The 72,089-nt window shown below is 36.8% G+C and overlaps 3 protein-coding genes across 3 annotated transcripts; all 3 read left to right on the forward strand.

Moving 5' to 3' along the window:
* The first annotated feature begins 10,830 nt into the window (after positions 1-10,830).
* On the forward strand, positions 10,831-13,758 carry LOC113330642. Its single transcript, XM_026577468.1, has 2 exons — positions 10,831-13,520; positions 13,664-13,758. Exons 1-2 carry the CDS (start codon positions 12,364-12,366, stop codon positions 13,701-13,703), a joined length of 1,197 nt encoding a protein of 398 aa, XP_026433253.1. The 5' UTR covers positions 10,831-12,363; the 3' UTR covers positions 13,704-13,758.
* A 150-nt stretch (positions 13,759-13,908) lies between these two features.
* On the forward strand, positions 13,909-15,074 carry LOC113330643. The gene is made up of 2 exons (XM_026577469.1): positions 13,909-14,527; positions 14,628-15,074. Exons 1-2 carry the CDS (start codon positions 14,187-14,189, stop codon positions 14,860-14,862), a joined length of 576 nt encoding a protein of 191 aa, XP_026433254.1. The 5' UTR covers positions 13,909-14,186; the 3' UTR covers positions 14,863-15,074.
* Positions 15,075-53,812: 38,738 nt separating this feature from the next.
* LOC113330541 (probable galacturonosyltransferase-like 1) lies at positions 53,813-55,574 on the forward strand. Its single transcript, XM_026577342.1, has one exon. It carries the CDS (start codon positions 53,968-53,970, stop codon positions 55,039-55,041), a length of 1,074 nt encoding a protein of 357 aa, XP_026433127.1. The 5' UTR covers positions 53,813-53,967; the 3' UTR covers positions 55,042-55,574.
* Positions 55,575-72,089: the final 16,515 nt, after the last annotated feature.

The raw sequence follows: 72,089 nt of genomic DNA on the forward strand, positions 1-72,089 counted from the left end.
AATATCAATAATAAATGTTTATTTAATTAATCAGATAAATATGCTTTCATTAATACAGTACATAATCAATTTATCTTATATTAAATCAATAGACATTAATGGTGGTTATGATGGTGGGTGGGGGTGGTGGATCAACGATGGGGATAATGGTGGTGGGTGTTGGTGAGAACTGTGGAGTGATGACGTTAATGATGGTGGTGGTGGTGGAAGAAGTAGTGGTAGCGGGATGAGAAAGATGTCCTAAGATAGATGAATTACTTAGTTGCCTTGGTTTATTTTTTTTATTTGATATTACTTTTTTAAAAAATTTAAAATAATACTTTCATTAATATAATACATAATAAATTTATATTATATTAAATCAGTGGACATTAATATTAGTTGTGATGATGGGCGAGGGTGGTGGATCACCAGTGAGATAATGGCGGTGGGTGTCGGATGTGAGAAAAGTGGAGTGATGACGTTAATGGTGGTGGTGCTGGAAGAAGTAGTGGTAAAGCTAAATCTACGGCTGTAAAATGACCAGTTTAATTAAATTTCAATAATAAATATTCTATTAGTATATCACAATAAATGTGCTTTCAAACAAATGTGCTTTCATTAATACAGTATATAATAAACTTATCTTAGATTAAATCAGTAAGCATTAATGGTGGTTGAGATAGTAGATGGGGGTGGTGGATCAACGGTGGGGATAGTGGTGGTGGCTGTTGGTGAGAATGGTGGAGTGATGACGTGAATGGTGGTGATGGTGGTGGAAGAAGTAGTGGTAGTGGAATGAGAAAGGTGTCCTAAGGTAGATAAGTTACTTAGTTACCTTGGTTTTTTTTTTTTTATTTGATATTACTTTTTTTTAAAGTAAAAATAATACTTTCGTTAATACATTATATACTAAATTTATATTGTATTGAATCAGTGGACATTAATATTGGTTGTGATGGTAGGCGAGGGTGGTGGATCAGCAGTGAGGATAATGGCGATGGGTGTTGGATGTGAGAATGCTGGAGTGATGATGTTAATGGTGGTGGTACTGGAAGAAGTAGTGGTAGTGGAATGAGAAATGTGTCCTAAGGTAGATAAATTACTAAGTTACCTTGGTTTATTTTTTTATTTGATATTAGTTTTTAAATTTGTTTTCTTTTTTAAATTTAAAATAATACTTTCATTAATATAGTACATGACAAATTGATATTATATTGAATCAGTGGACATTAATATTGGTTGTGATGGTGGGCGGGGTGGTGGATCAGCATTGGTGATAATGGTGGTGGGTGTTGGACGTGAGAATGGTGGAGTGATGACGTTAATGGTGGTGGTGCTGGAAGATGTAGTGGTGGTGGGATGAGAAATGGTGTCCTAAGGTAGATAAATTACTTAGTTACCCTTGGTTATTTTTTTGTTTGATGTTAGTTTTTAAATTTATTTTTCTTTTATGTTTTTAATTTTTTAAGTTAAAATAAATATTATGGGCCAGATATTTGTCGGGTCGGGACAGGAAAGAAAATGAACGGTTGAGGACTATAAGGAAAGCAAGATCATTCTGAAAGTTAGATACCAAATCAATATAAAGCGTGGTTATAAGATGGTTATTAATACAAAAAAGAACAATTGTACACGCTGACCACAGTTTTTCAGAAAAACGACCCCTGAAAAACCCAGCGATGATAGGGATAGTAAAGGTGGAAAAAATACTTTTTGGATGCAAAAAACTCATATTCTCAACCTATTTGGAGGACCGGCAACATAACAATAACAGATGAGTCAGCTGGAATGAAAGATTTAACAGATGTAATTGGGAAATGTTCTGTCAAAGAGGAGTATAAATGGGGAGATTTCTACGGAGGATATCGATTAGTTGGTCTCAGTACATGTTTCGTCCGGTGATTTTTTCGAGAAAAATATTTAGGTCAACCTAACAATTCTCAGAAAGAAAATATAACAATTAAAAAACATGGAGAATAATTGTCATTTTATATAGAGAGCCCAAAAAATTGACAAATATTAAAATCGACATAATTTTTTTTCTTACTACGGAGGCCGTGCTGTCATGGCACGGGTAAATTATATAACATGTCACCATTAGTCTGGGAAGTAATACAGTGGTCTGGAGAGTGAAGACAATACCAACTCTATAATTAGAGATGGTGGCAACTGGCATAGTGGTGCTTACATGGAATCCTAATAATCTCTACATTTTTCTTTTCAAAAATGATGGATGCACCGGACACATTCCACCCTGCTGGGCATAGTGTGAGGGAATGGGGTCCACTCCTGTCCCACTCCCTACCCCAATGCTGAGGGTCACATCGGGACTGTTCGATTGCTGTCGGTGCACAACTCGGTGTTGCTTCCCGGTGTATCTATCAAAGCCCTTTTCTTTTTTCTGTAGTAACACCTCCCGGTAAAATGCAGTAGAATCCAAATCATATAGGGACAAAACCCGAATGCACTTTCCTTGTCAAATGGTCCAAATCAGATTTACCGCAGACATCATCCATACTCATCTATCCCATATGCAGAAATAAGGAGACATAGTTCTCGCTAACTAGTGACTACAGTCAACTACTTTTAACAGTAACACAAGGATCGTATCCAAAGGGATGTGATATCAGGCACCGTATATCTTGAAAGATATAATACTACAAAAATTCAACCTTGTTCGTACCAAAGAAAGAACCTTTGATTTTTTTATTTTTTTTTGAAGCATAAGAACCTTTGACTTATCCGTACAAAACGACGCGGTTCAGTTTCAGTTAAACTAGTGATGGACCAGGGGAAGGAAAAGGAATTTCAAACTTTTTTATTGAGAAAAGAAGCTGGATTCAATTGCCAACTCTCTACGAAGAAACATGGAAGAAGCCAAAATTAAGAAGAAGCTGAAGAAAACAACAAGAAGAAGGTGAGAATGATTTTTATTATGGTCTGTTCCTTTATTGACTTTTGGGAACCCTTGGCAGGTTCAGCTGACAACGTGGATCCACCCATGTTGGTTGTGACTTGTATGGCCCACCCAGTGGCAGACGGGGCTTAGCAGACGTTTGAATTTTCCTATTATCGGAGGTGTAAAGAAAATGGTTTGAGGACTCATCTACCATGAAAATCAAACGAAAATTCTTAACGTACCGAGCATCTAGACAAAACCAAAACCGTATACACACACAGTAGGTCCCATAAATCCGGGGCTCCATGTAAATCCTTCGAGGTGTTGTGTCTGTGCGGTTTTAATTCTGTTCAAAAACACGATTTGTTTAGAATTATTGAAATCAAAAATACTTCCTCGGCAATTAGACAAAAATTATTGAGAGAATCATAATAAGCCACTTCCTCGCTAAATGTGTGCCTTCCATCGTAGTAATAGTTAGCTAATTTCCATCTTTACACGTCACTAGCTAATGTGTTTAAGGATAGAGAATTTATATATTTAGAAGAAAAAATTGGGTACTTGTTAATCGAGATTTATGATTACCATAGAATAAAATTCGCGTAGAAACAAATCTGTTTCGGTTATCAACGAATTTCCAAAGATTTACGATAAAATCAATTAACTTAATATCTTCTTTTTTAATATGAAAAATCATTTTATTGATAAGAGAGTGATTATAAATTCCTACCTGGCGCAGCATGTTGCTCTGATAACCTTTATACTTCAAGATGTTATTGCGGTGGAATGTAGAAAGAAATTGGTGTGGATTTCTTGGAAGAAGCTTTGTGTTCCTAAGGTGAATGGGGGTTTAGATGTGAAAATTTTGAAGAGAATTAATCAATCATTGTTAGTGAAATGGATTTGGAGATTCTCGAAGTCCAAAACAAGCTTTTGGAGAAAGTTAGTAAATGAAAAATTTGCTCATAACAGTGAATTGTTAATACCTGATGTGGATAATAAGTCACAAGGAAGGAGTTTGTGGAAAAACGTTACTAATATGGGGAAGATGGTCCAGAATATGACAACTTTCACTGTAAGAAATGGTAAAGGAATTCGATTTTGGAAGGATCGTTGACTAGTAAGACTGCACAAGACCCACCCATGATACCCAAAACCGCTCGTACCCGCTAAACCCGCCCGTTGTGGGTGCGAGGTTGGTTAAGAAAAAAAAACCCGTTGTCTGTGGGTGAGAGGTTGGTTTTAGCTAATACCCGCCCATACCCGTCCAAAAAACCCGCAAAATATATACCATTAGATAAAACTAATCCTACCCGTCCATGAACAAACCCTAATACTAGTAGATAGGATAACTGATAACCCTCATTCATTCTTCTCTCTGTTCGGCCTCTCCTTTTCTTCCTCCTCGGTTCTTCTTCTTCACCTACGAACGACAATTACCAGAAATCTTCACCAGAAATCGACAACAACAACTTCGAATCTTCACCAGAAATCGACAACAATCGAAAAATCAACAGATTCAACACTTAATCTTCATCTGTGAACTTCCTAGGTATGAAAATTTTGGGGGTTTTGGTTTTTTTTTCTCACTTAATCAAGGATAAGTCAAGTGAGAATATAAATATGAAGTTACTCTAAATACTTGGATGTGGATTGATTTTTGTTTCATTGTGTATCGGTTTTTGAGGTAAAATAAAATATATAGTTATTCTAAATACAAGGATAAATGATTTCAATTTGATCAGATTTCTCTATTTTTTGTGCTCATCGATTAGTTATTTATCTGATTGGATTGGGTTTTGGATTCAATTTTGGTTTGATTACTAATTTTATTTGAGAGATTTAGGAGATAACCAGTCTTAGATTTTCTAGTAAATAGTACAAGGATTGTTTTCAGCTCAAAATTGGATTACAATTCTTGAATGTCTTATCGAGATGAATCTCGGTATCGTTATTGATTCAACCAAATGTATACGATGGTTGTCAGTGCACAACTACTTATAAACTACACTATGGAGTACCTTTCGTGACAATGATGTACTACTAGGAAGCTTTTTTTGGTAACCTGTTCCTGGAGGATACCACATAATCCTTCTTGGGATAAAAACTAATGATGATATGCATTTGAAAAGTTTTATCTGTATTTCTGTTTCTGTGCGTAAGGAGAAAAACGAATGACATACATCTATGGGTTTTTTCAGGAGGTTAATGGAAGAAGTTTCATCAACTTAATCTTTGGCTTTGGCTATGGCTACTTCCAGCCAAATGTTAAGTGCAGCACCAGTCTCAGCAGCACCTCAATCTGAACCTGGTGGGACACCTCAATCTGTACTTGCTGGTTCTGAAACTGAAGTTACAACCCCAGATGAAGGTAACAAGAAGTGAAAACAGTATTCTGATGTATGGGTGAAAGACTTTACCAGGTTAAATCCTCTTCAAGCAAGATGTAATCATTGTAAGAATACTTATGATGCAAAGATTAGGAATGGGACAACTAGTTTGAAGAATCATGCAGCAAGATGTCCTAAGAATCCTGATAGGAAGAAGTCGTTGATCCTTGAGGATGCTAGGAGGATAGACTTGAAGATGATAGAAAAGACACGAGTCACTTGTTTTTGTTGTTTAAGTTTTAATCTGAATTCTGAACTTTGAAGTAGTCTGGTTAAACTTGTTTTTATTGGAAGTACTAGTGTACTATGTAACACTTATGCAGTTATGTTTGTTTTTTTAAGTTATAAAGAACTTAAGTAAAACATGTGTGTGTGTGAATGATTCTAAAGCGGGTTTAAGAGGGTTTAAACCCAAACCCACCCAACCCGCAGCGGGCGGGTAACAAAACTCGCCCGCTGTTTGTGGGTGCGGGGTTGGTTAAGAAAAAAAAAAACCGCTGTTTGTGGGTGCGAGGTTGGTTTTAGTTTATACCCGCCTATACCCGCCCATGTGCATCCCTATTGGCTAGACGGGGTAAAATGCAAGACTTGTTTCCAGTTGTTTTCAAGGCGGTGAAAGCTAATGACGCAACAATTTTTGATATGATATCAAATGGAGATTGGGTTTGTTAGTTCAAGAGACCATTAAATTTGGATGAACAACTAGAATGAGATTTATTAAGGCGTGAGTTAAATCACGTCCCTAAGCTTGTGGAAGCGGACGATGAAATGGAGATTATGGAGAATTTCAACTTCAAGATGTTATGAAAGACTTTTAGGCAATCTTGAAGAGTGCGGCTTTGATCAGTTTCTTTAGAAAGGCAATATTCCAAACAAGGTGAGTTTTATTATTTGGGCTACTTTTCATGATTCGTTACCTACCAGGGATATGTTGTGTCATCGGGGTGTAAACATTGAAAGCGAGCAATGTGTTTTGTGCAACGACGAAAGGGAGTCAGCAAATCACATGTTCATTCATTGTAAGTACTCTTTTGAGATTTGGAATTATTTAATCAAACCCTTTAGGATATCCTGTCCATTGACAAGAAATTTGCTTCAACTGTTTAAAGCATGGTCTATCAATGTGTTACAAGGGAGAGGCAAGGATGTTTGGAAAATCTTACATTATGCGGTTTGTTGGATTTTGTGGAAGGAGAGGAATGGAAGGGTTTTTGGAGGTCGTCACAAGAGTGTGCAAAAGAATATTGATTTGATTAAGCAATTGGTAGTCCTATGGTCTTGTGACGACGATACTTTTAAGTATGTTGATCCTAGTTTAATTTCAAGTAATTGTGATACTCTAATGTGTATGTAGCTTTTGTTGAGTTAACCTTGGTTTGATCCTTGGTTTTCTTCTTTCTTTTTAATATAACTTTCTTTTCAGAAAAAAAATATCCAGAGGAAAAAATATGAAACCATTCTGGATATAGAGCGTTTGTGTGCCAACATCTACCTTCATTACTGTTGCCCGCAAAATTTCTCATTATTAGTCCCGCCTCCTGTATTCATAATTAGCTCCTTGAAATAAGCATCAAAGTTTATTTTAATAAATAGAAAATCAGGACAACTCCAATGTCTAGTAATAGGTGTAACAGATACAACTTTATCATTGTCCATGTCAGTGATTCTGTGCCGATCAGAGAAGTCATTTCTTATCAAAAGTGCAACCTGAGCAGGAGACAGTTCTATATCGTCAGAAACTTTCTTGCATCCAAATATGCCAACTTCTTCAAAAGCAGTGATTAGATTAATGGTTTTGTATTCAACTTGTTAGAAAATATGCAGAGCACTGAGAGAATGTGTAAGTGCATAAATTCAACCCAATGATAAAAACAGAATCTCCAAATTCAGCAAAACCTATATCCTCTTAGGACGGTTCTTATAGGCATAGCAAACTGGCAAGTTTGCTAGTTTTGCACCCATTATGGATCTGACAGACTAGCAAATTAACCTAGATAAGTTGCAAATTTACCACTTAGCCAGGTGAGGTCGAGTCCCTACCGAGCGGTGGAGTATCGACCGCTCGGTTCAAATTCCATCGAGCGGTTAAGATTCGACTTCAGTGTATCCCATCCAACGGTCCTAAATTAATAACCCTATAAATAACCAATTCCATTTTCATTTCAACTCACACCTTTACTCCAATTTTCATTCTTTCACTCTACAGTCTCAATATGGCAGTTGGGGGTCGTAGATTTACCTTAACTGAAGATAAATGCATTTGCGGGAATTATGTTTTTGTTACACTGAATAATATAAATTGTGCACAACAACAATAACAACAAATCACTTTTTGGGAAAATATATTACAAAGATTTCAAGAAGAAAATTGAACCTCAATAATCGAGATGCAAATAAGTTGTCTGGCTGGTTCCAACTAATCAATAAGGATGTAAACTTGTTTGTTGCTTTGCTTATGCTAGGCAACCGAAACCGAAGAAATGGTAAAAAACGAAATTGATGTGGAGCAAAGGTGTCGGGCGGAATGGTGCAACAGAAATGAAAAAGATTTTCAATTCGAAAGTTGTTACCAAATCTTGAAACTGGTGTCCAAATATGACGCATTTAATTAACTTAAGTATGCATTTAGTTAAGTATAATTTTAAGATATCATAATGTTAACTGATATATTAAAATAACATCTAATTTTCAACGTTTCTTCTTGTTCATAAATCTAATTTTAGAATTAATTTACATTAGTGAGTCTTTCGTAAATCTAGATAATAATATATAACTAGGCAATCATAACTTAAACTAAAGACTTTAAAAATAAAAATCAGAGACAATGTTCTTCATCTTATTTATTTTCTTCATTTCACATATCCCAATCGGTGAGCTCATGAATGGAGTTTCCTTGTTTATCTTCTTCTCTGCCTTCAAATTTTCCTTCAATTGAACTTTTCTTTGTCTTTTCTTAGCTGCAGATTTGATTTGGTTAATATCCAAAACTTGTAGACTTCTTTACTTTTTACCTATTTCTTTATAACTGTCACATATATTGCTAACAACGGCTTCAAGCACCACTCCATAAAAATCAAGTTGGGTTGCTAAATCAAGTTGACTTTCAAATTCTGCCATTTGAATTCTTTTGGGAGAAGATAAATTGTGTAAAAATTTTAGGGTAAATTTTTTGTTTGAATTTGACATTTTTATAGCTGGCGGTCGAGTCTTGATCGCCAGTAGTTTAGTCTCTATTGTTCGATAGAGACTCCATCGCTTAACCTTGTTACCATAGTGGCATGACCAGTTTTCCAGTCCACCTGACATGACATATATTTAGGTTGTCGCACCCCATAGGAACCAACCTTAATAAAGCTCTATTTCTTATATACTTCGGAGGTTTCAAAAGAACCATCAATAATCCATCATCATAATTGATTTCAAAAGAACAACAAGACATGTACAAAGATTCAGACCCATATTATTTGAGTCAAAGGAAAATCTTTAATATCTCCCAAATTTCAAACTGCACGAGAGTTCTTGATTAACAAGGGTTTACTTAATAAATACTTTTAGTGATTTTTAAAGACTTTAACATAATTCTATAGTATTATTGTTATTTGTTGTCTACTTCTGAAATTTCTTCCAAAGTTTATGTTACTGGTTATAGATTGTTAAAAGGTCTTCTAAAGTTTGTGTTACTCGTTGCAAACTTGAATATTCAAAGACTTTGAGGTTGTTTTTTTTTTTTGACTTTTGTAGTAGTATGAGAATATCAAGAAGAAAATCTATGAAGTTCGCCAATTTAAGAAATGACCGCATAACTATATAAAGAATTCAACTTTATGAAATGACCGAGTTTCGGAGTTCACAGAACTTTTACGGTACGTGTACTGGTATGGATACCTTAAGACAATAACCAGTTCCGGAGTTCGCAGAACTTTTCTGGTACGTGTACTGGTTTGCGTACCGATCTGGGTTCACGAGTTCACAGAATTTTTAAGGTGTGCATACGGGTATGCGTACCAAAAGTTGCTTGTCGACATATAGTTACTCCGTTACGTGTACTGAGTACATATGTTATGGCTTCAGACTTGTAACAGTTTTCCCAGTTTATAAGACTGGTATGTACACTGTCTTATATCCAAATTTACAGTAGTTCTATATTTTTCTCTAAATCAATTCGAAACATTCCCAATTAATATTAATGACACATATCACTGTTCCAAACTATTTTCGAATGATAATTCTTAAATCATGATTTTGATTGCGAACAATAAATTTTTCTTACCCGAAATTCATCAAGTATGAAATGTTCATTAAGCTTAATCATATATTTCGAGAGCTAATTACAAGATAAACTTGACTCGAAATTCTTGATATGCTTACGATAGTCTAATTTGTTATGCGACATCGTCTCATGGATAGAAAGGTGAATAACTTGAGAAATAGGTGGTTCAGTCTTCAATTACATTTTGTTGAAGAAGTTTTCCAAACGCTTCGGTTGATCTTCACCTTCAAATGGCAGAGCGCAATGATGACTTGATGTAGGACATCCAATGGTTCAAGATAGGGGTGTAAATAATACCCGAAAATACTCGGCCTGCCTGTATCCGCCCGAGCCCGCCTGTACCCGAAGTATCCCAAAGCCTGTTATGGCCCGTCATGGACCATCCGGCCTGGCCTGGATTAATTTATTGGCGGTCTCGGGCTTTGCGATTAATTATGATGTCCGGCCTGATACCCGGCCTGGTGCCCGGCCTGAAAGCCTTCTATGTGCCATTAATCATTTAATATCCTCTTCAAAAGACTTAAAAGTTACAATTTTATAATTGTCAATTTTGTGTCAAGAAAAATAAAATATATAATTGTTTTTTACTTATAATTAACCTTTTCAAAACATTAATGGTAATATATTTTCTTATTAGAAAGTTTATTGTACTCTAATTAATTATTTATTATAGGCTAAAATTTAAAATTTGTCAGTGTAATTTAAATATAAAATAATACTATCACTTACGATATGCGATGTTGGAAAGGAAAGGATATTGTATTTAATACCGTTCATTTGAAAATTTAAACTTTAAAAAAAAAAAAAAATAGTGGCCTGTCCGGCCCGATCTGGCCTGCCCATATAAAAAGCGGGCTTTGGGCGGTCTTTGGGTAGCAAATTATCTACTTGTGCCCGGCCTGTCCGGCCTGAATTTGTTTACGGGCTCACAAATATTAAGCCTGGCCTGCCCGGCCTGTCTTAGTTTTTGGGTCGGGCGGCCCGGCCTGCCCGAATTTACAACCCTAGTTCAAGACGGTATCAACTTTGTCCAGTTGCTCCCATAACAACGGCATCAACTTTGCCAAGTTGCTCCCATAACGACTGCGTCAACTTTACTTAGTTACTTGCTTTGCAAGTCCTTTACTTTCCCAGTTTACTTATAATTTCTTTTTCTTTCTTTTAGTCGGTTCTTGTAGAACCTATATAAAAGCTAAGCCTTCTTGTTTAGGATATACAATTTTTTATCAAACAATATTATTATCAATCTTATTATTCGTTTATACGAATTCTCTTTTATCTTTTCTTAATCTCTTTATCAATTTCATCTTATTCGTATCTCTTTCATCTCTTCGTATCACCTGCAATCTCCGTATTGCATTCTTCTTAATAAGTTCTGCATTAGTTGGTACCACAACCAACGTTTCTAGATTCTTATCTAGAAACTGAACCATAATCGCTTCCGCAAACTCAAAACCCTATCCCTTATAAAAAAAAAAATCCTAGTTTTATTTTTTTCATGAGAAAGTTTTATACGATGGATCAAGAAGATAACCAAGCTTATGGTTCAAATTTCTTAGGTATGATTCGTCCTACCTTGTCTGATCAACCTTCTTTTACCCAGAGAAACAACAAATTCAAATCATGTTGTATAATTGGATGTAAATTCTGTGATATGAGGGTAGATAGTGGTAGTACAGAAAATTACATCGCTTATATTGTGATAGAGGAGTTGGATTTACCGGTTACTCCACATCCCAACCCTTATTCAATTAGAGGGGTTAATAATTCTTTTCATGAACGGGTTACACATCAATGTCTCATTAACTATTCTTTTTCTGAGTACGAAGATTCGGTATTATGTGATGTAATCAATATGTCTGCGGCGGATCTTATTCTTGGAAGACCATGGCAGTATGACAAGCGTAGTACACAACTGTTTTGAGAATACATACGTTTTTCCTCATCAAGGGAAATTATTGAGGTTATGTCCCGGCGAGATGATATTTGACGAGGGAGATCTTTCTTTAGTTAAGAATGATGCTGACGCTATTTTCACTACACCACTTGGCAGAGAAGATACGAAAGCTACTTCTCAACAGGAAGAAGTAACACAACAAGTCGATGAGGTTCCGTATGTTTTACAAGATTTTAATGCATCAGTTGATGAGAATATAAACACTACTTCTGAAGATAACAATGATGAAAATCGTGTTTTCATGCAAGAAGAAAATTTCTTCGACAAGGTTTCGCATGATCCGTTAGAGCTTAATGGTAAGTCACTGAATCCTGATTTACTAATTCCTGATGTTAATATGCTTGTTTTGTCTATGATTGATAATACTCAAGTTTTGATCAAGTGGATACACAAATAATATTGCATACAAGCCCTTGTAAGGCTCAACTCGTTGGGATAAACGATGAGAATTCTTTGGCGTCGTTTGATATATTTGTTCGTATGCATAAAAATTTGTTTCTGAAATACATTTACATGGAAGATTACATCGGTAGACAAGTTTTAGCTGAAAGGTTCTTGTCGGATTTGAAAGGCCTCATGTGGGTTGTGCATTCGGATGATAAGTTTTGCATTGAAGAAACGTTTATATAATGGTCTAAACCAAAAGGAATTCGGTGGAGAAATCTATCTCTTTCACCTGTAGTTGAAGACCTAAGAATCACAGGAGATCCACCATATTTTCTTATGTCAGTAAAACATATGTCCTATCATGGGATTTATGGAACTGTACTTCTAGGCATCGCTGGATGGATGGGTAAACACCTGGGGATAGAATTTGAGAGAGCACTTATTGCGACTAATGTGCCGGTTGTTGATGTTACGATAGATGGACAAGATATTTTCCTGTCTATTAATAAATAGCATACTTACAGAAGTTGTTCACTCAAATCAATTTGATGCAGTAACGTTATCCATCTTCGAATATTTTCATTCGTGTGGAATGAAGTACACTGTTCTCTCTGACCCTGGACTCGGTATTCATGAATCATATAGTGTATTCCAACGAGAAACGACGGATGATATTTGTATCAAGTTTGACAACAAATCTTTCTTTGCTTTGCTATGCCTTGGTCCCGTGTATTTCTCACAATTCCGTAAATCTTTGCTCGGCACTGCAACTGCTATTTGGTGGTCTAACAAATTCAAGCGTTTCAATGAGGTTATACTGGTTGATGAACCTTGGACAGCTATGCGGTGTTACTTAGATTACGCACTTCCAAAAATAATTCCAAGGGACGATTCTCTATCCGAGAGATTTGGAGTTCGGATGGTTTTTATGGAATGTGTGATGCTTTACGGAGGAATTTTAGTAAGAGAATATTCTGAGTTCAGTATTCAAACCATGACTAAGATTTTCATAGAAGTAAAGACCAATATCGACTACGGTGCTATTTTCAAACGGGTTAAATTTAAAACAAACCCATGTATTGTGGAGTATCACCGTGTTGATCAAGGAAGTGTGCATACTCGAACTGGTGGTAGCATGAAGGAATACTTTCCAATATTTTTCAAGTTCTTCGAGTTCTTTTCGTCAATCCTTGTGAACGCAGCAAAATTTCTACTCTTCTTCGTGGTTAGAATATGGTACCTGGTAGTGAACATGCATTCAGTACTCTCTTCTACACTTTGGACATGCAATAACAAAGATATTTGTAGAATTTTTCTTGTTTGGATTAAGAAGTTTGAAGAGCTCGAGACATGGAACAACAGACATTCTTGTTTTCAGCAAGCTACATGGGAGCCTGGAGGGAGATTTTCTTTTCTCATGCTCGATAAGGGTGAAGAGCTAGTTATTAATACTTCCCACTTGAAATCCTCTGGCAAGTCTCAAAAGATATTTCATGAAGGTCGAAAGCTTAAGTCTGCTCGTAGCTGTGGAGTTTCAGTTTGCCCAATATATAGAGAAGCGTTCATAATCATTCCAGAGTGCCAGCATGAATGCCGTGCAGAGCTCAAGGAATTTGACATCTTGCTGCTAAAGAAGTTGGTGATTCTTAATATTTTTCACTACTACAAACATGAAATTCACTGTATATTGAGTACATCGAGAGACCCTCGAGCAAAGAATTTTATTTCCAGAGACCGTGTTTCTAATATATATTACACTGGTTTGGACACATTCGCAGGTCGAAGTGCGGCCGTAGGTGCTGTGGATGTTGGAATTAAAGTCGCAAAGCTCACACCAAATAAAAACGAAGTACAAGAAAGACTTCCAGGAAAAGAAAAACTACTACCAATATTGGCGATATCACAGAAGCATTGGTGGACGATGGAAGCATTGATCGCTTTCGGATAATTGACTTGGTTTCACAAAGTGGGGGAAGTACATTTCACAACCGTAAAGAATTTTACATCTACAGCCAGCGTCTCAAAAGTGGTAAGAAACTTTCTCATCAACTGTGCAAATTTTCATATTCATTGGTCAAACCAAACAGTAGCGCTTTGGTAGAGGAATTTTGGGGTAATCCAACAACTGGTAACTTCGGTAATTACTATGAGAGAGGCAAAACAATCTCAAGGACTTTGGAGATCAACGAACAGTGCATAGATGCAAGCATAGTTGGACTGAGATACATGGCACTCAGTGCTATTATTTTTGTTGGATATTCCGAATCATAGTTAGTAAAGGTGGTTGAGCGAGTTAATATTATGGAACAAAGAGAAGTACTAGTTAGTTGTGGATACAGTATGAGTGGATTTCAACCAATTATTACTGACGAAGAAAAGTTGAATGACACTTTCTACACTACATTCTTTTCTCCACCTACTTCTGCATCCCCATCTGCGAGACGATACGTAGAAGATAGAATACTTGGTTGGTGGATTTTATTTCAAAACAGAATTGTTAATACTAAAATCAAGGAGCTATTCTTGGAACGGCGAAGGAACGAGTCGGTTGAATGCGTTTTCGAAGGCGTACCTCGGAACTTTGAAGATACACATGATGTACTCATGGTGGACGTTGCTGGCTTGGTTTACATTACCACCGGGTAACGACTTGAAATTTGTGTTTGACCGCTTAAAACTTAAACACACATATCGTGATGCTTTAGATAACTTTTCTTGACTACTTTGTTTTATGATCTCTAGAGCAATGAGATTTGTGTTTGATCGTGCAAAGACGGTAAATGTGGAATCTACAACTTCCACGGAGGAAGCGAACTCATATTTTGTGATGAAAACTCGAGGCTTAGAGCAATATGTAGAGAGAATGAAGTTTTTTTTATTAGCTAACTCGAGGACGAGTTTCATTCAAGGAGAGGGGACCGATGTAGGACATTCAATGGTTCAAGACGGTATCAACTTTGTCCAGTTACTTCCATAACAACGGCATCAACTTTGCCAAGTTGCTCCCATAACGACTACGTCAACTTTACTTAGTTTACTTTCTTTACAAGTCCTTTACTTTCCTAGTTTACTTAGAATTTCATTTTCTTTCTTTTAGTCGGTTCTTGTAGAACCTATATAAAGGCTAAGCCTTCTTGTTTAGGATATACAATCTTTTATCAAACAATATTATTATCAATCTTATTATTGGTTTATACGAATTCTCTTTTATCTTTTCTTAATCTCTTTATCAATTTCATCTTATTCGTATCTCTTTCATCTCTTAGTATCACCTGCAATCTCCGTATTGCATTCTTCTTAACAAGTTCCACATTATGACTGTCGTGATGTTCGTTTCTCAACTACACTTCCATCCTAATCCGATACTTAACTAAGGGTGCGTTTGGCACGGAGGTAGTTGAGGGTGGAGTTCAGTCAACGAAGGAGTCAAAGATGGAATTCAAATCCTAGTGTGTTTGACATGGATGGAATTAGAGTTCAAGGTAGTTGGAACTACTTCATTCAATGGAAATTGAAATCACACCTCCCCCATGGAAGTTGGAACTCCATCCTTTCAACTCCACCCATTGACCATTTTGATATTTCAACTTATTTAATTTTTTTTTCTTTAAACAATAATTAATTTCCTATACTTATAAATTTACTTTGGTAATTAAAATATAATTATAATTTTAATATTTTAGAATTTATAATAATTTTTAAATAATAATTTTTAATATTTTAATAATACTTTATTTTTTCTCATATTCAAAAATGAAAATAAAATATTTTTTTTCTTATTATTTAAATATAGTAATACTGTTGATAAATTATTAAATTTAAAATCTAAAATAGTAGTTTTATTTAAAATAACAAAAGTCTATATTTAATATTATATTTATTTAAATTAATAATTTAAGTTTAATTCAAATATAAAATTATTTTCACTAAAATTATATTTATATAAAAAATTAATTATTATTGTTGATAAATTATTTCTTTCACTAAAAAATGAACGCGCGATTGGGGGTATCAAAACTAATTCGGGGATAGAGGAAAAAGACAAAAACTGGATCCAAATATCAAATCAGGATCACCCCTTATCTAATTATTTTTTTAATTCCTCATCTACCCCTCACTAATTAGGTTTAGTGGTTAATTAAAATTAGTAAAAATCTTAAGTATTGGGGGATAGATTAGTGTGTATTTTCATTTGTGTTTGGGGGAGTGAGGTGAGAGTAGGAGGGAAAAAAATATTTGAGAGGGAAGTTTTTTGTGAAAATGGAGGATGATTGTGAAGAGAGAATTGCTGCTAAGAGGTTGAAAATTTGATTTTTTTTATTTGAATCCACCATTTTTGCAGCTGAAAAGTTCGGTGTCGGCATAGTATTCAACCAAAAATCCATGCCAGCATTTGTTGGAAATTTTCATAAATGTTTGCCACTATGCAGAGTTTTCGGTGATTGACCTGACCGGTATTCCGTTTTGAACTTTTTTCTGGTTTTCAGTCCACTGCCGGCACAGTTTCATAATTATCGAGCATGCCGGTATTGCTACTGGCATGGTATGATGCTTAAATTTCAATATTGGCACATGATGTAAAGTATCCAGAAACTTGTTTTTTTTTCCACTTGAATACCGGCACTGATAGATTTCTATCGAGCATGCCGGCATTAAGTTACGGCGTTAAATGTTAGTTACCAAGCATGCAGACACCATTTTCCGGCATGGTTTTCATCACTTCCGGTGATGTAAAAAAAATTATTTTCGACATGGTATTCATAACTACCGGCATGGTCTTCATCACTTCCGGCATGGTCTTCATCACTTCCGACATGGTATGCATCACTTCCGGCATGATCTTCATCACTTCCGGCGTGATCTTCATCACTTCCGACATGGTCTTCATCACTTCCGGCATGGTCTTCATCACTTCCAAATGTTAAAAAAAAAAGTTTTCAAAGTGAGGAGCCGGTAAAGAAGGAGAAGAGAATTTGAAAGGGAGTGGGAAAAATCTAGAATTTGAAAGGGAGGGGGAATATTTAGGTTTCAAAGCCCTAACCCTAAAAGAGATTAATAAGAGATGAAGATGGAAATGGGGGATATGTTTTTGTTTTTTTATTTTAAGTTTTTTAATTTTTATTTTGAGGGAAGGGTGTTTTAGTATTTTCGTACCAAAAAAAACCCCTTAGCAGACACCTTTGGTTGGGGGAAGTAATTCATATCCCCTTAGTTTTGATATCCCCAATTGTGGGTTCTAAAAAAATAGTGGTTTTATTATAAGAATTATAAGAATGATTATTATTAATATTATATTTACTTAAAATAATAATTTATATAATTTTTCACTTTAATAATCACATTTATATTATATTTATAATAAATATTATATCATATTTAATTAATTAATATTATATTATATTACATTAATATTATATTATAATAATATTACATTAATATATTATATTATATTATATTAATATTATACTATATTATATTATATTAATTTTCTAATATATTTAATTAATATTATGTCATATTTATGCTATATTAAATCAATTTTTATTTATTTATATTTTTAAATTAATTTAAATAATATTATATTTATTTCATTACTAATATCACATTTACTAATTTATTAGTATTTTATGTAGTTATTTATTAAAATATATATTATTACATACAATTAAATTAAAAATAATTTTTTAAAGAAATTTAGTGATTGAAAAATAAATTTATCAGCAATAATATATTAATAAATAAATATTTTGAAAAAATAAACATTTGAAAAAGAAGAATGACGCAAACATCAATTTCATCAATAATCATGCCAAACACATCAATTTCTAAGTAGTTTGAATTCTAGATAGTTGGAACTTCCTAGAATTCAAACTCCATCCATGTTAAACGCAGCCTAATTGCATACTGAAAATCAAGATATAGTTTTGACAATTAAATTAGACAACAAATTTGAGATAACAACACTTTCAAGTTCGATTGAGCAATGCTCTAACATAATAAATTTTTAGAATTTTCATGCAGTAATCTAATATTTATCGGATATTTTAAGAGTGCACCCATATCTAACCTGTCCATACGCGGGTCCACCCACCAAATTATAGGGATGTTCGGGTTGGACTGCCACCTGCTCACCCCTTGCTGCAGGATATATATATCCAAATTATAACCTTGTATGATGGGCCAGGATGGCCATTTTGCGACAATGAGCATAAACTAATAAACAAAAATGCGGAAGAATATTATGTGTTCATTTGCAGGTTAGCTAGTACAAAATAATGATTTTGGTCTTCCAATATAATAATAGTAGATGAATCATGAATGATCGTCGTTTTGAGAAATCAAGTATATATAAAATAATGGAACGACAGTCTGAGTCTACAGAATCAAACCAAAGTTCAATCGGCATAGTGAGGCCCAGCCGATAGTATGTCACTTTATTTATTCTCTTGTTCCTAGTCATTTATCAAATATGTCGGTGAATTGTTTTCATAATTTAACGTCCAGTTTAAAGTTTAAATTAGTACTCCTATTATTTTTATGCCTCGCCGAATTTAAGCTTCATCAAGTGATAGTATTATTCTACTCATCAAACACCATGATCAATGTAGATGTAGAAAATCCTACGACTACATCCAATGAATCTCGAATGCACAAAAATAAGTAAACAAAAAAGAGATGAACAAAAACACAAAATATACGTGGTGGTTCGACATGATTATCTGTGTCTACAGGGGTGAAAGGATGATCTTATTAATCGACTCAAGTTTACAAATGATGATTCTTACTAACCAACAATCTAATCTCTCCAAGGTATTTTTAGTGTTCTCTCGCCCCTCACTGACTGATTACTTGCCTTCAACTCTTTACAGGGCTCACTATTTATAGGCTAACGTGATGATACATCCAAATTACAATGTGAGTCACAATACATCTTCCTGGATGTCCTGGTCGGGTGATGATTGTCGTCCCCTCTGAGATGCTGACCGAGCTTGGTGAATGTGACTCCCGATATCCTTATACCCGATGTTGGCTTCTTGATGTCGTATGATCCGATGTCGTCCTTCATCCTGACCCGATGTTATTAACGTTCGGTGCCACTTTGACCAGATTCTTTTTATCTTCTCCAACTACCCTGTCAGAGCATTTATTACTCTAGCGTCCGACAGACATCTTCCATCACATCCGAGTTTCCCCTTTACACATGCTGGCTTCTCGGGTTCTTCTGGGTACCTCTATCTTCGCGCCGGGCTTTAAGAAGATGATTTGATGTTACGCTCCTTCCCTATCCTTGGTACGACGTAGCTTAGGATTGCTCCACCTGGGTCTGTGGGTTATTTACACCTACCTTTATGCCCCTTCTTTCACTCGTGTACTCGACACGAGGGGAAGAAATCGCTTCGACTTCCACGACCCTAGCCATGCCGCACTTCCCGCCATGCAGTTCCCCACTATCATTGATACATGTGTATCTTTATCTCACCGGGAACTAGTGATCCTCAAGATGGATTGAGGATAGAATTGTAATTTAGGAGGGATTACCGATTTAAGGAAGTATTCCTATAAAAGGAAAATAAATTCCTAAGAGGTTTGGGAAACCAAACCAAAGTAAGGAAGTATGCCAAGATAAGGAAATATTTCCAATACAAGGTAATATTCCTAGATAAGGAAATATTACTAAGACAAGGCATTATTTCAAGATAAGGAAATATACCTAGAAAAGGAATTAAATTCCTAGAAGGTTTAGGAAACCGTTAAACCTATAAATAGAGATGTTTAGCTCATAGCTAAGACATCTAGAGTGTGGTTTGTGATACAGACACACCTAGATCTAGGGTGTGGTTTGTGATACAGATACACTTAAATCTAGTTAGTGTGTTCTTGATATTGACGCACCTAGAGACACAGATACTAGGCACAGAAAACCTAAGAGAAGCTTGGAAAAATACTTGTGCAAGCTAGCAAACAGTTTAAGGTTGATCCACTGTTTAGAGAGATTGTGAGCGTAACAAAGAGATAATTGTAATTGTTTTCTTGTTCATAATCTAGAGAAGATATTTTTCTTCGAATTACTACTTGTGTTCTGTTTTCTAAGTTTCTCGTCTATTATTATTCTGAATTCCACCTTTATAGTAATAGCTACCAAGGTATAGACATCATACATATCAAGTTGGTATCAGAGAGAGTTCGTTTCTTTTAGGGAAGATTCTTGTGGTTTATGGTCTTCACTAGATCTCTCTTCAAACAGCTTGGTGAGTTACTGGAAAAACAAGAAGACGTTAGAATAACAAGGGGATCAAGATGGGTAAGTCAGATGATGAGCTTAAGCAAAGCAAACCACAAACTATGGAAGAAAAGATGGATGCGCTACAAACAGACATGGAGTCTTATATACCCAATTCGAAGACGAAAAAAAAAGACTACGTTTTCATCTGGTGTTTTTGAAGAAAATAACGAGGAAGAAGAAATAGAACCACTCGAACAAGATTGCGTTATGGAGCGAAGATTGACTAAGACAAGACGAAGAGATATGAAAGCTTTTCAAATTAGACGTCAAGGTCCAGTTTCCAGCAAAGAGAGATGGTTCAGCAGGGTGAAAGGAACCCTCGAGTTCACTAACCTATAGATATAACTTTCACAGGAGTTCAAGTTCTTGAGTGGGGGCGCATGATACATGTGTATCTTCCTCTCACCGGGAACTAGTAATCCTCAATATGGATTGAGGATATAATTATAATTTAGGAGGGATTACTGATTTAAGGAAGTATTCCTATAAAAGGAAAACAAATTCCTAAGAGGTTTGGGAAACCAAACCAAAGTAAGGAAGTATGCCAAGATAAGGAAATATTTCCTAAACAAGGTAATATTCCTAGATAAGGAAATATACCTAGAAAAGGAATTATTCCTAGGTAAGTAAATATTCCTAAGACAAGGTATTATTTCAAGATAAGGAAATATACCTATAAAAGGAATTAAATTCCTAAAAGGTTTAGGAAACCGTTAAACCTACAAATAGAGATGTTTAGCTCATATCTAAGACATCTAGGGTGTGGTTTGTGATACAGACACACCTAGATTTAGGGTGTGGTTTGTTTTACAGACACACTTAAATCTAGAGAGTGTGGTTTTGCCCCTAGAAAAGGAGGTTTAACACGCACACCTAGAGAGAAAAGTTTGTGAGGCAATTGATTATTGCAAAATCAAGCTTAGCAAACAGTTTAAGGTTGATCCACTGTTTAGAGAGATTGTGAGCGTAACAAAGAGAGAATTGTAAATTGTTTTCTTGTTCATAATCTAGAGAAGATATATTTCTTCGAATCACTCTTTGTGTTCTGTTTTCTAAGTTTCTCGTCTATTATTATTATGGATTTCGCCTTTATAGTAACAGCCGCCAAGGTACGTATCAATCACCACCTTTATGACCTGCTACCGCCTCTTCCGGTTGTAACTGCTCGTGCTATAAATACAATAGTTAACCCTGTTTTATTTCATTCATCCATTTTTTAAGAGCAAGTACTCTTCTTCTTCCTTGCTTCCACCATCTTTCGTCTGTCGCCGGTTCTCTCACTATTTTCACTGCTAGTTTTTCTTTCAAAACCCTAGTCTTGCCTAGGTATTGTTACTGCTCTTCCGCTACTGATGTCGTCGTTGTGGTTTTTTGCTCTTTATTGTCTTCCTTCGATCTAACACTTTCCGCTTCCTGTTTCTTCTCCTGCTCTTTCATGGCTTCCTCAAATCCTTCCATGACCGAGAAAAGGTGTGTGAGTTATACTTTTTCCGATGAAGATGGTGCTCCTCTTGATTCCTTGTTTATTGTTAATAGTCCTTCTCATCATGATTATCATGCTCTTAACTCTATCTTTTCTGATGGTTCTCCTCAATTTTTCATGTAGGAATGACAAGAAAATTGCTAAGGATTTGACTGATGAACAGTTCATCAACCAACTGAAGGATGACTACAACCTCCATGGATATGACGTCAGTCTCGTGTCGGGACAAAAATGCACTCTAAATAAGGAGGATGTCGAGAAGTTTTCCTATTCGGCCGAGGCGACCATTATCACCAAGGGTCAGTTCGAGATCGGGCTGCGTCTTCCATTGTATGATCCAAGTCGCCCATTCATATATGAAGTTTTATGTCAAATTCATCCTTTCCGTGCTCTTGCTCAATGGAACGGTAATACTTATCGCCTCATGGCTGAGTGGGAGAGGCGAGGAAGAGGTGAGTTCTCTCCAACTCCTTGGTCGACCTACGATCCTTCTCGGGCGAGCGAATACACTTCTGACAGCTTCATTGGCAATTACCGGAGCGGGACTGCTACTAATGGTGATTTCACTGGTTTCGCTGCTAGCCCTCACCGGCTTAAAGTTCCTACTGACAATTTCAAGAAGTTGATGTTGGATGAGGATCCTGAAGGTGGCAAGAATACTAACAAGCATGCTCGCCACACTAGTGATGTTTCTTGGGATCGGGTTCCCCTTGGCATTCGTGGTCCTATTTTGAGTGGCAATATTCCACCTCCTAGATTTCTGCTGAACCCTATCCATTCTGGGTGGTTAAAGACGATCGGGTAAGTTATTTTATTTGTTTTATTCGTCTGTTTGACTACCCGGCTCAGGTGATCAACAAGATCTTTATTCACCCTTTTTTTTGTAGCCCAAGTCCTAGAGCGGTCAGGCTAGGGCTTCTACTACTTGGAAGAGAGGTTCTAGCACAAGGGTTGAGAAGGATCAAGTGAAGGTAACAAATATACTGCTTTATCTTCAGTACATGTACTTGCCCCTATTTGTTGCCTTCAATGGGTCTGACGATGAGTCTTGTGCAGAGGTCCAAGGCTGATGAAGGGGGTGTTGAAGGTTCGTCTACCAAAGATGGTGAGGATCCCGATGATCGGATACCCTCATTTCCTGAGGAAGTTACCTCAGAAACCTTCTGACGTTTCGTCTACCATTGTAGGTGGTAAGTCCGATGGAAAGGGTAAGGAATCTAAGGGCGAGGACCCTGCCCCGAGAAGAAATGTGCCCCGTCAATCTAATGGACCATCTCCTGGTAAGGGTGTTGCCGTGACTGGAGATAGCATTGTTATTGTGATGTCCGACGATGATAATGACGAAGAAGTCTTTGGTATGGGAGATGAAATTGATGGTGTGGGCGAAGGGGATGAGCCGAAGCAGACAGAAGAATCTTCTGGAAGGGGCCCTGCCCCATAGGATGAGGTGTTGGAGAATTTGGGCCCTGTCTCTCCCGCCCCGAGCTCGGGTGGAAATACCTTCTTTACCTTATCGGGCCCTGTGTGCGATTCACTGGGGGCTCTTACTTCTCCATACTTTAGCTCGTATTCTGGTGATCAGGTGATTGCGGTTGTGCCCCTCTATGCTGGTTTGAGGAATACCTTCAATGCTATGGTAAACCATTTCTTCTTGACTGTATAATTGATGAAAAAATGGTGTGGTTGTCGTTTAATGATCGGGATCGAACTGCTCTAGATCGCAAATCGGTCGTTGTTGGAGGCTTCCATCCGTCAGAAGGAACTGGAGACCATGGAGAATATTCGTATCCAGTTGCAGCAGGTGCAGGAGCGAGCCCGAGGGTTGGAGATACAACTTGATGATGCTAAAGGTACTTCACCAAAATCTTGTTGTTATTGATTGAGAAAGAAGTGTCAATATCCTAAGTGTAGTATTGTCTTCCTAGCCAAGATATCTAGTCTAGATACAGACGCTGCTTCGGAGTATCGCCTAATGAAGAGAAAGTTGAATATTGAGAAAGACCACGCCGATAACCTTCGCCAAAAAATTTTCAATAAGGATGATAAGATAGATCGTCAGGATGCCGAGATCGAACGTCTTCAAGCCGATTTGCTTCGTTATCAGAGGTTTGAGTATGTAACCGATGAGCTAGATAATCTTCGGGCGAGCCTATATCGGGCCCAGAAAGTTGCTGCTGATAAAGGGTTATTAGCTGATTCTTTGGAAAGTCAGTACCACACGTTGAGGCTTCAGAACAAAGATCTTCACTTTTATCGCAAACGGCTCTTGAAGGAAAACGATGCCACTTAGAGGTCTAATCAAGAATTAAGAGAGAGACTTCGGGGATTCAAACGGGTGTCCCAAGAATTGGAATGGATACAGGCCTAATTATCAGGTCTTCAATCGGCGTATAATCGGCAGAAGGAGGATTGGATCGATCACAAGAAGTACTGCCCCACTGATGAGTTCAATGAGCGACATTATAACGAGTTGACTTCCAGAATTTCTAAACTTGAGAGTGAACTTTCTAAGTCCGAGGATTCTTTAACAATAGTTTTACCCGTACTGTCAGGTCTCCCTATATATTCTAAGCTATCCCGAGAATTATTTGATATGCCATTTATCATAATGCTAATTTGTTTCCGTGTTTTTCAGTTGAGCAAGGAAAGGTTCAAGATCTGGAGCAAGAGATCGTCCGGCTGAAGAAGAGTGAAGCCGAGTTGAACGAGAGAGTTACTACTGCCAAAGCTTCATCCACTGAATCTGGTCGTCTACTTGTTGAGGCAAGGGAGTTGCACAAAGCTGAGCTTACCGCAAGGATTAAGCAGGGTGTGAAGGAATACATTGAAAAGAAGTGAGATGAGTTTGCTGCTAAGAAGGCGAGATCGGGGTCGATTCCGCCAAACGAGTAGTTAGACCTTTTGTAGTGCTGTGCCACTATTGTGCCCTTTGCACCGGGCTGTAATTCGTTTGAACACCTATAGTTTTCGAACATCTTTATTTATGGGGTGCTGCATCACCAATCAGTTTTTTTATCGTTCCTTGACATTTTTGTTTGTGTTGCTTGAATTATGCCTTGTTGTTCATATCTGGTAGGTTTATTGTTTCCTGCATTAGAATGTTTTACTAATTAGTATAAAATCCATTTCTGTCAAACACACTCAACAGGGAGGGTCATCGGGAGAAATGCCTTGTCCCGATTGAGGTATCTCATCACTTGTCATTTTGAGCCAGTGGAAGGGTACTTGGTCATTCCTAAGTTCTATGTCCCGATCCTCCGGGGGTAGTTACCAATTAACTATCCCGGGCAAGTGATTTCGGCCACTTGCGGTGAGGGCAACTTTTCAAGTGTAAGTAGGTTGCATGGTCGGCAAGAACTCGATTCTTGACAACCTTCGGTAACTAGTTTCCAACCACCAGAACCCTTAGGCTACCTCAACACTTGCACACTTCCACTGCCCCGAGTTCGAATAGCCCGTCGTGTGTAAGTCACCTCGGCACTTGCCCACTGTTATTGCCCTGAATTCGAATGACCATTCGAGTGTAAGTCACCTCGGCACTTATCCACTGCCATTTCCCCGAGTTCGAATGACCATTCGAGTGTAAGTCACCTCGGCACTTTCCCACTGCCATTGCCCCGAGTACAAATGACCATTAGTCGCAGATATCATATTCCTTACCCTTCGTGGTTTTTAAAGGAATTGAATGACAAGGTATCATACCTTCTTATACACCCCTCATGGGTGATATAGTTTAAAGTATTGAGTGTTTCATGGTCGCGCTTCTGGAGTTCCGCCAGGTTTCAATATCTTATACGCTCCTTCTCCCACTTTTGACACGATAGTATATGGACCGCCCCATTTCGCCGCCAGTTCCCACCCTTTTTGTCACGCTCATAACTGGGTAGTTCCTTCATTACTAACTGCCCTGGTTAAAATTATTTTGAACGAACCCGTTTGTTGTATTCTCGCTGTAATCGCCTCTGATAGTTTTCCATTTTCCGTGGAGCCATTTCTCTAGTTTCTTCTAAGTCATCCAGCTTGGCCAGTATTAGGTCCGCCGAGATGTTTCTCCTCCATGCTTCAGTCCTTGTGGTAGGTATCATCGCCTCAGTTGGAAGGATGGCTTTAGTTCCGTATGTAAGCATGAAAGGTGACAAGCCGGTTGCTTCCCTTCGAGTGGTCCTGTAATCCCATAAAATGTTATAAATCTCTTCACACCATTCACCATACTCTCCATCCAGCTTCTTTTTTAGGTTATCTGATATGGTCTTGTTTGTTATCTCGGCCTGTCCATTACTTTTGGGGTAAATGGGCGTGGCTTTGCTCTTTCGGATATTATAAGTGTTACACAGTAGATCGATGCTCTTTCCCTGTAGCTGTTTCCCAATATCCGAGACGATTGCTGCTGGAATGCCAAAGCGACAGATGATGTGTTCCCAGATGAATCGAAACAAGTCCTTGTCTCGAATATGTCTCAATGGTGCGGCTTCCACCCACTTGGTGAAGTAGTCTGTGGCTACAATCAATATTTTCGCTTCCTCGACCCGACATATAATGGTCCTACAATATCGATCCCCCATTTGGCGAAGGGTCATGGGATGACCACTGAGTTTAATGACACTGCTGGTGCGTGTATCTTCTTACCGAACTTTTGTCATTCGTCCCAAATTAGTGCCATGTATTTTGCGTCCTCATTCATGTGCGGCCAAAAATACCCCATAGTCTTAGCTCGGGCCGACAGACTTCGACCCGAGCTATGATCACCTGCGGCACCATAATGTAGTTTATTCAACATTGAGTGTCCCTCTTCTTTTCTCAAACATCTTAAGAGTGGTCTTAGATAGGATTTTCTGTACAGGATACCGTCTCGTAGTTTATATGCCACTGCCTTACTTTTGATCTTATTGATCTCGGGTCGTCCCTTTGGAAGTGTCCCCGTCTCCAAGTATTGATGGATGGGCTTGCGCCAACCACCAGCCACATATTTATCGGTCGTGGTCACAGCCACATACACTTTTGTTTCTATTATGTCTGGTATGGATGGCATCAAGACCCACATGACTCGGATGCCTTCAATACTCGGATCTGTTAATAGTGAGGAAATATAGGCCAAAGCGTCCGAATGTCGATTGTCTTTTCTGCAAATGTGTCGTAACTTGATGTTAGGGATTTGGTCGATGTAAAATTTGGCGAGCTCCCAATACTTCTGTAGTACCGGATCATGAATAGCGTACTGCCCATTAATCTGTCAGATCACCAGCTGAGAGTCGCTAGTTAGTCTGACATCATGGATATATAGCTCTACAATTAACCGTAAGGCATGTATCACAGCCTCGTATTCAGTGACATTGTTTGTCGCCTTAAACTCAAGCCTAAACGAGTGGACCATCTTCTTTACTTTTGGTGTAGTGAAGACTAATCCTAGTCCAGATCCATCTTTATTGGACGACCTATCTACAAATACTTCTCATCGTGTCGGGATACACATCTCGAGGAGATTGGATGGATCCTCTCGATCTTCTTCCATGCCCGGGATATCCTCTACTTCGTCCTCGTCGTCTAAGGAGAAGTCTTCCAGGAAATCAGCTACTGCTTGCGCCTTCACTGTTGTTCTCATTTCGTAGAAGATGACAAATTGCTTAATTTGAGCACTCCATTTAGAGATTCATCCCGATCTCGATGCACTGTCAAGTACAGATTCTATGGAAGACTTCGTAAGTACCCGAATCCTGTAAGTTTGGAAGTATGTTCGCAGCTTTTGCGTCGCAAACACTAAGGCGAGTATCAACTGTTCAATTCTGGTGTAGTTCTTCTTCGCCGGGTTCATGGTCTTGCTTATGAAGTACACATGTTTTTCTTCTACTCCGACATTTTTGACTAGGACTGTACTTATAGCATAACTAGTTGCCCCGAGGTATAGAGTGAGTAGTTCATCGGGCTCGGGTCTTTGTAATACGGGCAGGCTCGCGAGATGTTGCTTGATCTTTTGGAATATTTCCTCGTACTCCTCGATCCATTTAAATTTTTCCCCTTTTCTTAGTGTCCCGAAGAGATCTTTACATTTATCCGACGATCGTGAAATGAACCGTCCCAACGCTGCCAAGTTTCCGTTCAACCTTTGTACGTCCTTCACCGTTACTGGAGATGGCATTTCCAAGACGTCCCTAATCTTGTCGGGATCTGCTTCATTTCCAAGACGGCCCTGATCTTGGCCGGGTTTACTCTCATTTTGTATTTTTTCATAGTTTGAAAGATTTCCCGAAGGTCATCGATGTGGCTGGATGCCACCCTACTCTTCACCAGCATGTCGTCAATGGTGTTGTGTATTTTTTATTCGAACATGTCCTCTACTAATCTTGATAAGTGGCACCCACGTTTTTTAACCCGAGCGACATTTTGGTGTAACAGTATAGCCCTCTAGGCATAAAGAAAGATGTGTTTTCTTGATCCCCGGGAGCCAAGGGAATTTGGTTGTATCCCGAGTATCCGTCCATTAATGTTATCACCTTGTATCCTACTATGGACTCTATTAGCTGATCGATGTTGGGCAGAGGAAAGCTATCTTTCAGGCAGGCTTTATTCAAGTCACTGAAGTCGATGCAGATTCTCATCCCTCCATTTCTTTTAGGAACTATCACCATGTTTGATATCCATTGCGGGTTATTGGGCCTTTCGAATGATTCCAGACACCTGTAACTTTTTTAATTCAGCCTCTACCGTCGCTTGTAGCTCGGGAGCAATTCTACGCATTTTCTGTCGGATCGGTGATAGACACATTTATGTGTCTAATATATCTCATTTGTATATTCTGTTAGTGCCCGTTTTTGTACTTATTATGATGTTTTATTTATTTATAGGTGTTTTTGGAAAAATAAGGTTTTGCGACGAAATTGGTTAAAAATGCGGCGTTTGGAGCTCCGTTGACGGTATACCGGAAGCGCCCCAGAAGTGTGTCGGAAGTACCCCGGAAATGTCCGTAGGAACCCCGAAAAAGTGCGGAAAATATCCCAGAAGAATTGCTAAAGGCACCCCTTGGTTGGATAAGGGCACCCCATGGATATTTACACCCCAAAAAGGATGTTTCCACCCAAGTTGCTAAGGGGACACCCAACAGTGGTTAGGGGGACACCCTTCTTCACGATTTGAAAGTTCAAAATGGCGGGAAACATGCATGCAGACGCTGTTGAATTTTCGATTTGATTTTGGAAGATTTATAAAGAGATTCAATACCAAGAATCAGTTGGGCTTAACTTGATAGAGCTAAACAGGGCTATTGTAAGCAATTTGATCGATCAAAATGGTCCAGATAAGCCGTGGGAGGAAATCAAAGTTAAACAGGGGAAGATATTATCGGGTGCACTGTGAGCCGATTTTGGAAAGTTTGTGGACAAATAGGGGAAGATATCTTCTCTTATAAAGTTTGTATGTGACTTATGGAAGTATTACAGCTCATTTGCGCAGGCAGAAGAGGTGGAAAAGATCGTATCTCGGCTGACAGTGAAGAAAATAAAAAAAAAAAATTCCGAGTAAATGAGAATTATGTAGAGTTATTGTGAGTGATTCGTTGCTCATGTTGTGTATAAATAGCATCCTAGGGTCTCATAGAAGAGGGTGTCGAGAGTTTGGGGTCGATTGGGAGACCACAGGGAGGCGAAGAGAAGAACTGCAGGAAAGTTTCCTGCTGCTGTTGAAGAAGAAGGAGAAGACGAAGAACAGACGTCCCAGGACCGTCGTTCTTCAACAGTGTCAACAGCAGCAGCTAAGTATCGTTGTTTTACAGCAGTACACTTCTATCGTTGATTTCTGGACGCCTTTTGTGGGTCGTATATTCACTGTTTTATACTTTTTCACTCTTTTAATCAAATTTTGAGCATCAATTATGTATTTTGAGAACATGATTAATATGACGAGTTAAACCCCAAGCACTGGGACGACGGAGGAGGCCGTGTTTCATCCATGTGGTAATTTAAATTAATTCTTTATTTACTTTTTGCACCAATTTTAATTGAATTAAGATTTTAATTAATTATTTGTGATTTTATTTGATGGAGCATGCTTAGTCTTAGGGATTCTTGATGCGCCATGCTCATAAAATACAAGTAATATTTTATAGAATCTACTTTGGCAAAGAATAGAGTTAATATTTGTTATGTTTTGAACTATAATCGCCTAGAATTGAATTCTGAACCACTTGAAAATGAAAAATGGCTGAATCTTTAGTCCCAGTTTCTCGCACCAGTGTTAATATTTTTATTGTATATATTTTTTTTTATTAAGTTTAGAAAATTATCCTTCACAAGTCCGAGAGTTTGAACCTCATTACTACAACCCACAAAAAATCTTTAATCATTTTGGCGCCGCCGACGCGGATTTGTGCTTAGGTAGAATTTTTAGGTTTTTATTATTTTTATTATTCCATTTGTTCTTTTTACGTCCCTTTGGTTGTGTCTTTGTATTACAGGTTTGAAGTTGGATACTAAAGACCTTGGAATCAAAGCTTAAAGCTAAAAGAGAAGGAAAAAAGACAAAGCAAAAAAATAAAGAAAAAAGAGAAAAAAAAAGAGAGAGATTTATTTTATTTATTCTTTTTTTTTTAATTATTATTATTATTTTTTGTATTTCTTTTCATTGGACTGGACTTTGGACAATTATTTTAATTTTAAACCCTACGGAAGGGTTATATAAAAAAATATTATATATAAACTGTGTGCAGGGAAGGACGACGATTACTATATCGTCTCGGCCTCTCGGGTTCGTACATGACATAGGAGTCGTGGCCCGAGTCGACTTCAACGGTTCATCCCCCGTCTGGTACGGGAGGTAAGTCCATCGAAACACTCGCGAATCTCCTGTAAGCGAGTTAATGTATTCCTTAAGGTGATTCATTGATTGAGGACGAATTTGGACTGTTTTTAAATTCCTAGTAAAGGGAAAGGCCTGGCCAATACAAGATAAGGATTCGGATTTCATCACCGCTCCCTTCTTGCCCGCTTTAGGAAAACGAAACCAAACGCGAACCTAAGCTTAAAATTTTGACTAGAACGAGACCGATAGGGTAACGAGCTTAGTAGGAAAGTCGTTCGAAAAATATTGGTTACTCTTTTAGCATACTTCGAAGTTCATGATGGTTTCTGTGAGTTGAATGCGTGACTGCGCCGCCTTGTGATAGCGGTGAGGCTTTGGGTATCAAAGCTCCACTGACCTTCCCTCGCCTCGATTCAACTTACATTATCTCGGATTGATTCCAGAAGGGTGTGCTCAAATTGTAACGAATTCCTTTTCGAAGGAATAGAAGCTGGTTTAGAAAACAATCTAAGTGGAGCCATCATGCTTTTTGTTTGCTAGATAAAATAGGCTTGGTGTGGTCGAGTCAGCCTTCTTTGTGTTTGTGTAGAATTCCCTTGCAGTTAGGATGTCGAACTGTATTATAATAGCCAATACAATGAGTATCCGACTGAGCAGCTTAGACATTATCCTTTTTATGACCATAGTGTGAATAGTAGTTGGGAACGCCAACCTTTTCAAGGTTATGGTTCATACCATGGTGAGCCCAATTACTATCCACACGCGAATTGCTCTTACGAGCAAGAAAATCAGGAACACTGTAGTACTGGTTACTCGTTTTTGGAAACTAGTCCTGATTATGATATTTCTGAACCTGTTCCATCTCTAGAAGAGACCCAACAACGGATTGAAAGGACGTATAAACGTTTAGTTGCAATGAATAGTTCAAAAGAAGAGTATACACGATATTCTGAGATGATAAACGAGAGTGGTGAACGTATAAGTGTTATGCTCAGTGAAATTCAGGCACATTTAGAGGCAGAAAATGAACAGTTGGCTAATGCTGCTCGAAATAATCTAAATTTCCAAAATAGGGTTTCTAATTCTACCCTTGATATCAATAGTTAATATTTTCCTAATTTAGAGGACGAGGTTAGAATTGGTAAGACTACTTGTTTTGATAAGGTTCGATCATTTTCATGTTATTATAGTGATGATTATGATGAGGATAGTATTGATGAAGAACATGAAATATGTAGGCATAGTGATCAGGAATTTGTTACTCCAATTGAGATTTATAATGATAGTGTTGTTTCTAATACAAATCCAAATAATTTTAATAATTATTCACCTATTCAAAAGGATGTGGATTTGACTAGAGATACCACCGTTTTAGACGATGTAGTTCATGATCCTTTAGCCTGCAGTATGTTGGATAATCCATTATTTGATGTGCCTATCAGTGAATCGGAGGAGGTAACTATGATTAAAACCTTAGTTTATGAGCCTTTCTCTGATAATCCTTTATATGATTGTGATGATGGTTTAGAGGAAAGAGTTTACCCTGAGAATACTGTTTTAGAATCTAGTGATTTAGAAACACTAGTCTTAGAAGATGATAAAATCGTAGAAATGAGTGAGGATGAACCCAACTTAGAAGAATCTATTGACCATTTCCAGAAATCTGATGACCTAGAAATTAGGGAAGTTGTGACTAGTCTTTCTAGAGACACAGAAAATCTAAGATTGGGGGTGATTATCATTCTCCGTGTGCTTTAATTCTTAGAAAGTACCCTCCTGTAGGAGTTGACATTTGTGCCTCAACCATCTTACAGATTATCTTCATACACGTTTTTCCGAACCTAATGATGTCCAGAAAGAAGCTCAGTTGTTAGAAACCCATCCTCTGGTTGATGTGGTTAACCCAGGCTATGATACCAAGATTGACTTTGTTTTCCCACCAAAAACTTTTCAACCAATTGTGGGAACTTTTGATTTTAAGATGTGTCGGTTATTAAGTTTTGAGACTAAACCTAATCACTTTAGGATATTAGGGTCGACACATTTTCTTAAGGAAGACCACCTCTTTCATTGTGGTCAGCTGTGTGAGTCAAATCTGATTGACTTAGAGGATCCCCAGTTATTCAGGTTGTTGTTATGTGCTTATAAGTTCTTAGTTGAGTTTTTCCAGACTCTAATACCTGAACCGGATCTTAGATTTGAGGAAATCCAACCGATGAAAACCTGTTATCTAGACCCCAGTTATAGAACCTGAACCTGAGCCACAACTAGATGTAGTTGTCTTAAACAAGGGTATGTTCGGCATCTTTTTGGTCTGTTGCAGTTTCCTCTTCTTGTGGGTAATACTTTTTGATCCAGATGACCCACAGTTATTCCGACTACTTCTATATGATTCTATGAGGTGACTAATTCCTTCCGATGTCTGGTTGAAGACTTTAAACTTAGCACTTCTTGGGAGGTAACCCAATATTCTTGCGACACGGTAATATCTTTCCTTATCTCTTTTGCTTCATTGGTAACAGTTTCTCCTTGTTCATGTTTTTAATTTTATCTTTAGAACATTGAGGACAATGTTAGGTTTAAGTTTGGGGGTACGGGAGAAACTTTTTAGTTGCATAATAAATAAACTCCAGAGCCTAGAAATTTATGCTTATTTAGGATGGCACTAACCAATCTAAGTGGATGGAAGCATTTTGTTTCTAGGAGTTGAGGGACCAATCTGACTAGATGGAAACATCTAAAGAGTCTATTCATAAAAGCACAGAGCTCAGGTGTTAGAAATAACATGATAGTTTCGTCATATCTCGTTGAGTCCTTTTCATTTATGTTTCTATTTTTGTTTTTAAACTATGTTTCTCTAGGTGATTAGGTGGGGCTCACGATTCAAGTTGTTACCACTGCTAGGGTAAAATAGAGTGACTGAGTATTGAAAAAAAAAAAGTTTTAGACCAGACCATTTGACCAAACGAAATAAAATTCAATAAAGTCGACCACTGGAACCCTTGTATATTCCAGTTGTGTTGACCTAGAGTTAGGATTATCGAACACTGGTTCCCTTGTATATGCCAGTGATTTGATATTAGTCAGACTATATCAGTCATTTAGGATAGGTTTATTTTGGCAGTGGCCTTCAGACAGATATGAAAAACATCGTTCGCCTAGTTAACAACAAAACCATCTATATTTTTTCTATATCCATCTCTTAATCTATCCATATGATTAGTCTGACTCCGAGTATGATGTCCATCGTGAAACTATCTTAGTATATCTCTGTCACTTTTATGAATTTTAGTATACTTGGGTGCAAACTCGTATACATCAATTGGAATTTCGCATCAGGGTACTTCCTCCTGTAATTAATAAGTATGCCAACCAAGGAGATTCTTTAGTGCTTTCCAAGATTTTGCGTAGATAGTTAAGGTCTGGAGTAATGATTTTGTGGGTATATCTCTGGTAAGCCTTCCCGAGACTATAACTCGACCGCTAGGGCCACCTAGGGGTTTTAAGGCTTATTGCATACGCTAAATGCAATCGACGATGCCTGCGAAAGTGAGTTAGGATTTTATTTTGTAGTTTTGATTTGCTCGGGACTAGCAAATAATAAGTTTGGGGGTATTTGATAGACGCATTTATGTGTCTAATATATCTCATTTGTATATTCTGTTAGTGCCCGTTTTTGTACTTATTATGGTGTTTTATTTATTTATAGGTGTTTTTGGAAAAATAAGGTTTTGCGACGAAATTGATTAAAAATGCGGCGTTTGGAGCTCCGTTGACGGTATACCGGAAGCGCCCCAGAAGTGTGTCGGAAGTACCCCAGAAATGTCCGTAGGAACCCCGAAAAAGTGCGGAAAATATCCCAGAAGAATTGCTAAAGGCACCCCTTGGTTGGATAAGGGCACCCCATGGATATTTACACCCCAAAAAGGATGTTTCCACCCCAGTTGCTAAGGGGACACCCAACAGTGATTAGGGGGACACCCTTCTTCACGATTTGAAAATTCAAAATGGCGGGAAACATGCATGCAGACGTTGTTGAATTTTCGATTTGATTTTGGAAGATTTATAAAGAGATTCAATACCAAGAATCAGTTGGGCTTAACTTGATAGAGCTAAACAGGGTTATTGTAAGCAATTTGATCAATCAAAATGGGCCAGATAAGCCGTGGGAGGAAATCAAAGTTAAACAGGGGAAGATATTATCGGGTGCACTGTGAGCCGATTTTGGAAAGTTTGTGGACAAACAGGGGAAGATATCTTCTCTTATAAGTTTGTATGTGACTTATGGAAGTATTACAACTCATTTGCGCAGGCAGAAGAGGTGGAAAAGATCGTATCTCGGCTGACAGTGAAGAAAATAAAAAAAAATATTTTCCGAGTAAATGAGAATTATGTGGAGTTATTGTGAGTGATTCGTTGCTCCTGTTGTGTATAAATAGCATCCTAGGGTCTCATAGAAGAGGGTGTCGAGAGTTTGGGGTCGATTGGGAGACCACAGGGAGGTTGCAGAGGCGAAGAGAAGAACTGCAGGAAAGTTTCCTGCTGCTGTTGAAGAAGAAGGAGAAGACGAAGAACAGACGTCCCAGGACCGTCGTTCTTCAACAGTGTCAACAGCAGCAGCTAAGTATCGTTGTTTTACAGCAGTACACTTCTATCGTTGATTTCTGGACGCCTTTTGTGGGTCGTATATTCACTGTTTTATACCTTTTCACTCTTTTAATCAAATTTTGAGCATCAATTATGTATTTTGAGAACATGATTACTATGACGAGTTAAACCCCAAGCACTGGGACGACAGAGGAGGCCGTGTTTCATCCATGTGGTAATTTAAATTAATTCTTTATTTACTTTTTGCACCAATTTTAATTGAATTAAGATTTTAATTAATTATTTGTGATTTTATTTGATGGAGCATGCTTAGTCTTAGGGATTCTTGATGCGCCGTGCTCATAAAATACAAGTAATATTTTATAGAATCTACTTTGGCAAAGAATAGAGTTAATATTTATTTTGTTTTGAACTATAATCGCCTAGAATTGAATTCTGAACCACTTGAAAATGAAAAATGGCCGAATCTTTAGTCCCAGTTTCTCGCACCAGTGTTAATATTTTTATTGTATATATTTTTTTTTATTAATTTTAAAAATTTATCCTTCACAAGTCCGAGAGTTTGAACCTCATTATTACAACCCACAAAAAATCATTAATCAATCGGCTTGAACTTGGGATCTATCCTAAGGTGGTGGCAACACACCTCTGGGTCAATCCCCTCCATATCGTGCATTTTCCAGGCGAACACATCCATATGTTCCCGTAATAAAGTTACTAGTTGTTTTTTCTTCTCTTTTGACAATAAGGACCCAATTCTAACTATTTTTGGTTCCTCCTCGGACCCTAAGTTGACCTTCCGAGTAGACTCTAGGGCCGAGAAATTTGGTTTTGCTCCTTAACCGGTGTCGCCTCCTTTGATTGCCATAAGATCTCTTTCTCACCTGCTTCATAAGCCATGACCGCTTGCGAAATTACTTTCTCTAATTCTTCCCCGGACTTGATCTCCTTAGCTTTGTTGTTTTCTCGTCGTATCCTATCTCGCCTATCTTCATTCAGTTGTATATCAACCTGCATGCACTGCCTTTCGGCCTGTGGGTCTCCTACTACATCGAAGACTCTTCTGTAGGTGGGACACCTCAACCTCTGGTGATAAGCCTATGCTACTCCTTTGATACCCGCGATCCATGGTCTCCCGATGATTTCCTTGTAAGGTGACACGACATCTACGACACAGAAAGTGGTGAGGGAATCCAGATATCCCTCCCCGTATGAGACCCTGAGTGTGACTTCGCCTTTTGGTACGGTGACAGTCCCGTTGAAGCCATAAATCCGATAGGTTGAGGGAATTAAAATGTCATCAGATAATTCCATTCTTTTAAAAGTTTCGTAGAAAAGAACTTCGACAGAACTTCCGCTATCTACTAGTATTATCTTCAATCCCTATTCCTCAATAAGCAAAGTGATAACTAGGGGGTCTCCATGTGCTTGGCCATTCATCTGGACATCCTTGTCCGAGAAGGTGATCGGTTGCATCATCCAGGCCTCCATAGGTAAAGTTTTATCCACACTGAAAATCTCCTTCCCTGCACGATCTCTTTTGTGAATCCTTGACGTAATGTCGGTTCCTAAATCGAATCCCTGAGTCGCGGAATGAGAGATGGTATTGGATACAAATTGGGTTCCCCCATCGATCCTGACTTGGTGGATTGGCGCATTGGGTGTCTCGGCCATGGGTGATGTCTTCCTAACAAATTGTCTCAAGTATCCATCCCGAATCAGGTGTTGTACTATATCTTTTACTTCTCGACAGTTGTTGGTTGAGTGGACTCTGTATTGATGATAACGGCAGAACTCGGGATGGTTCTTTGTCTCGTCGAATTTTATTCCTCTGGACTTCGGGTACCGAATGTCGTTTCTCTTTTCTACCTCCTTAAAGATTTCTTCCAGTGTTGCGTTCAAAGGTGTGTAGGTTCTGGGCTCATGGCGTAGCTTCTTCGCCTTCTCGACCTATTCTTTTCTCGTCGAAGCCTTATGAGGTGGTACATATCTCTTCTCGGGTCGCTTTGATTCCTCCTTAGGTATCGCCTCGGCTTCTGTGCTGGCCTCTTGTACTCCCTTATCTTTGGATCCCTCATGTATTTCTTCCAAGGCGATGTAATGTTCCTTCATTTTCCTCATTTCCTTCAACGTCTGAGGTTTCTCCGTGAACATGGTTATCCAAATTGGGTCAGATTTCCCAAGTGAATTCTCAAACCCGAATATCTGTTGGTCGACTGGTACCTTTCCCGATGTCGGTACACAATTTCCTCCATCTGTCTGTTAGGGATCTCAAAGGCTCCCTAAACCTTCTTGCCAAAGTGAACAACTTGTTGACCCTGGGTCGGGCTATACTGTTGTGCATATATGTTTCAAGGAAAGTTTCTATTAGAACTTCGTAGCTTCCGATAGACCCTAATGGAAGGGTATAAAACCAGTTTCTCGCCTCGTCTTCCAAACTGGCCGGAAAGAACTTACACATGACCATATCGTTGATTTTCCATTGGATTAATGACATCATGTACATTTTGACATATTCTACTGCATCTCCAGTCCCGTCAAACCTTGAGGGAAAAACTGGGAGCGTACACTTTGGGGGAAATGGTGCTTGTTCCAATTCTCGGGTGAAAGAAGTCTTCTCGGATTCACTGATCACTTTCGCTAATTTATCATCCTTGCCTTTCCCGGACAACTTCTTAACCATTCAAATTGACTCGGGTCCTTCTTCCTCGGTTGAAGAGATATCGGGGGGACCATATCCTCCTCCCCTAATGGCGCTAGGGTCGGGTACACGCCCTTAGATTGGGGTGGTGCTTGGACACGTTCTAATCGGGTTTGGTTACTTGACGCACCTCGACTCGAGGACCCTCGCGACCCCGGCCTCTGGTTTCTCAGCTGGTAGTTTCCATACTCAAGCGCCAAGTTTCTTCTTCGTAGCTCCCTTAAGTGTTCTTCCTGCCTTCTTTGATTTTCCAAAATGGCCAACAAGGTCGGATCTATAATTTCGTGGCTAGAGTGTCCATTGGGATGATTCCCCTATGCAATTGGCGGAGATGGTGGTGCTGTTGCTGATGGTACTGTTCTGGGAGCTACTAGTGGTGCAACTGGTGGAATATCTCGGGTTGCCACTCGTTTTCCTAGTCGAATTTTCTTAAGTCTTTCCTCTTCTCGGTTCAAAGCGTCTTGATACTCAGCGCGTTTCATTTCCCTCCTACGATTGGCCTGCATTATTAGTGCCTCTTCCTCGTCCTTAGTGTCCGATGCCGTCTATCATGTCTAGATGTGTAAATTGGGTTGTGCCAGCACGAGCACAGCCCAGCCCAGCACATTAAAATTTGAGCCCAGCCCAGCACGTGATTTAGCCCAGCACGACCCAGCACGTTAGTTTCGTGGGATGTGCTGGGTTAGCCTAATCGGCACAGTAACACGGCCAGCACGCGACACGGATAAGCACGCGCCCAGCCCAGCACAACACGTTAATAAAGCACGTCATAGAATGCACAAGTATACCATATAACAAGACATAATACATCACATTTTGTGTATATTTCACAAAAAGTCACTATTCTAGCTAGTTTTTGACATTTTATGCTGGCTTATTTTTATAACAACACATATAATACCTAAATATTTGGAAAATATATTCTAATATCGTTGTTATAATGTCGTTACCCTATATTTGATCAAAACATTAATTTACATGACAATGATCCAATTTTATATTTGATGGACTATTTCTTTTATTGAATAAATTTGTTAATTTTACTTGAAATAATTTCAAATGATATGTTGTCTATTTAAATTCTCGTGACAATGTCCGACTTAATGTATAAATTAAGTGATTTCAAACTGTTTATAAAACGTGTGCCAACACGGCACAGCACGTTTATTTGTGTGTTGTGCCCATGGGCTGTGATGTGCCTAACTTTTGACTAGTAAAGCACAACACGGCACGACACGTTCAAATGGTTGGCACAACACATCATGACACGTGGCACGTGAAGCACGCGACTTCGTGTGCCGGGCTGACACGTTTTACTCATGTCCTCGGGTCATCTCTGGCTCGGCTGAATGTGTTCCAAGGGAGGTAGATCATCGTCTTGATTTAAGTTAACTTCCTCATTTACAGTGGTCATTCCTCCGACCGGTACTTGTGGTTCCTCTGGTTGGTTTTGTCGGTTACTCTCTTGCAGCGAGTCTGTCACCCTTTCCTGCATGTTGTTGCCTGCCACCGTTCGGTTCCTAAGGATTCTCCCTGTGCCTGAAGTACTAGCCATCGGCTCGTGCGCGCCTTTTCCTCCAAGATTCGTTCATACCTACATCAGTCGAATACACGACACCTCACTTTGAACTGTTTTCGTAAAGGTTTTCTTATGAAATATGCAAGGAAAAGAAAAGTTTCTCAAACTTCAGACAAGATCCAGACAAGTACTATTCCCTTTATTTGGTCGTGCTGATCTAAGCACATTAAATTAGTTGACTACCCAAGTATTTTTAAAAAGGGCCTTATGGTACGTCGCTTTCGGTACTTTCTATATGCATTAATCATTCTTTGTCCTACATTCCTTGTGACAGAAATCATTAACCAGTCGTGCCATTGGTCGGAAAGTTTCTTTCCTAGTCAAGTTTTCAGTGTTGTGACTCCGTTTAATCATACTGACGGCATCATCAACGACTCGAAAGCCGTAACAAAATGATTTTCTTCCCTTCTCTACGGCCTTTCCTCCAGTTCACATGGATGGTTTTACCATGGATTCCTTTGGATTTTCCGTTACGATGATGTTTTAGCGTTCAGCAGCAAAACCAAAGTAAGATTGTCACCCAAGTATCTAACGGATTCTTAACAATCATCACTTCTGTAACCAAACTCAATGATTTTGAGCTGATCTACCGCCATTAGCGTTGTATTCAAAGTTTTAAGAAATCCCACGATTTGTAATGAAAACATCCAATCGAGATGAAGTTTCGTTTTAGCTACTACCAAGCATAGAAGATGCTATTTTGGGAGCCTTTGAATCTTTCTAACAACTCATCTTAGCAAAGAAAATGGAAAAGAACAACATCGTCAAAAAAACTCAACATCGAGATCAAAAGAAGCTTTCCTATATCTACTTCAAAGAATTTTAAAAGTAATGAGATCACTTTTTCGTAAAAGATAACAATTTGTAAGTTCCATCTACTAGCACGTCAAACCAAAAGAGTTCTTCCCTTAGCTTCAACTAACACACAAGGTGATTTAGGAGCTTTGGATCTCCCTCTTTTGGTGACTGATTTCAAGGTATCCGAAGATGTTATACGGTCCCCTTAGTCGGCGCCAGGATGTAGATGTAGAAAATCCTACTACTACAACCAATGAATCTCGAAAGCACAAACAGTAAGTAAACAAACAAGAGATGAACAAGAACACAAGATATACGTGGTTCGGCATGATTACCTACGTCCACGAGGGTGAAAGGATGATATTATTAATCGACTTCAGGTTACAAATGATGATTCTTACCAGCCAACAATTTAATCTCTCCAAGGTATTCTTAGTGTTCTCTCCCCTCACTGACTGATTACTTTCCTTCAACTCTTTACAAGGCTCACTATTTATAGGCTAACATGATGATACATCCAAATTACAATGTGAGTCACAATACATCTTCTTGGATGTCATGGTCAGGTGATGAGTGTCGTCTCTTCTGAGATGCTGACCCGAGCTTGGTGAATGTGACTCCCGATATCCTTATACCCGATGTTGGATTCTTGATGTCGTATGATCCGATGTCGTCCTTCATCCTGACCCGATGTTATTAACGTTCGGTCCCACATTGACCAGATTCTTCTTATCTTCTCCAACTATCCTGACAGAGAATTCATTACTCTAGTGTCCGGCAGACATCTTCCATCACATTCGAGTTTCCCCTTTACACGTGTTGGATTCTCGGGTTCTTCTGGGTACCTCTATATTCGCGCCGGGTATTAAGAAGATGATTTTATGCTACGCTCCTTCCCTATCCTTGGTATGACGTGGCTTAGGATTTCTCCACCTGGGTCTATGGGTTATTTACACCTACAATCAATCGATGAAAGATTTTGCTTCTACAACCTGTCTGCAGATCCAAGAACTTTTGTGGAGCTGGTTCCACAAATCATGATTAACAAACCGGTCTAGCCGGCATAGAGAATAAATTGGTAGCCGCCCCCGCCTGAAACGACTATGTTGTCACGTGCACCACCTGGTTTTGAATAGTGGGGCATCACACGTGACTTAAGTATTCACTGTCCATGTTCGAGCCATCTCATCTAGCTCCATTTACTAGGGTTAACCACCTGGTCTTGAATCTTGGAATATGCTACGTAGCATAGCTAACAACATAAATATCCCTTAGCTGGTGATGGGGGGTTTAAACGTTGTTTTAAAATCAGAGGAAAAAAAAGGTTGTCGTCCATTTGATCATGGAGAGGAAAATTTGTTTATTGATCTGATAATTGACATGGATCTTCAAGACTTGGGCCTCAGTGGATACCCATTCACTTGGTGTAATCAAAGAACTGATTGTGCAAGGGTTGAAGAAAGACTCGACATAGACCTAAGCAGTGAAAGTTGGATGAATCTTTTCCTAAAGTCCTCCATCCAACACCTAATTGCTAGGGGATCTGATCATGGCCCTATAATGCTAAAATATAATCCTGACTGGAAGGACGGTGCCTATACTTTCAAGTATTTCGGAGCCTGGATGAAACACCCAGATTGCAAAAACTTAATCAATGAATCTTGGGGAAGTTCCAATCAAGGCTCTGTCAGTTACTCTTTTGCTAAGAATCTTAAAAACGTAAAACATTTTCTGTACAGATGGAACAAAAACACCTTCAAGGTCATACAAAATAACATAAGAAGTATTAAGAGGGAAATGGAAAAGTTGGCTACTAAAAATATTAGATGTCACACTACTCTAAAGAGACTTGAAACCTCTTTGGATAAATGGCAGAACATAGAAGAAAACTATTGGAAAACAAAAAGCAGAAACAAGGTGATAAATCTGGGAGATAGAAATACCTCCTTATTTCACAATGCTGCAAGAATCAGATATAAGAGAAACAAGATTGATTTTATGAAAGACTCTAATGGTAATTGGTTATCTGATAGAACCAGCATATCTAGTTGTCTCACCTCACACTTTCAGAACATGTCTACCACTACCATACCTACTTTGAACATGGAAATGTTAAGTTTAATACCCAAAATTATATCGGATAGAGAGAATGAGACTTTACTTGAAAAACCTCTTTAGGAGGAAATAAAATCAACTCTTTTTGCTATGGAAGGAAACAAGGCTCCGGGCCCAAATGGATTCCCGCCAAATTTTTTCCAAGACTCATGGGAGATAATTGGCAAGGATCTTATTGGGCTGGTGCAAAATTTCTTCGAATCTGGTTATATGCTTAAAGAGATGAACTCAACTTTCACCATTCTAATTCCAAAAGTGCAATTCCCATCCACCCCCAGTGATTTTAGACATATATCTCTATGTAATACAACATACAAACTGATCTCTAAAATCATGGCTCTAAGGATGAAACCCCTGTTAGGAAAAATTATCTCCCCCTATCAGTCAACTTTCATACCGGGAAGACAAATCAATGAAAATACCATGGTAGCACATGAAATTATACATAACATGATAACTAGAAGAGATAAACAATAATGGATGGGGATAAAAATCGATATGTCTAAAGCATTTGATAGAATAGAATGGCCCTTCCTCCTAGCCGTTCTAGAAAAAATGGGTTTCTCTCTGGATTGGCGAAACAGAATAAACCAATGCATTTCTATCACTAGCCTAGCAATTTTACTGAATGGTGTCCCTTGTGAATTCTTCAAACCAAAAAGGGGTTTAAGGCAAGGGGATCCTCTCTCTCGTTACCTTTTTATCCTTTGTATGGAGGTTCTGTCAAGAACCCTTATGAAAGCTGAGAATGAAGGCAAACTTCATGGGATAAAAATTGTGAAAAATGCCCCTCATATAAGCCATTTACTCTTCGCAAATGATTGCATAATCTTCTGCAAAGCTAATAAGACTGAAGCTGAAAATATTCTACATCTTATAGCTCAATTCAGTACTTGCTCTGGGCAAATGATAAATCTAGCAAAGTCTGGTATTTTTTTCAGCAATAACACATCACCTTAAACAACCTTAGAGATCACTGGAATAATGCAAGTGAGTCATATATCCCTAAAGGATAAATATCCGGGGTCTCCCCTTTTCACTCATAAATCCAAGATTAAAGCCTTCAACCCAAACATTGACATCCGAAAACAAAGGATGGTGGGCTGGAATTACAAAACAATCAACCCAGCAGGAAAAAGGGTCTTGATAAAACATGTTACTTCTACCATGGCTAACTACCAAATGAGCACATTCAAGATACCAAAAACCACAATAGAGGAGATGGACAAAATCCAAAGGGAGTTTTTCTGGGGAAAGGAAAAAGGAAAATCTAAAGGTGTTTTCCTGAAAGCTTGGACAGGGGTGTGTAAACCCTTGGAAGAGGGAGGTATTGGTTTTGTCAATCTTGAAAAATTTAACTCTGCCATTATCTCCATAATGGGATGGAGGATGATGGAACAACCAAATAGCATAGGAGCTAAAGTCATGCAAGCTAAATACTTCGAAAAGGGTGACTTAATGCATATGTCAAACTATAGTATTTAGCTTGCATGGCCAGTATGATGGGAAATTTACTGTGAAGTCTCTATACAACAAACTAACAAATAGAAGCCAGTATAATCCCAATAAAAAAAATTGGATGGCCATATGGAACCTGGAAGTTTCACCTTCCATCAAAATATTTCTATGGAAAGCTTCTCATTCAATCCTCCCAACAGGGGAAAGAATGGGAAAGCACCTTCACTACATAAATTCTATTTGCAAAATCTGCAATTGTCAGTCTGATTCTCTAACCCATCTCTTTATTCATTGCCCCCTTGTTCTTCAAGTATGGCGTGAACTACAGTTTGAGCCGTATGATGTTTTTAACCACAAACTGAACTTCCATGAATGGATGTATTATATATTTCTCCATAATATTAAGGAGATGGAGAATATAAGCTGGACTGAGTTATGTGTTACAGTCATCTGGCATATATGGAAGGCCAGATGTGATTTAACCTTTGAAAAAAAGATCCCAAACCCAAAGAGTATTTCTCAGGAAATTATTTACTACACAAACAACCAAAGAGCTACCAGGAACAAAGGAAAAAAAATCCTATGTTTGTGGAATTTTCGAAAGAAGAAGCAGAACAACAAACAATTGAGTTCAGAACAAGTTGGATAGCCCCACAAATATTCACACTGAAAATCAATGTGGCTATTCATATGAACAATATTACTAACTCTATTGGTTTGGGTATGATCCTTACAGATCACACAGGTAACTACAGATGAGAAAGGGGGTCCAATCTTGCACAAGGAATCTCCGAAGCTGTAATCAGAGAAGCGGTTCTCCAAGCGTACAACTGGGCGGTGGAGTTAGGAGGCAGAATTGAATTTGAATCAAACTCTTGCAGTCTAATAAAGCTGATCAGAAACCTATATGCTGAGAAAATAGGAGAGAGATTCACAATGGAGTTTGATGGGAAAGGACTTTTTGAAGTGGGTACTTGGAACACGACCAACGAAAGAGATAACAACGCAGCTGTCAACCTAGCCAGGATTAGTACAGACTGTAATTTTGCAAGACAATGGAATCGATATTTTGTTCACAATTTGATTCCTCTTATCGCCGACAATTTTAATTCTATTAGTAGGATAGACAATTGAATCAGTAACACTTCCTCTTTAATTACTAGTAATATTGCTCGAAACTATGAAAGGATTGGCAGTCTGCACAACTACAGCAATCCCCAAAGGTTGTACTCTGTTTGAGGTTTTTATCCCTCTTTTTCTATAAAATTTTTTTGGGAGATATATATTTAAAAACATAGTTTTGTAATATTATATCAAACTTGTAGAATTAGTGTGGTGGTATTATTTTGGGCTCCCACACTATAGACTTGGGTTCAAGTCTCACCCCATGCATTTGACTAGGTATATTATATATATCTATATTACTTAAAAAGTCCGGGAGAGCGGGGCCTTTGGGGTCTTGGGAGGTCTACTGATTTAAAAGTTATTTTTTTGCATATTTAACTTCTGATTTCCATAACGGTTTTTTGTCAACTTAATATTCTCAATTAAATTCATTAATTTCGGTTTTATATTCTAGCCGTTTTATTACTGTTATGGAGGATTTTAAGTATGCAGTTATTATTGATTTTATTCTCATTAAACCGAATTGATTTCCTTTGAGTTATAAAGACAGTTTTGAAGAAGATGAATGACTGAGTTTTTTCATCTATTTGTGTTCTGAGCAAGTGTAAGATAGAGGAAGAGTTGGTTCGATTTCTCAAGGTGCAGAGAAATCGAACAAGAAAAAATCAGCTGTTTTATCCTATAGGTGTTCAACAAGTTTTTGACTGCCAACACAATCAAGAGGCAGAGTCGCGAAATATCTTAAAGATAGCGACCTAGTCCGCGATTCATCTATTTGAGATTTATTTTGTGTGAATTTTCTTTATTGTTTCCAAAATAAAAATAAATAAATGAGACCTATATTTTTGATAGATGGATTCGACACTGGGCGAGTGGCCTGGGTATGTGGATATGCATGTGCACCTGTTTAACAAATTATGAGTATCTTACTAGATCATGATAACTGGACACGTTGCTAATTATTAAGGTTAACATTAACAAGAACGAAAAAATCTAGCACCGTCAAACTATAGGAGTTGATCAAAGTCGTAGTCTAAGGTAATAAGTGAAGGCAGGAATTATGATAATGTTGTACGCTTTTGGTGAGAGCCGAAAGAGATGCTCCTGGGACAGCGTAGAACCCGAGGGAAGACGCTATTTGTCTACCAAAAGAAAAAGCTATCCGACTACCACTGGTTTATGCTAAGTACTACCCGCTAGATATTTAGCTGTTAGATTGGCCATCCACGTCAGCTAGCGCAACCTTCTAAGTTCTATGGGATGGCTAATCTAGCAGCTAGATTAGAAGATCACGTCAACGGGACCATCATCTAGCGCTGAACGGTTCAGCGCTTAGCGTTGTTTGGTTCAGCGCTTTAAATCTCAGCCGTTAGATCAGAAAATTTTCTCCCAGCACTGAATGGTTCAGCGTTTTGGTTATATTTTGAGCGCTGAACGGTTCATCTTTTGAAACTAGCTGCTAGTTGAACTGCGAGTAAATGTTAGGAGAAAGAAGTAGCAGGTACACATGTTAACTTTTTTCCCACACTTATTTTTTGATTAGCAACACTTTTTGGCCAATCTAACAGCTCAATCTAGCCCATAAGACTAAGCCTAATTATACTGGTCAAACCGGCCATAAGACAGTCAAAAGGAGTTTTTGGTGATAGATACGAGATGTACGTGCTGTGGTGGTCTGGGCTGTTAATTTTTAATTGTACGTCATCAACAACACTTCGAACTGAAAATGATAGAATTAAACAAAAAAAAAATAAAGGGAAGGAAAGGGATGAAGATTTTTCAACAGAAATCAGTTCAGATGAGGTTTTCGCTTGAGAATGAATTAAAAGCTGCTGGTTACACGAAGTAATGGTCATTTTTATTTCTTGATGATTTCATCACAAAGGAGTGAACTTAATTCGTCTCCATGTAACTATCTCTGGGTCCAACATACAAACAAACGTGTCAGTGCTTTCACATACAAGTGTTTCAAAGCTTACGCGTTGCAGGAATTTTAAATTCGTAGCCACCTGAATTCTCACCTTTTTCCTTGACATATGCAACAAACCAACCAGCCACAGATGTTAAGTTTGGGGTCTAATTTTAACATATTCAAGTGTCGGCGATAAAGAGGGGTATCGTTGTCATTTTATTTGAACAGTTTCTAAATAGAGTGACGAGAGGAAAAAGTTGCCAAAGGGCCTAAGCTAGCCATCAGTGGTGAATGGGTACTTAAATCGAATACGAGGGAGGGTAGTGTCAGTGGGCAGTGGACATGGTGAGTTGAACCATTTACATCGACGAGGATATGTCAACAATTCATGCAATTATCACCATAGACACAAGGACAATTCAAATTCTCAAAATTCAATGACTGCCTACCTTGTTACATATGATCATTCAAGAGATTGAGACATGAGATGAGAGCGTTGGGAAGCACTGATCAAACCATTTCTCCACCTAATATGAATCACCTCAAATGCGTTCACTTGTTCCCTCTTGATACATCTATAACACCCGTAGTGATTACACGTTTACTGCGATTGCATTGACCGGCCAGGGGGTTATATGCTTTTTGAGCTCTCTTTTACATACCTATGTAGACTCTTTTAATCTATTTTTACGTTTGCAGAAAAAAAGAAAATGTTAATTTGCTGACAAATAGTAATTTCAACATCATAATGTGAGTATCATACTAGACAATTAAGTTATTGTGTACTTACATATTTTTTCACAACAAGAGCTATAAAATGAGTGTTAAAAACGCCCATTTACTTTCAAATCCAAAGATAACTAGGGTGAAGAGTTGGTTTTTGGACAATGAGAAAGTGAGAATATGAAAAGCAAGGGGATGATTTTCAGTCGCCTGAGAAGATAATTTGTACCAAGCGGGTGACGGTCACATCTTCCCCTTAGAATTTTATGTAAATTTTTTCGGACTCAATTCAACGGTGAAAGAAAAGAAAAATACTTGTATAAAGATAATCAGCTACTTAAGTGAAAATATTCTCCATGCAACCGATCTTTGGCCTCTTAAGCTCAGCCTTATGGATGATATCCATAGGATGATAGCAACGTAAAATCGTAGCGAGCGCCATAATTTCTTTTTTATCTCTTTTAATGTGGGAGCGGTAGAAGAAGATTGACATAGGTGAGGATTTAATCTTCGCTCAAGAAAAGAAAAGCGAGGATGTATATGTTTTTCAGTTTAATATTAATAAATAAACCTAATAATGAGACCGTTTGATATGCTCAAAATTATTAAATCCTAAAAGTGAGGATTAAAACTTCGCCCAACTTATTATTTAATATTAGTTACTTTATATATTTAAAATTATTAAATCTTAAAAGCGAGGGTTTAATCTTCGCTCATATTAAACTTGAGGAGGAATCCCCTCACAGTTTTATTATAACACTATCTCACACGTTAGACGTTAATTTTAGGGATAAAAACCAAACCGTAATGGTTTTGAAGCTAATATTTTGGGGATATGTTAGTATTACAAAGATCTACATTCATTATGAAAATTAGTGTATTTCGAGAAGTATAACACCACCATCTACTACTTTGAAAATGAGCAGTTGAAAATCAACAGATTTTTGGCCGTCGAAATTAAGACCGGTAGATTGTGAGGTTTTATATTTCGGAATGTTCTCATTTTTGGTAGGAATGTAGAACTTGGTAAGTGGAACATATCCTCAAAATATTAGCTTCAAATCAGTTATGGTTAGGTTTTTATTCACAAAAATAACGTCCAACGTATGAGATAGTATGAGAATAAAAGTGTGAAGGGATCCTTCCTCATTAAACTTGTTAGATCACTGCTCGGTCGAACTCGCAAGCGTTGCTATCTCAATATTGTTTGTCAAGTTTAGTCTCCAAAACTATAAGTCTTGATTTCTAGTCTAATTATAGCCAAGTCTCGGATTAGGATAGTAAGTGTAGTTGAGCTTTGGACTCCACGGCGTTCATCGAATGAAGAAGAAGAACTACTCAAAGGAACTTATGGAACTTCATCAACAAAAGGTATGTGGGGACTTGAACTTATGTATCACTCAAAAGTCTATCTATTCAATCTCCTATTTGAGACAAAAGTGCTATATAGACTTCAACTATACACATTTGCTATTTCGAGCTGAGTTTAACTCACTTATCCATGTCTCGAAATATGTGTTGGTAAGATTTCGCTTTAACCAAGTTCATCTTTACTTTTAACGAAAGTCATATTGATTATTTCAATAACTTGAAAATCGCTTTGATGCTAACAGTTTGTGGATAACAACTATTGTCATCCTCTAAGAAAGTTTCAATGATTGAAATGAGAGTTTAGAACAAGTAACCATGTTTGGATATAAACATAGTGTGTATTCATATTTGTGTAAAATCCAAAATCGGGAACCTAAGTATGCGTACTCGTACGCGTACTGGTTGGTTGTTGGAAGTCCGGAACCTAGGTATGCGTGTAATAGCGGAAGTTTGGGTTTCGTGAATTTCTGCTGGAGTTTGGAAGTGTGAATTGGTATGCGTACCCGTACGCGTACTGGCGTAACCAAACTCGGTCCGGCTACTTAGGTATGCGTACCCATTTGCATACTTAAGTAGGTAACTTTCTAAAATCGGTTTGTTCATGAACTAAAACATTTATATAATAAGGAATGCAATCTTTTGCAAACCGTGGCTATGATGTTCATGAATTGATTCGAGCGAATCAAAATCGATTTTGCTTCAATTGTGTCTTATATACTTCTATGAGATCTAAGCAATTGAAAAACTCTCTAACTAGTTTCATTTGAGTCATTTGAACTAGTAATGTTAAATATGAATAAGGTTGATAGGAAAGTGCTCATATGGCTAAGCATTGGTTAACTATTGTTGAACCGACTAAGTGTACACGTTTATGTACGGTTACTCAAACCTAAATTAAGATACACTTCATTTGTGTATAACAAGCTAAGTTCGATCTAACAGTTGAAATATATTAGCTTGAATCTAATAAGGTTTTCATCTAACGGTGAATATTGAATGATTTGTTACCAAAGTAACTTAGATTGCAAACCCTTATTTGAAATCTATATAAAGGAGAACTCTAACAACTGGGAAACCTAATCCCCACACTTCTTGTGTGATACTAGTTGCATAAGATAGAGTCGATTCTCCTTTAACCTTAGGTTTTTCACGAAACCCTGTAGGTTAACGACTTAAAGAGTTCATTGGGATTGTGAAGCCAAACCCAACTATTTTCTCTGTAGTTGCGCGTTCTGATCTTGCTGTTTTCTATTGTGATTGAGTACTAACTTATTTAAGATTTACTCGAGATTTTATCTCCGATAGGCAAGAATGAAAAGTAGTCACAAACACCTTCGTCTCATCGTTTGTGATTCCACAATATATTGTTTCATTAATCGATTAAGATTATTGTGAGGTGATTGATAATAATAGGTTGTTCTTCGGGAATATAAGTCCGGTTTATCAATTGCTTCATGTTCACCTTGATTTATCAAAATACAGAACAAAACTCGTAGGTATTTCTGTGGGAGACAGATTTATCTATTCAATAGACTTTTCTGTGTGATACAGATTTGTTTATCAAGTCTTCGACTTTGGGTAGTAACAACTTTTAGTTGTGGGTGAGATCAGCTAAGGAAATCAAGTGCACAGAATTCTGCGTGGTTCTTGAGGCGTAAGGAACACAACTGTACCTTAGTCAGTGTGAGATTGATTAGGTCTCAACTACATTCTAGTCCGAAGTTAACTTGGAGTAGTCTAGTGTCTATAACGGCTTAATACAGTGTGGTGTTCAAATCTGGACTAGGTCCCGGAGTTTTTTTTGCATTTGCGGTTTCCTCGTTAACAAAACTTCTGGTGTCTGTGTTATTTCTTTTCCGCATTATATTTTGTTATATAACTGAAATATCACAGGTTGCCCGTGAAATCGATCAATTGGTAAATCCAACCTTTGGTTGTTGAATGAAATTGATTGATCCTTGAAAATTGGTCTTTGGTACCGTTCAAGTTATTCCTCTTGTATTCAATCAGGGTCGCAAATTCCTATTTGTTTGATTGCGGATTGAATTTAGAAATTGAGATATAACTCTTTGATATACTTTTTCTTAAAATTGAGTCTGACTGTCTAGTTGATTCTCATAAAAGTATATTGGAGTTAGTCCATACAGATTGTTAAGCGAAATATTGGGTGAGGTTGTTAGACCCCCGCTTTTTCGAAACTTTCTTTCTACACCATTAAACTTAGACATTTCCTTTACCTTACATGGTGGGAATGTACAAGTGTGTGCCTCTCTCCTTCATAATATTTAGCCTTAGCTTTCAATTTGACACACCCTTCATAGGAAGGAGTATATGAAAGAGTTCGGGTGAAAGTGGACACATCCCCACTACGCATACATACTAGCACCTCATTTGGTCATTTTGGATCAAGCTCTTTCATTTTGAATAAGTGTTCTCATTTCGTATCCCATACTCTTAGAATTGAAAAGTATTAACCTGCTCATATTACTAAAAGCATAATTCTATATGGACCGCCCTTTCAAACAAGACAAAAACCGTCTAATCACATGGAAAATGGACCCCACCCCTGGAAAAAAGACAGGGGGTCTCATTAATGGAATTATTTATGTCTACACGGTTTTTTCTTAATCCATTTGGACGATTCTATTACTAAAAAAAGTATTTAGTAATGGAAATAAAAAAAAATTAAAATTAAATACAAAAGTACATAGAGACTTTTTTTGGAACAAAAAAAAGGTGTGATTTTTTTTTTTTTGATAAACAAGGAACCTTTTCGTTAATGGAAATTCGAGGTTACAATGAGTTTAAAATCGAAAATAAGAGAATACAAAGTAACACGAACATACTGTAAAAGTACAATACCGAGAAATCCGATAAGAGAAAGAGAAGGATTACCGGAATAAGACAAATACAAGTATGAATAAGATCTGATCAAATCAGAAGAATGATGGTTTTTCTCGGAATTAAATTCCAACCATTTAGTTTGTTTTCTTCTTTATAAAGATGTTCTTCCAAAATAGGAGTGATTTGCTCAAATCTTTTGTAACTAGTGATGAAGCTTCCGTTGTCAAAAGGATCATCGATGAAGTTTCCGTCGCCGTATAAGTTGAGGATGAAGATTTTGTCGCTGGAGTTAACTAAGATGAAGATTTCATTGTTGGATAGCATCACTATTGATCTTAAAACCCAACCCGATAACCAAGAATCGTTATCAAACCGAAGATAAATCTCAAGAGAGTAGATAAAACCACAATAACGGTGTAGATAAGTAGAAAACATAATAACAACTAAACTAGACTACTAATTAACCTAAAAAACAAGAAATATTGAAGAAATCTGCTCACATCTAGTCCATTTTTAGACTAAATCTCAGCAGAAACGGGTTGTTGATGATTTTATTGAAGAAGAAGAAGGAGTGAGGAAGAGGAGATATAAGGTTTATATATCTTATATCCTATATCACTAGTTTCAAATTGTTGGCTTAGCACATGAAGTTATTATTCGTGTGGATTCTAGGGTATTAGAGTACATAGGGACTTACATGAAGTTATATTGAGAAGATATTTGGCAGGCCTCATATTTTAGTTCCTCTGGCTAATTTATCTAGGGCAATCTTGCAGGTCCTCGAAATGTTTTGCATGTGCATTTTCTGCGCCGACTAATTGATAGTTTATGCTTCAAAAGTGAGCCAAAATTGATCATTTGGGAGATTAAGTTAGGTTTAACAGTGTGGACATTGACTATATAGGTGGATCCCCGTTAGTTACTACTAAAACAAAAATAGTACGTGTGGTAACATGCTACAATATTCCTTGTGACATCTAATTAATCTTTAAAGTAATGCACCATCTATCCACACATCATTACTTTACCTATCGGGTCCAAAGGCAAAAACTTAGATTAAAGTACTACTATTTCCAGATTTCAAATTCTCTATGGTTATCAATTTAGCATTCACCTTCTAGAGGGAAAGAGCAATTAATGACTCGTCAGGGAGATTAATTACTATCCTTAAAAGTTTAATCGAGACCAACGTACGGGAACCATCATTTTAAAGTGATTGACTTCAACTTCTTTCTTTATTACAGGTAAAAGATCAATAGATCAAGTTAACACTCAAATTGATAAATTCACAATAACCTAAGTATATCATGGCCTTAATTACGAATCTCAAAAGTATTAACTGCACAATGTCAAAGTTAGAAAGAAGCATATTAATATTTGGCCACACTTAGGAACTACTCTCTAGTAGGGTGGTTGCCTATTGCCTTCCGTCCCCTTCCGTAAAGAGTTTAGAGTTGGAGATGAAGTTAGAGTTTTTCTTTTTCATTGGATTTTTTTTTTCTTTAAAGTTGTAGATAGTTGGAGCATAAAAATAAAAAACTCTCGACTACTTATGCAGGTGCCAAATTTTTGTTTTTTTTTTCTCGTCTTCGAAATTAAGAGATTTTATGATGAAAATAAAAGAATCGCGCATACCGAATTTTAAAAGGTGTCGGATTAGTTATATAATTTTCAGCTACTTTGTGATAATTGGGAGATATTATGATAAAAATATATATGATAAAATTGTTCGATATTAACCTTTTGAAACTTTAAACTCCGATAGAATTCACTAGAACAACCAAATATGATATAGACAATTATTCCGAAAGAAATGATAATACGGAGATGAAATTTTAAAAATAAATATATCTGATTTTTTTTTTTGAAACATAAAGATAAATAAAAACAGACCTGGACTGGTATTACACATGAATATCTGCTACCCAGAGAGTCATTGTTTAAGAAAAGGTAGGATTGCATGGTTTAGGGATATATCCAAATTGAGAAGTGGTGATGAAAATTTAAATAGAAAATCCAATTTTAGATCTTTTCCACGCAGTATACATAATACTCTTCAATGAAAAAGAATTCTAAAAAGGACTACTTAATAGGTAGTGTGAATACAACGACTTTCTTTTCAAAAAAATCTCTCTTGACTTCTCACCTTACAACATTACATTACTTTACAGCCTTCTTAGCAAACAACTTAGGTTCTAAGCCAAGATCCTCCTCACTTCTCTCTAAAACTCACTCTTCTTTCATTTTTAAACCCACACCTGATCATCTTCCTTGTTCACTCCCCACTCACCACCATGTCCATACCTTACTCTCTTCTCCTTCTCCTCTGTCTCATCACCACAGCAACCTCAATTGTTACTGCGGGCAGGAAAACCACCACCAGTAGGCACAATAGATTCAGAGAAGCACCGCAATTTTATAATTCCCCTGATTGTCCATCAAGAATAACAGAAGAAGAAGATGAAGAAAATGAAGACGTCTCAATGTTCTGTTCAGATAATAGCGTACACGTAGCAATGACGTTAGACGCAGCTTACCTTCGAGGTTCAATGGCAGCGATTCAATCAGTTCTTCAACACTCATCATGCCCACAAAATGTTGACTTTCATTTCGTTGCTTCAGTTTCTACCGACACTCAATACCTTTACAATACCATCTCAAAATCATTCCCATACCTCAGATTCCACATCTACCGATTCGATGACTCGGCTGTGTTAGGACTAATCTCTACTTCAATTCGTGCCGCGTTAGACTGCCCGCTAAATTATGCTCGAAATTACTTAGCAAATTTACTACCGCTATGTGTACGTCGAGTTGTTTATCTCGATTCCGACCTCATCTTAGTCGACGATATCGCTAAACTCGCAGCGACTGAACTTGGGGAAGATACAGTTTTAGCTGCACCGGAATATTGTAATGCGAATTTCACGACGTATTTTACACCGACATTTTGGTCAAACCCATCCTTGTCGTTAACGTTTGAAGGTAGAAAAGCTTGTTACTTCAACACTGGAGTGATGGTGATAGACTTAGAGAGATGGAGAGGCGGAGATTATACTCGAAAGATTGAAGAATGGATGGAATTACAAAAGAGAATGAGAATATACGAATTAGGTTCTTTACCGCCATTTTTACTTGTTTTCGCTGGTAATATCGCTTCAGTTGATCACAGATGGAATCAGCATGGTTTAGGTGGTGATAATTTCAGAGGATTATGTAGGGATCTTCATCCTGGTCCTGTTAGTCTTTTGCATTGGAGTGGTAAAGGTAAGCCTTGGGTTAGACTTGATGCTAGTCGTCCTTGTCCGTTGGATGCTCTGTGGGCTCCTTATGATCTTTTACAAACCCCATTTGCTCTTGATTCTTAATGTGATGCATGGATGAAGAAAGAAAGATCATTGAAGACAGATTCATAAGAGGCTGCTGCAGCATGTCAGAAATGAAAAAGGGGTAGAGTACATCTGAGTATTAATTAGTCAGAAAGAAGAAGAGAAGGGTGAGTCAAAAGTATTAACTAGTACTGTTTCCCTCTCTAGATCTTTCTCTGTCTCTGCCATTAATAATGAAAGACAGAATAGAGAAGAAAATGGAGATCAGATCTTCATATTATAGATGATTTTTAAGATGATCCACATACACTAGCTTTTGAAGGACATTTCTTATAATATATACTCTGAATAAAGGGAAATCTGTTCAGAATTTACAGTGCCTTTTCTTCATTTGGGTTATGGGATTGAGATCATGATCAGTTTAGAGGTGCAAAAGGTAAGAAATTTTCGTTTTCATTTTTTTTTTTTGGTTGAAATTCTGTAAAAATTGAATAAAGACAATAACAGTATATGAGAATGAATTTTTTACAAGTATATTAGAAGCATGTTATTAATATTCTCTTCCAATTATTTATTTTGGTGGGTGTTATTGATAGAAACTGATCATTATCATGTACATTTAACAGATTGCCCTAACTTTTTTGTTTTGTTTCTTGATCAAATCAGATTTAACCTTCAGATTTATTGTCTAATTGGCCAAACTCAATCATCACCTCTTTTTTTCTTTCTTTCTAGATTGCTTAAAAGTAATTAACAATTTCGAACGTGACAATTCTGTTTTCTGAATCGTACCCAATACAACTATAGAAGTTAGGAAAAGTTGGGTGTGCATTTATGGATACGCCCGTACAATAGTGTCACACACAGTCAAAGACCTCCCTGTTTTTAATCCTATGAAACGACTCAAAATTAACATTAGAACTCGGAGGCTAGTGCCACCAACGCGTACGCAATTTCCGCCATCGCTAGAAAAGCAAGAACATCCGTATAAAAGGACAGTATGGGGGATTTTGTCGATCCTCAAGTGAAGAAACTTTCGAGTTGGAGGGAATATAAACTTTAGTGGGTAGATATTATATAGACAGTGTATATGTTACTGGAAAAGCAAAAAAGAACGCGTATTCGAAGACTTGTGAGAGAGAAATCCTTTCTTTAGCATGGATGATTTCAAATTGAACTGATTTTTTCATGAGTTAGACCGTGGGTCCCGTGGAGATGCCCAGCCTCTTTTCAAGACGAAAAACCATGGTCTAAAGCCACTCTTTTTGCAAGGCTTCCTTAGTGTGTGGGAATCCCAGCGAAAAGACTCCGTATACGGTTAACCATTAGCCGTTTTGAAAAAGTGGAAAACGGTAAATCATTAACCGTTCCAGCTCAAAAAAAAACGGACAACTATTGTCCGTTCCAATAAGAACGGTTACTCGTTATCCTTTTTGGGGTTTTTAGAACGGTTAATAGATACCCGTTCCTTGACCTTTTTTCGTTTACACTCCATCTACACTCATTTTCAGTTTTGATGTTCTTTAACCAAATATTATTACACTCTATTTACGCTAGACGGGTAGACACTCCTGAAGTTTTTTGTCGCACAATTTTTTTTTATTACCGTTGGATCTACTTGTCTTAGGCACATTGTGCTCACCTTAACTTAAATTGGCAATTTTTTAAATAGGTTGTATTGTACACATTAAGTCGATAAGTCGTATTTAGATGGAAATATGTAAATATAAGTGACAAAGATGTGTAAACAAGTTCATTTTATTCGGATACTTAAACTAAATAGTACACTAAATCAAAATTACTGGAAATTAAACCTAACTCATTGTCGCAGACATCGGGACAACACTTAATCGGTGCAACAACCCTTTAAACCATTCGGTGTCCCTAACGGTCGAGTGTAGTCTCGAGAGGGTTCGCTGGAGATATACCCATAAAACCTATATTGTTGACACAGACGAACTAATCTTCATCACCATTTTCACGACATAATATCTCAGGATCATACTCTCAGGAAACCTCTGCTTCAGGAGTAACTAAAATTCGTTTAATTGAAATGCTTTACCGGCTGCGGCTTCGTATCTATGTTGCGCCTCCACTTCCTATATTAAACAACCAAATATTAAAATTCTGTTATTAAAATAATGTTTAAAATTTTTTGGTGTTAGTCCAAAATTAAAACACTTACACATTCGTTCAGGGTCCATCCAGAAGGTAAGTTTCTCAAAAATGGAACCAAAAAACTTAGGTACAGCTTAACCTTTCTCTTAATATTTGACACCATGTTTTATAAAACTCTAGATGCTCTTTGGTGTGGGTTTTCATTCCTAACGGTCAAATGTAGAACCACCAACTCCCATAAATTGACCCCTAAAGCAATATTTCTTGTTTCTCCTCCGGCGACAAAGACATTAATTCAAGACTGAGTGATAGCTGCATCTTCAAGGGGGGTGAATCTGGCGACTATGACAACTAAAATAATATAAGAATGTGATGTACATTAAACAGAAGATATATTCAGTATAAAGAAGATGTTGATAATTTGGTCGTGTTGTTTTGGTAAAGAGCAACATTATTTATACTACATTTGTTGTCTTATTGCTCTTTCAATTTTCAAATCAATTTACTGATATTTGTGGTCTAGTGTGGTCACTTTGGTTACTGATGCATTATGTCGGTCGAGTTTTCTTATCACCTATTGTCGGTTTTGTCATATCACTCGTAAATTTATTACACTATTGGGGATTCTGTAATTGAGTTTTCTTATCACCAGTTGTCGATTTCGTCAGATCACTCACTAATTTATTACATTATTGGGGATTCTGTAATTGATTAACGTATCAATGTATTTTTCATCTTTTGACATATCATCTCACATCATTTATTTAAATCCACATTTGTTCCTGATTTTATTTGTCACTCACTTTTATGATTATCTTGGAGTATTCTAGTCAAGTACAAGTTGAGAATTGTCATAATGTATTTGGATTATTTGAATGCTAGATAATAAGTTTTGTCGTAATATATTTGGTCGACTAATTTTCCAATAAAATACTCCTTAAGACTCATCAGATCAATGTCTTATTTTGGTGAGTTTTCATATTGATGTGTTTCCTGTCGTGTGAATTATATATTATTCTATGATTTACTATGCAGTATGGTAACATTTTATACATTTCCATAAAATCCCCTAAATTGGATCCCAAAGAGCATACCCTCATACTATAGGCACTAAGATCTTCCGGTCAGTTTGTAAGAAGATATTTGTGATGCGGTTTAGTAAGATCTTCAATTTATGTTATTAATCTCAAATTTAATGAAAATCTTTTCAATTTATGCACAACTTGTTGCCCGCCTCCCAACCAATCCTGTGTAAATATTAAATAAAGTTAATAAAGCCTTTGCGACACCTTTTTTTATTGAAAAATAAATAAAAACTAGGGTTAAAAGTTTCATTGGATAACCTTTGATTATTGAGATGATTAGCCTCTTCAAAAATAACTACAACTTTCAATTTAGAGCTTCCTCAACAAACCCAGTAACAGAAAGTGCAGAGCTGGTGTTTATTTGGTTATCTAGGGTCATTTGTGTGAGAAGAGAGGGAAAAATTAGGGAAGAAAATATGAACTGAATCAACTGTGTTCGATGTTTCTGGATGTAAGGCTAAATTTGGAAACGAACAACCATCAACCGATTCAACGGGTGGTTGACTGGTCAAGACAAGGAGAACGGATAATCAAAAATCGTTATTAATGAAACGGGTGATGTCTGACCGTTATTAGAAGAACGGTTAATGAATTACCGTGTTTTTGGGTTATAACGGCTAACCATTAGTCGTCCCTAGATTTCTCTAGGAAAAACGACAAGAGCTAGGCCCTTCCCAGGTTGAGGTGTAAAAACATTTGGGAAGAGGCTGGGCATCTCCATAAGATCCGGTCTTAGGGACGGGTGATGGCATATCGGAGACCATTTTTTCCCAATATTGCTAATAGGAGTACCGGGATTGTTAGAGAAGTTATCGAAATCCATAACAGATAAAATAATTCTAACACACTCCCTGACAAATTGGTACCCTTATAAATAATGATGATATTTTTTTTGCCGCGACTCCGAACTTGGACTATACCATCTCCATTCTCTATATAAAAACAGAGTTTTTCGAGTGACGTGGTTAACCGGAGCTTCTGCTTGATTCTGTCCCCACTAAAATTTAATTTTTGGTAATATTATCGTATTTCAACCAATAAAATTCGAGGAAAATATTATCCGGTTGATTCTGGCCCCACCTAATTTTTAAAAAAAAATTTATTTGACGTGGCCTAATAGAAAACATAAAAAATATATTCTGGCCCCACGATTTTTTTTAATAAAAAACGGTCTTTTCTTGCCTTACAGAAAGAATAATGTTGCCAAAGATATATATCAAATCAAAAATCAATCACACATTTTGATATTCCTGATTTCATCGTAAAAATCAAAAAAGTAAATCAATCATGCTTCAATCACATAAAAATGTCTAATGTCCAGTTACAGTTTTCATAATTATTTTCTTCTTAATTACAACTCCAATCTATAATTTAAAACTAAATAATAATTTCCTAATTACATCTCCACTCTGTCAATTAAAACTAAAGAATAAAAATAAAATTGATCAAATTGGTCATGGATACTAACCTTTGAATCTAAATTGTGTCTTTCTTGCAATAATTTGTTAATGATCCTGTCGAAAAATAAAAAATTAAAGAATTGTTAGAATACGAAGCAAAAAAATTAAAGCAAGAAAGCGAGCCAATACAAAAACGAGCATATAGAAATTCAAAGCAATAACAAAATAACAAACCATATTGCTCTTTTAAATTTTATTCATACTATAATTAAAAATAAAATATATCTAAAATAAAAAAATAAAGATAATTTCTAATTTTTTTATGTCCTGACATATAAAAAAAAATTATACAAAAATATTAGTAAACACTAATTGGGGGATATGAAAATAATATAGTAACTAAATTACAAAAGTTTCATAACCTTTAGGATATTATTTCCTAAACTACGGATTTTATTTTTCTATAATGAGATTTTCTTCTTTTTTATGGAAAGTCAGGTTTCTTAGAATGTAAAAAAATGCACAAAATTTTTACCTTCATAATATTAAATTCTAAGAGAATAATATAAGAATATTTTCTACAATAAAAATTTGAAATTGCAGCGAATGATAAATGACAAAAATAAAATATTCCTAAAATGTAGAAAATGCTCGATATTTTTTGGGGCAAAAATACTGCAACTAAGGATTATAGAAATCCATAAATATAGTTGCTATCCAATATTATTAATGGATTTAAATTATAAAAATGGATACTGATTTATATTGTTTCCAAAATAAAATTTTGAATTTTTGCGCTTCTGACTCTATATAAAGCGGTTGGGAAAATTCTAAAATCATTTGTTTCGGTGCCGCTATTCTTTCTGATATTCTTTCTTTTTTCCTTCTTTTATTTTATTTAGGGTTTCTTATTGTTGTCTGAACGGAAGGTAGCCGGAAATGATTTTGTAATGCGACTTTGGCATTGAGAAAATGGTAAGGTACTTTGTTTATTTCAATTTCTTTCAAAAATTAATGTTTTAAATTAAGATGTTGCTGACGCATCATAATCTTTTTGCATTTAGTGTATATGTTTTACTCAGGTCGCATTAGGTTGTTGTCAAATATTAGTGTATTTTAATTTGTGTACATGATTGTGAAGGGTGAAGGAATCGTTTTCAACAAGTTCGTGCCCAAGAACTCTATCACCCGGAAATCCTCACAACACCAAGATCACAGCCGCTATCGCTCTGGCATATGGTCTTCCATATATATGGTAATTTACTTTATATTGTTTTTTCTTCCTGTTTAATTATGCAGATAAATTCAATTATTTTTCATGATCCCCAAGTTTTTGATTTTTTTTTCACTTACATACTTCGTATTTATTGACGTCCATTATATACTTTTCTTTGTAAAGGTGTTTCTGTCGTTTCAGGCCTTGATTTTTTTCTTCTAGTATTTTGTTCGTAACTTCGTTGTTGACTGATCTCTGACTGTTGGTTGCTTTGTAGGTATCCTTGAAAATAGATTGCCCCAAAGAAAGAAATATGATGGCATATTTCTAACGGGTTTTACCAGTGCCACAGTTTAATTATAACATCCACACAAGAAAAGTCTGTGAATTTCCCGCTTACCGTCCATTTTCGTAAAAAAAAAAGTTTCTTAAAAAAACTAATTATTCGATCAGTTTTGTTTTTAGAAAAGATTAAAAAAAATATTTAAAAAATAAATAATTCGACTAGTTTTGTGTTTAGAAAAGATAAAATTTTGGTTCAACCTATAATTAGGCCAGAACTTAATAGGATAAACAAATCCTTTCCATATTACAAAGCGATGGTTCTTTGTTTGTCACTGAGTGTTGATATGAATATGTTTCTGTTGTGTTGGCAATGGGAGTTGATCGAGCAGTTGTACTGGAGATGTTCTTTGCATGCGACAAGAATGAGGTGTTCTTTACACGTCTGGAAATAAAAGTTCATCTAAAATTTGCTTCGGTAATCCTGAAAAATAATACATCCAGAAAAGATGAATGATTTTTTTCTGAAGATTTGTTTTACTATATTTCCAAATCTGATCATGTAAAATTTTATTATGCAGCTTCATCCAGAGAAAGGAAATTCTTTACCCTTCTATCAATTGATATCCAGAACTCTCCCTAACTTTCTAGCCTAAGACCCACTCTTGAACACTCTATAATTCGACTTTTGACTATTTCTAAACATTTCTACTGTGTTGACTCTAGATGTTTCTTGATATCTTTTACAAACTTCAACTTTGCTAGACTCAAAATATTGAGACATATTCAACCTCGATAATAAGGTACCCCAGAAGCTGGGATTCAATGCTCTACACTAAGACCTAATAGGGAGGCGCCATTGCTTTGATATGATATGATAGATAATGGAGTCATGCACTTAAAACATTTGAACTATTGATAGATTTACATATTTTTGGTTGATTAACGCGATATTTGTTATAAGTTTTCCTCGGCAATACCATATCAGTTATTTTGCTATATTACCGAGTAGTTCATAAGTTTCCTCCGATTACATTTGCCCAAATGTGTTAGTTTCTTCTTCTAAAATCATGGATTTAATTTAATTTGTTGGGTTAAAGAAAAGATAATTAATATATTTTTTTTACTAATCATTTTTTTGGATCGGTTCTTTTTTACTAATCATACATAATCATGGATTTAGTTAGCTTGAAAATTTTGCATACATAATCATCTTCACTAAATTTTTTACTTGGAGCGTATTGGGTTGCATTTGTTTGTTGCTCCTAAAACTTTATAACTTCGAAGAGGTACAAAACTTGCAAAGGACAAGGTGTAATAAGATGTCCTCGGTGCTAGGTACTATAATTACCAAAAATCTAAATATCACTGCAACAGAAACTAATGGTGAAATATAAAAAAAGAAGGAACTAATGGTGAAATGCAAACATTACATAAGAGGTTCATCTTATGGATTAATTTGGAACTCATTCCTAACATCAAAATCTATTCATACACGAAACTAATTTAGTGAAGTAGTTTGATCATTTGCACATAGAAATAAGTGTTTGAATAAGATAACGCGAAGTCGTTTTTGATTACACGGAACTTAAAGGAATAGGAATAACATGAGCATCTTCAAGCAAAGGAAGTAAGTTCGTGTCACTTAAACAAGGAATGGGATATCAAACTTTTTTTTTGAATCAGATCTGTTGGGTATTCAAAAAGACAAGATCACAAAGATTAGACTGAAAGTTTATCATCCCAGTTCTCGGATTTCCACTTTTAATTTTTTATAATGTCAAAATTAAGAAAAGAAGAAGTAAAAGTATTTCTGCTTAATATGTAAACGACAACATGGAAATAACAGTGAAATCGTGGTGCCAACTAAAGTTTGAGAGGAGGAGATAAAGATGGACAAGCATATATAAGCCGCATAACAACACATGTACAATCACTGATACGTGGTTCAGAGACAGACAAAGATCGCTGCTTCTTGGATAACGGATTCTATCGGGTTTAATCCCGTGCGAGAATCTAAGGGATGTCCTTCAACGAATCTATCATTTAGTTGAGTACTTTTCCAATTGATATAATCCTGGCCTAGATCCAATCTAATACATCACATGGGTTTAGGAAATTACGCTATATATTTTCAAAGCTATATTTTGTACGATCTTTTAGTCCAAATATTTCATTTGATGTATTTAAGCGGTAAATGTTAATTATTTCCAACTTGAGGAGATCTATTTGTGATGTAATTAATACTGTAACAAGGTAATTTGTTTATGTATCTTGGGTATTTTTGAAACAACTATGTTGTATTGAGTGCTAATTAATAATCCATGTAGGGAAAAACATTCTTCTGCGAAGCAAAAGTAGTTAGTTTCGTTGAAGGATTGGTATTACATGAATTGAGCTAACTGTAACAGGAAAATCGTACACAAGGATAATCAGTCATACTACATTGGATGGCACGGTCAACTAAACCATTATACCTATCTATTATACAAAAATGCTTAACATAAGAAAATAATGCGAGGTGCGAATGATTAACTTTACTTGTGTATGTAGGCACAAAATTCATTTTAGAGTGGTGGATCACACTTCCGATAAAGTATTTTTTCTTTTGGACAAGAAAAACAACAGAAGATTTCATGGGCGATATCGTGGAGGAGCTCTGTAAGAAGGCAATGAAAGTAATTTATCCTAATAACTACTACCTTTAACGGTGATAGTGATATGTTTACAATAGAAATATACTGATATATATGCAGAAAAATGTCAAGGGGAATAATTTAGAAGACAGTTTCGGGTTGATTGATGATATGATGGACCAGACATATTTTTTCGATGTGTTATTTTCAGGATTCCATATGAAAACTCGGTCAAACAGGTTCATGGTCTTGAAGGTCATTAGACGTACTTTTATTGTACATCTAAAACAACAATCGTTCCTTACCAAGACACAAAATAACACTTCACGATCAGGACAAAGAGGATGTGGAAGAATATACTAAGAAGAAGTTTCTTTTCATTACATCGTCTCCCGAAGTTTATATTTCTTTTATCCATCCTTTTTGTTTATTTTATTTTACATTGTGCAATAAAATATTTGAGCTGGTGTGCTTAAATATTTGTTTTCTGAATTTATTTTCCAAAAGCAATAAACAGACCCGTGCATCGCACGGGTGACAAACTAGTCTATTAACACAAAATTAAGTCTAAATACAATGAAATGAGCCAGGGTGATTCAAAGGAACGTATTTGGGGTCACCGACCCAATAAATATTTAAAAATTATCTAGACACCAATATAATTCATAATTTTGTATTTCCTCTGTCTTTTTTATATGTCCTCTGTTCAATTTTGGTATGTCTTATTTTAGCTCGCGAAATTGTGGTATAACTAGATTAATTGGAGTATATTATCTAATAAAACAAAATAGGGTCATTAGAAAGTAAAACCCAAAGCCCTTTATCTATATATATTCCCAAATGACTGAACTACCTTTGTTTAATTAGCACTGATAAATTTGTTTAACTTAATTAATGTTGTAAGTTTAATTATTAGGATTCGAAGTTATGAAATCATTTTTAGATGAATTGAACTTATGGATTATGTGGGAGATTTTTGATAAAAAAAGAATTATGTTTTGATAATTTTGTTTGCAACAAAAATGAACTACACTAGCCAAACACTTCTAAAAGGAGGGTTGCAATGATGTTTAACGGTTTCATTCTCAAAATTACTATGGTCATCATCACTTTCAGAACTGAAAGTATGAAAAGTCGACAAGGTCGACAAACAAAGAAGATAACGACCATAATTAGCCGCATGCTAACAATAAAAGATAATGCCGGCTAAATGAGTTTTAACATACATAATTTTTTTTTTTACAAATGCTCAATTGGTCGGAAAGGTAATAGTTTCTTAACCTATCAGACTTTAATTCCCAAAGTGGAGCGCCCTGCTACTCCAATTGACTTTAGACCCATTAGCTTATCTAATTCCACATATAAGCTTATTTCTAAGCTTATGGTGAATCGTATGAAGCCAATCATCTCTAAAATTATTTCGCCATTTCAGGCTGCTTTTGTGCCAGGTAGACATATTAAGGATAATATAGTTCTATCCCATGAATTACTAAATACAATGAAGAAGAACAAAGATAGATATGGTGTTGTATCTATAAAACTGGACATGTCTAAGTCTTTCGATCGGCTCGAATAAAATTTTCTTATTGATATTTTCTCGAAATTAGGTTTTGCTAAAGCTTAGTGTGATATGAATTTACAATGTATTAATACCTCAACTATCTCTTTGCTTCTGAATGGAACTCCATGTTCTCCTTTTCATCCATCAAGGGGCCTTCGTCAAGGTGATCGTTTGTCTTCCATATGTTTATTATTTGTATGGAGGCTTTGTCTAGGCTTCTTCTACATGCAGAAAGTGACAAGTTGCTTCATGGTGTTAAGCCTGCTAGATCTGGACCTTCTATCTCACATCTTTTTTTTCACAGATAATGTCCTCTTATTTTTGAAAGCTAAATTGTCTGACCTTAGGTACGCTCAAGATATTCTTTTGAGGTTCAGCCGCGCTTCTGGTCAGGTAATCAACCCTATCAAAAGTGCTATATCTTTTAGCAAAAACATTTCTAGGAGTAGACAAACTGAGATAGCTAACAAATTAACACTATGATGCTCACTGACAGATACTTATGGATACCATTATTTCTTAATAGATCCAAGGTTTTGTGTTTTCAAACATTAATGGAACAGATGCAGAAACACTTAGATGGTTGGAAAAAAAAATCATTCCCAAATTAGGAAGATAAATTCAAACACAGTCTGTTTTAAATTCAGTTGCTTCTTATTAAATGATATCTTTCCTTATTCTTGATTCTGTTTAAAAACAATTAATACGCTACAACGTAGATAATAGTGGGGGCATCACCCAAAAAAGAAAGGTTTTAATCCTAAGGCTTCGAAAGGTTTCCAAAATACATGGTCGTATGGGTTTCAAAAAATTTCGAAAATTCAATTTAGCCATGCTTACAAACATGGCATGGAGGATGGTAACTCAGCTTGAGGCTTTGAGTTCTCAATTTTTGAAATCCAAGTATTTCCCAAAGTATAAACCTTTACTCGATTGGTAGGAAAAAAAGTTATTTGGATTTGAAATGCTATCACCAGAGATTTAGAAATAGTTAGGAAATATCACATATGGGAGGTTTCCAATGGTCAGGATATAAGTATCTAGCAGGATAATTTTGCAAATATGATGCCACAACCTATTACTAGGCCAACTGAGTATCATTTGCAAGATTATACTCAAATCTCTAAACTTATAGACCTCTATTCAAGTCAATGGGATGAAGCTGCTCTTGCTGAACTATTTACCACTGAACAAATAAAACAAATTCAGTCAATTAGAATCCCTTACTCTGGGGATGACTGTATTGGGTGGTCTCTTACCAGATCTGGTGATTTATCTACCAAATATGTGTACAAAAATATTGTTAGGTAATCAATGTTCAGCTACTAGTTCACAACAAAAACACTGGCTCAGGTTATAGCACATGAACATTTTACCTAAATTCGGATTGTTTCTTTGGAAGTGTCTTCAAAATATTTTGTCTTTAAAAAATTATATGTTTCATTTAACATTGTGGAAAATGATCTGCGTCCTCTTTGTGGTTTATATTTAGAGTCTTTTGATCATCTATTTGCATTATGATTTTTCCAAAACCATATGATTTCAATTATGTCCTCAAGTTTTTGCAATGGTTCATCAGTTTCAATCTCTCAATGAATTGGTTACTTCACATGCTCAGAAAACTCTTACTTTTTATATTGTTATTATGTGGAAAATATGGAAAGCTCATTGTAGTGCTAGTATGGAAAACAAGCGAAAATGTCATGTAGTCACTATTTATCAAGTCTATATTTTGTTAGAGTACTTGACTCAAACGAAGAACCTTTACTTGAATATCCAGAAAAATGTCTTCGCAACTGCAACTGTAGTTACCTAAAATCGGTCAGAGGCTAAAGTGTGATTCTAGGGTTTCTGAATGTGAGTTACGAGAGGTTGAGAAGGAACAGTCTTTACCTAAACCACGCATAGTGGCCTTTTAAAGGATGCTTCAGTCACAGGAGAGGTTTAGGGCTGGTCTTAGGGAGGGAAGCAGACGAAGAGAGAGATCATAGAATTTTAGGGTTTGAAGAAGAATTGCTCTGAGAGGTTATGAGAAAGATTTTAATAGCTTGGAGAAATAAAGGACTTATTTTTATCTGAATTCTCTAATCTCAGGTCGGTGAAGATAAGGATTGATTTCCGTGCCGTGCGGAGCAATTCTCACGTCTCTTCAGGAATATATAGAGATAAACTAGGTTAAGTTTATCTCATTATTCCACCGCCTTTACTCTCTTATGCGATGAGAAATAATCCGGGTATTTCTCACACGTGCCGTAGACCGCCAGACCAAAACCCTAATTGTTATCCCCCCAAGTTGCGTGAAGCTAAGTCAGCCTTTGTGATGATGTGTTGAGAAATAAAAATATTATGTTTAGCCGAGTTGGCTAAGATAGAGAGATATTCTCTCATTTGTGAGAACGACTAGGATGAGTCACGTGAAAAGGCATGGAATGACTCATGAATCGTGTGCAGAGTGTGAGAGAAGCTAAGATTGAGATCCATCTCTCCATGTCCAATCACATATGTCATGTAGAGACCATATTATTGCTTTTGGGTCCCTTTGTTGAGCATGCAGAGCTCAAGAGAGCTTATCCACGTTTTTGGATAGACATGTATACTTCATGCTAAAATTACTAGACGTGAGTATGTTTGAGAGGCTGAGAAATAGTCTTGAGCCTTAGGTAAGGCGTGTCCCTATTATGGGGAATATTCGGCCCTGTCTGAGATTTCCCGAGAGATTTGAATCTCACTGAGATTTTGCGAAGAGATGTAAATCTCTCCTGGATTGTGAAAAGAGATGTGAATCTCTTTGAGATTTTGTGAAGATATGTAAATCTCTCCGGGATTTTGAGAAGATATGTGAATCTCTTAGAGATTTTGCAGACAGATGTGAATCTCTCCAAGTTTTTGCGGAGAGATATGAATCTCTCTGGGTTTTTGCGGAGAGATGTTTATCTCTTCGAGATTTTGGAGATACATTTGAATCTCTCTGAGATAGATTTTGTAAAGAGATGTGAATCTTTCCGAGATTTTGCAGTCGTATCAAAATCTCAACAAGGATTTTGTTAAAAAATCCAAATCTCTCTGTGGTTAGCTTGGACTCGTCCTGAAGAGAGAGAAAAGGATTTGTACGACCGATTAATGTCACCACGTGACTTTGGATCACTTGTATTTGACCATCGTATCTTGCATAGATGTGCTAGGAATCAATTGTGTCTGTATTTATGGGGCCGACAAGACCAGTGTATCTCGAAAGGATGTTATGGGAGTCTGTCAAAAGGGTCCGGAGGCAGAATAACTAGTGTATGTTGCGGGGATGTACTAGGAATCAGTCCTAGATCTCAATTGGGGTGAGTTGTGCTTACATGAGACATATATGTTTCCGCTCTGGGTCATAAGTCCGTCGAGGACGTTTTTACGTATCTACAGAGACTACATGACCAGCAGTATCTCGTCGAGGATGTATACTAGGAATCATAACATCACAATCAGCTGCGTCTCGCGAAGACATGTTGTAATTGTGGATGTTATTGAAAAAGCAGGGGTACAACAACCACACCCAATATGTCGATTAGCAATCTGTATGGACTAACTCCAATATACTTTCAAGGGAATCAACTAGACTCAATCTTGATAAAGTATATCAAAGAGTTATATCTCACTTTCTCGATTCAATTATTTACTCAAGCAAATAGAAATCTGCGAGTCTAATTGAATACAAGAGAAATCACTTGAACGGTACCAAAGACCAATGTTCAAGTATCAATCAATTTCAATCAACAACCAAATGTCGGATTTCCAATTGATTGATTCAAACGCACAACCTGTGATATTTCAATTATATAACAAAATATAATGCGGAAAAGAAATAACACAGACACAACAATTTTGTTGACGAGGAAACCGCAAATGCTAGAAAAACCCCGAGACATAGTCCAGATTGAACACACACCATATTAAGACGCTACAGACACTAGCCTACTACAAACTAACTTCGGCTGGACTGTAGTTGAACCCCTATCAATCTCATACTGATCCAATGTACAGTTGCGCTCCTTACGTCTCTGATCCCAGCAGGATACTACGCACTTGATTCCCTTAGCTGATCTCACCCACAACTAAGAGTTGCTACGACCCAAAGTCGAGGACTTTAATAAACAAATCTATATCACACAGAAAAGTCTATGATAATAGATAAATCTGTCTCCCACAAAAATACCCACAAGTTTTTGTTCCGTCTTTTGATAAATCAAGGTTAACAGGAACCAATTGATAACCCGAACTTATATTCCCGAACAACAACCTAGATTTATCAATCACCTCACAATAATCTTAACCTACGCGGCGAAAGAAGATATTGTGGAATCAAACACGATGAGACGAAGATGGTTGTGACAACTTTAGATATAATCAGCAAGATCAGATCACACAACTACAAGAAAGTAGCATCAGTCTGGATTCACAATCCCAATGAAGTCTTCAAGTCGTTAACCTGGTTTACAAGAAGAAACCTTAGGTTAAAGGAGAATCAACTCTATCTAATAAAACTAGTATCACACAGGAGGTGTGGGGATTAGGTTTCCCAGTTGCTAGAGTTCTCCCTTATATAGTCTTTCAAATCAGGGTTTGCAAGAAATGTTAGCTTAGTAACAAAGCATTCAATATTCACCGTTAGATGAAAACCTGATTAGATTCAAGCTAATATTTTTCAACCATTGGATCGAAAACTTATCTTGTTACACACAAATGAAATGCACGATTTTAGGTTTGTGTAACCGTACCCAAAAATGTACATTTGTTAGTTCAATAGTAGTTAACCAAATGGTTAGCCATATGAGGACTTTCATATCAACCGTATTCTTCTTCACCATAACTAGTTCAAATAACTCAAATGAACTAGTTAGACATTTGTTCGATTGTATAAATCTTATATAACTATACAAGACACAATCGAAGCAAAAACGATTTGATTCACTCGAATAGATTCATGAACTTTATAGCCATGGTTTGCAATTTGCATTCCTTAGTTAATTATAAATATAAGTTCAAAAATAATCGTCTTTAGATATAACCAACTCAAGTACGTGGACTTAGTTGGCGGACTTAAGTTCCCGGAAGGAGTTCACAAACTCCAGCAGATATTCTCGGGATGAGAACCCCCGCCAGTTTGCAGACTGGGTTCGTGGACTGAGTTCACGGTCTGAGCTCACTTCTCTTGTTCATGTTTTCCTGATCAACAAAGTACGCATACTTTGGTTCAAGGAATAAGGACTTATACATATATGTGTTGCCACTCAATGCTTATATCCAACAATGGTTATATAATCTAAACTCTCATTTCAACATTGAAACATTCTTAAAGGATGTTATATATTTGTTATTCACAAACCATTTTTCGTCAAAGCCATTTTCAAAGTGATTGAAACATAACATGACTTTCGTCACTAGGTAAAGATGAACTTGGCCAAAGCGAAAGCTTACCAACACATTTTTCGAGAAATAGATAAGCGAGATAAACTCAGATCGAAATAGAAAATGTGTATAATTAAAGTCTATATAGCAAAACGACTTTTGTCTCAAGATAGAAGATAGAGTAGATAAACTTTTGATTGATAGATAAGTTCAAGTCTCCACATACCTTTTAGTCGATGAAGTTCCACCGGTTCCTTGAATAGTTCTTCGTCTTGTATGATGATCGCCATGGAGTTCTTGAGCTCAACTACACTTTCTATCCTAGGCCGAGACTTAGCTATAGTATACTAGAAATCAAGACTTATAGTTTTGATCACTAACATTGACAAACATGCTTGAGATAGCAACGCATGCGAGTTCGACCGAGCAGTGCTCTAACAATCTCTCCTTTTGTCAATTTTAGTGACAAAACTATCAATACATATGGAATACAAAAACAAATGAATAAACTTTTGTAGCTCCTATTCCACATGCCTAATCTTCAAAATTACTCGAAATCTTCGTCACTTCCAAGTACTCCAATGATCCCAAAGGTTGTAAGTTCAGCATCATCGTTGTTGAAAATCCGTAGCTATAACAATGAGAAAACAAGTATTCTCAATCATTGTTATACAGTGTGATAGTATTATTACACATCATCAAAGTTAAATTGTATCACAACTTCGACAACAATGCTATGGTGATACGTATCACTCCCCCTTAGTCAATGCTCCATCTCACATGGAAACCACCCCTCCTTACATAATGATCCGAAAACCATATGTATTTGTAGTGTGAACTACATATTAATTCTCCCATTTTTTTTCAATAAAATTAGCAAAGGTACAAAAACGGGATCCTAATGAAATTTCCAAAAGAGACATTTCATGACCAAAAGAAAGCACATATCAACTTGTTTAGATGCAATCATAAAGCCGAAGTTAAATGCTTTCATCAGGAGTTCATAAAGATACAAGATAACTCCTATAATATTCCACAACCACACTCCCCACAAAGATTTGGCAATTGAGCAAAAGTTCAATTAAGAACTCTCCCCCATAATATGTCATTCCCGAAAGAACAACAAGAGCAATCTTAATTTCAAAATAAAAGAAGGATTTCTTTGGGAATAACAAATCATAGACGAATATGAATTTGAATCCAAAAATATTCAATTAGATTAATCACAAGAGAACCCATAATTAATCTAATCGAAAATATACAACCAAATTAACCACAAAAAGTGATGAACTTAATTGATCATGCTCGACATAAGAGAACTTATGGAGCCTCACAGTATAACATAAAAATATGGATCAGGGAATATCAATACTGCGGAATAAACAAGGATTCATTCTA

Source organism: Papaver somniferum, unplaced genomic scaffold, assembly GCF_003573695.1.
Source record: "Papaver somniferum cultivar HN1 unplaced genomic scaffold, ASM357369v1 unplaced-scaffold_118, whole genome shotgun sequence".
Classification (NCBI taxonomy): domain Eukaryota; kingdom Viridiplantae; phylum Streptophyta; class Magnoliopsida; order Ranunculales; family Papaveraceae; genus Papaver; species Papaver somniferum.

Bases quoted from the DNA above. Each gene is read 5' to 3' on its own strand.
- LOC113330541 (XM_026577342.1), top strand. From the start codon at position 53,968: ATGTCCATACCTTACTCTCTTCTCCTTCTCCTCTGTCTCATCACCACA.
- LOC113330642 (XM_026577468.1), top strand. From the start codon at position 12,364: ATGGACAAGATATTTTCCTGTCTATTAATAAATAGCATACTTACAGAA. The intron at 13,521-13,663 runs GTTGGTGATTCT...ACACATTCGCAG, and splicing joins GACATCTTGCTGCTAAAGAA to GTCGAAGTGCGGCCGTAGGT.
- LOC113330643 (XM_026577469.1), top strand. From the start codon at position 14,187: ATGGAACAAAGAGAAGTACTAGTTAGTTGTGGATACAGTATGAGTGGA. The intron at 14,528-14,627 runs GTAACGACTTGA...TATGATCTCTAG, and splicing joins TTGGTTTACATTACCACCGG to AGCAATGAGATTTGTGTTTG.